At 37.9% G+C, this 72,089-nt stretch overlaps 1 long non-coding RNA gene across 4 annotated transcripts; it reads right to left on the reverse strand.

The window, feature by feature from the left end:
• Positions 1-1,583: 1,583 nt before the first annotated feature.
• On the reverse strand, positions 1,584-34,562 carry LOC103349895 (uncharacterized). 4 transcript variants are annotated; one of them, XR_016233666.1, is made up of 4 exons: positions 34,243-34,394; positions 30,933-30,961; positions 30,090-30,234; positions 1,584-1,735 (listed from the first exon to the last, which is right to left on the reverse strand). It is a non-coding gene; the product is annotated as an uncharacterized LOC103349895 (long non-coding RNA). The 4 variants fall into 4 exon arrangements; XR_011388951.2 differs by lacking the exon at positions 1,584-1,735 and adding an exon at positions 15,835-17,612 and having other exon boundaries at positions 34,243-34,554; XR_016233667.1 differs by lacking the exons at positions 1,584-1,735; positions 34,243-34,394 and adding exons at positions 28,128-29,612; positions 34,401-34,562.
• Between the last annotated feature and the right edge of the window lie 37,527 nt (positions 34,563-72,089).

The raw sequence follows: 72,089 nt of genomic DNA on the forward strand, positions 1-72,089 counted from the left end.
AAGAATCATAGGAAAGTGAAAGAGCTATTTTCTTAAAATTCATTATAGAATAGAATCCTTTAACATAGAAACAAATTCAAAATACTTCCTTTAAGCAATACTGTGTTGACATATAACATTTTGTATTAGAAATGTTGTAACTGAGACAGGCTTTTCATATGTGCATGAATGGAGGAAATGCTGCTTAAAAGTTTTCAAACTGAATACAATTTGTATAATTGTGACTAGTTCCACAGCTTGTTTGGATTTAGCAGTTCATCCTGTTTTTAACTGGCTCATTATCTTCATACATTGGTCAAAAATCATTAACCACATCCCTAAATGTCACCCACCAGTGAATTCTTATATTTGTATATAAATAATTTACAAGAAGCTGTTGGTGGTATCATAGAAGAAATCTCTCCTGCTATTCACTAGCAGTGATGACAAGGTAAAACACTGGAACACCTGTATATCTTTCTTCCAAGCTTAATAACCCCAGTATGCTAAGAGGATAAATTAGTCCCGAGTTCCCCAGCATCCTGACACATTTCCACAAGCATTTATCACACTGCAAAGTAATTATTCACATATGGACTGATTTCCCTACTGGATTAGAGCTATTTCCATGTAGAGTGTGCATCTTATCTGATGATATATCTGCAGGTCTTACAACGCTCCAAACTAAGCCAATTATCAGTAAGTGCTTCCTGAATGAATGCATGGTATAATACCAATAACACCTCCTAATGTCTATACTAATTTGGAACAATAGTATGCCATAATTAACTTGTCTTGTCTTTAAATGTGACCCACAATGTAATTTTTCTTTATGATCCATTATTTTTCAACTTTCATTTTTTTTCTTCCTGAACAGCCAACTTTTCACATGTTGCAAGTCTCCTGGCAGAAGATAATTAGGCATGTGTAACAAACAATAGATCATTGGGTCAGATGAATCTAGCTCTTTTTCAGGATATTATGTTGAAAATGATTTAATAATAAAGATTCTTCTCCAAAAGAGTAATATAATATTTTATTTTAGAAGCCATTGAGGAAAATATGATAGGGTGATCCCTTTGACAGAAAAAAGAAAAACACTAAGCCAGTCAAGATGGAACCACTCATGTTTTTACAAATTTTGAACAAATCACTCTCTAACACAAGAGAATTTACATCTTTGCAGTAACTCTTTCTCCATGTCATGGGCTAGAGATACGTCTCTTTGATACTCAGAAAGAAGCAAATGCTGCCCCTTCACTCTAACTCTTCTTGGAATGAAGCAGTCCACAACAACAAAAAAGACTAAGTATTGCCCTCTTAGAAGTAATATGCTAGTGAAGAGGAAATAGATAAGAAAGAATGAACATCATAATTAAGATAGTTTGATAGGAGGGGTGGATTTTGAGAGCTTGAAGATTATTCAATCTCAGACAACCTTTATCTCTTCTCCTTCTTGTCCTCTTACTTGTTTTCTGAATAATTTCATTTAAAATTGCTAGGTAGAGCTGAGCAAGGCTAAGTGATCTTGCATAAGAAGGGTAGGGTAAGGAGAGAAGTGACAATAACATCAAAGAGCAATGAGCACACCCAATATACATATGTTGGTGTCTAAATATCTTTATTCACTATGGAATCAGAGCTCCTGGAGGAAATGGCTGTCTCACTGTTTGTAGCGGAACGTCAGCTCCTCAGGTGATCCTGGAAAACTGAGTTCTCTGTGCTGTGCTTGCAACTTCCTGTATGCTTGAACTTGCTGTCAAAACAGAAAATTTTAAATAACTAAACATATAAGCACAGAAATCTAGATAGTTAAATTAATCAGATTCTATAAATAAAATGCTGTAACAATTTTAAAATTAACCATCTATCTCGGTGATGTATTTTTCATACATGTTTTATCTTCATCTTCTTTAACTGTGTCCTCATCTAACAATATTTTTGCAAGATTTTCTATGAAAAAATAGAAAAATAACGTAATCTTTATTCCACTAATGTTGATCATTTCCAAAAATAGTTGAGATAAGTTGCTTGGGGTTTCAAACGTTATTATCAATAATTTGTATTCACTATAAAAAGGTAGAGATTTTAAAGCTACAACATGCTTCCTTTTGGAGTTGAATTTTTGGCTTTTTGTTATATTTCAATTTTTTTATGAGCAATAGTTATTTAAAAAATATACAAATTTCATCTGAAATTGGAGCACACAGAGGGACAATTTAAATGCATTTTGAAATTATGTAATATATGTAATATATATTACATATGATAAATATATATTAATAATTAGATATTATCCTATCAGCAAATTATAAGATTATATAATTAAACTTCTATTTTTTTTACACTGACTCGCTAATAAATATACCTAGAGATTTTGGTCACTGGAAATTATTAATTTATTTTCAAGCCAATTGATTGTGTTGACAACTATCTTGCAATCCATTTTATTCAAGTCCACAAGACTTCAACAAGATGGGCATGTCTTAAATGGTAAAATATGGGGCCAGCATTGTGGCATAACTGGCTAAGCCAGTGTCTACAATACGTACAGTATCTTGTATGGCACTAGTTCAAGTCTTAGCTGTTCCACTTTTGACCCAGCTCCTTGCTAATGTACCTGGGAAAGAAGCAGAGGATGGTCCAAGTCTTTGGGCCCCTGCACCCACATGGGAGACCCAGATGAAGCTCCTGGCTCCTGGTTCCTGGCTCCTGGCTCCTGGCTCCTGGCTTTGGCCTGGCCCAGCCCTGGCTGTTGCAGCCATTTGGGGAGTGAACCAGCAGATGGAAGATTTCTCTCTTTCTCTCCCTCTGCCCCCCACATTGTAACTCTGTCTTTCAAATACATGAAATGAACCATTTCAAAACTAAAAAAAAGTGATAAAATGCAATCTTTTAAAGATTTATTTATTTATTTGAAAGAGTTACGCAGAGAGAGAGAGAGAGAGAGAGGTTTTCCATCCGCTGGTTCATTCCTCAATTAGCTGCAACGGTCGGAGCTACGCAGATCCGAAGCAAGGAGCCAGGAGCTTCTTCTAGGTCTCCCACGTGAGTGCAAGGGCCCAAGGATTTGGGCCATCTGCTATTGCTTTCTTAGACCATAGCAGAAAGCTGGATCAGAAGCGGAGCAGCTGTGTCTCAAACCGGCACCCATATGGGATGCCGGCACTTCATGCCAGAATGTTAACCCACTGCGCCACAGCACTGGCCCCCATGTTTCTATACTTTTAATACAATATCTCATTTCTTCCCAAATGCTCAAGAGAAACAACTACACTTACAATTACACTAAAAATTGTATTCATTTTTTAAAGAATTTTTTTGTTTATTTTATGGGGAGGTATTAATTTGTGGGCTCTCAATTCTGTTTCCTTAATCTATATGCCAGTTTCTATATCAGTTACCATGCTGAGCTTTTTTAAGATTTATTTTATTTATTTATTTATTTGAAAAGCAGAGAGAGAGAGAGAGAGAGAGAGAGAGATCTTCCATCCACTGGTTTAGTCCCCAGATGGCTACAACAGCCAGAGCTGAGCCAGACCAAAACCAGGAGTCAGAAGTCTGGGTCTCCCATGTGGGTGTAGAGGCCCAAGCACTAGGGCCATCCTCCACTGCTTTCCCAGGTACATTAGCAAGGAGCTAGATCAGAAGTGAAGCAGCCAGGACTCAGATCAGCTCCCATATGAAATGCCACTGTCCCAGACCGTGGCCTAACCTGCTACAACACTGGCCCCTACCATGTTGTTTTAATTATTATAACTTTGTACTATGTTTTGAAGTCAGCGATTGTGATTTCAGCTTGATTTATTTTAAAGATTTATTTTATTTATTTGAAAGACAGAGTTACAGAGAAAGGGAGACAGATAGAGACAGAGAGAAAGAGAGGTCTTCCATCTGCTGGTTCACTCCCCAAATGGCTGCAATGGCCAGAGCTGAGCTGATCTAAAGCAGGAGCCAGAAGGTTCTTCTATGGCCATGCTCCACTGCTTTTCCAGGGGCATTAACAGGGAACCTGGTCAGAAGTGGAGCAGCCAAGACAATTCCGTGCCCATATGGGATGCTGGCACTGCAGGCTGGGGCTTTAACCTGCTGCACCGCAGCACAGGCCTCTCAGCTTCATTTTTTTCATTTTGTTTTGTTTTGTTTTGTTCTTGCTCAGGATTGCTTTGGCTATTCTTCGTCTTTTTATCATTCCATATAAATTTCTAATTTTTTTTCTAATTCTATAAAGAATGCCATTGGTATTTTGATAGGAATTGTATCAAATCTTTAGATTGGCTTAGATAGATTTCTTAATTATTTTATTTCTTCTAGTCCATGAGCTTTCCATTTTTTTGTGTCCTTAATGATTTCTTTCACCAGTGTTTTATAATTTTCATTGTTGATATCTTTACTTCTTTTCTATGCATCAAAAGATGCATCATGAAACTACAATCTGTGGAGTAAGTACTCAATATATAAATTACCAAAAACGAATCTGAAAGTAACTCTGAAAACAGAGTAGACAATACATAGAGAAAGTCACCAAGGAGAAGTACAGCAGAACCAGCACATGTTGAACAGGTGACCCATCACCTCAATAACCTGCAAATAGATATGGTTTCATATGAAATCCTATTTACAAATTCGTAAGCCAAGAAATGATAAGTGTTCCCAGGAATTCAGAGTGTGTGAGAGCTTGCTATAGTAGCCATCTTGTGCTGCCATGACAAAATGCCATAGACTTAGTGGCTTCAACACCAGATGTTTATATCTGTTACGCTGGAACCTGGGAATTTTAAGAGCAAGGTGCCAGCTGCTTTGGTCCCTGGTGAGGGACCTTTTCCTGGCTTACGGAAGTCCTCACGTGGCAGAGAGAGCTCTAGCATTTCTTCTTGTTCTTATGTGAACACCAAGCCCATGGTGAGCTTCAACATGTGAATTTGGAGGGTGGATGGGGGCACAAATAAGTCCATAGCACACGTATATGTTTGACCACTTTGGGAACAATTTGACAAAATCTAGTACAGTAAGAAAAAAAAAAAAAAAAGGATTCATCACCCTAGCAGTCTAACCATAGAGACAAACTTCCTGTATATGTACAAGGAGACATAAAAGCATTATTTGAAACTGGGAAATGTAATGGAAATCATATAAATCTCCATTAACAATAAAAAGGAAAAGAAACCATGCTTAAACAATGCAATGCTCTCTATAAGTGAAACCTGAGAGTGAATACAGGTCTTTTGCTGTAAGGTACTTACTTTGAAATGTTTTGTTCCATTTCTAAATAATGCAATACGGAAGTAACTATATAATTTATTGCTTATTTTAGCTGATTTTAACTAGTCAATGTTTTCTGTAAAACATATTCAGCAGAGCTCTTTTTCATTCTTGTTAAAGTACTGAGCTGTTGCAAATCCGTTTCACAGTGATGCCCCTATTCAAGTGTGAATGGGCAACATTGTATGAACACGCTCTTTGAATAGATCCTGTAGGCGCCTACGGAACCTTGATGAGTCTATGAATAACACTGAAAGTGATTCTTAGTTAGCCTATCATATGATGATACAAAGAATTTGTGTGGCTTTCTCTGGCTGAAGAGAAGTCCAGTTAGGTTTGGTGACCTTGAGCAGGGAAGGATTAAATGCTTGTCTCCCAACTCCCATCGGGGCACAGAGACAGCTGCTCATGAGTGCACGGGTATGCGGACACACACACACACACACACACACACACACATAAGCATTCTTCATGGCTATTGAAACCAAGAATAAATAGTAATAGTACATGCACTATTACATATAAAATACTAAGAAAATAAAAAATGATCAGTTCAAATAAGTGAAGAGAAAAGGTTGTTTTGTCGCATCCAGCTTTGCTGCACTTCCACCTGGTGTGTCAACTTTAGCTCATCAAGTTGAGAGAATGCATTTTAAAGCAGATAGAAGTCTTATTTTACACGCAAGAGTAAAGTAATTTTATATCTGCTCTACCAGTGGATTAAGTATTGCAGGCCATTGTTAAACCACTAAAATAATCATGAAGAATGGATAGAACAGATCCTTGCAACAAACCCATGTTAATTACACTTGCAGCTGGGAGATCAATTTGCATAGGAAGTCTTTGAAGCCTGTCAGGTATGAATTGAACCACTGAACTGCTACATTTGATAATCCAGCCTTAAGTTTAGTTATTTTCCCCTAAGATGTTGCTTCAGACTACCAGCTTTCTTCTATGAAAGTACTAATGTCTGATTAATTTGTTCCTGAATGTAACACACATTTGTGACTTTCAAATAAATTATTAACAAAATATTATCAAAAATAAATGAATATTGTTAATTATATATACATATTTTTTGAACAAAGCAACATTTTGAGTACAGTGAATTGTAGGTTTAGTTCTCAAATGCTGAAAATCTAAAAGTGTTCTGCAGTGTTAATGGATTACAGTTAGCTAATGATATTGAGGCAGTGTTATAGAGGACTTTACCTGTAATTCATTTAATTTTCACAGTTGTCATATGAAGTAGATATAACAACTTTTTTCATTTTACCTAATGAACACGAAGTTGAGATGCAGAGAATCCTAATAAGTTGACCAAAATCACTGATTAAGGATATGGCAAGTTTTGGATTTCAATTCTGATAATCTGATTTACAGCATAATCTCTGGTCCTCTCTGCTTTGCCTCTCATAGAAAGTCTATTTTACAATCTTTTTCCTAAGGTGTAAGATTATTTTCATTTATTCACAATAACTCAAAAAGGGAAAGAATCATATGAATTCATGCCTGTTCAGGTTGAATTCGTTCTGAGAGGAGGAGCATAGTGGGGGTAAGAGACGCAGAGTCACCACACAGACCCCAGGAGTTGGGTGAAAGCAGGCCAGAGGTGAGCAGCCCACAGACTCATTTATTTCAGTTGGTATAGCAGATTAAATAGCCAAGGCAGCCAATCCGGTCAAGGGGCAGTCTATGCCCTAACCAATCACAGCCTTTTGCCAGGCAGGCTCCATTGCCAGGTCGGTTTCGAAGCCATTTCTGAGTAACTGAGGCTCACTTGCCAGTGGCCATCTTGGCATGGCCTTCTCATTCCACCACACATGCATGGGGCAGACGGACCGCGGGCGGGGCCCCAGGCACTTTAGCTGCTGTCACGGGGCCGGGGAGCCGCATGTGTCAACACCGACCCGTCCTGAGAGCCTTAAATGGATTTTTTACACCATCGAGTGGTCGTCAGCCCCCTTTCTACTCTCTCTCCTCTCGTTTCTGTTTGTAATGACGCTGGTGGCACGCGAGGCTGCTGTGGCTGGGACTGCACCCGCCGTCGGACACAGACTAACAAGATGTATTAAATAAACGTGCTACACCTGCCTATGCACCCAAAATAAAAATTCATTGGAATAATTCATCTATTTCTGGAGTTTGAAAATTAAAGGGCTAAAGGAGCTCTGATAGGGAATAAACAATATAGATAATATCTGATGAACGAAAAAAAATTGAGTGAAATTCTATTAAGGGTGATAATGCTTTTTAGAAAGTATAGCAAAAATAAGATTGGGCTAGACTCACCAATGGAAAAATTATTTATAATTGAGAACCATAAAAAATGGCATATATATATATATATATATGAACTTAGACCATGAAATCTATATTATCTCACCAACATTTTGACAATAGGATAAATCTTCTTTGAGTATGGATCTGCTGGTTGATATTCAATTCACCATTCTTGTATTAAAAACCTGTCAGTTTTATCCAAACACAAAACCCTCTAGAATTTTGCAAAACTTTTCCCATTGTTTACAGTGGTGGCAATACCACTGAATTCAATTTGTCCTTATCAAATTAGTCAATTATTTTTCATTAAAACAAATAAGTTCGCATTTAAAAATTTGCAATTAGAAATACAAATCAAATTTCAATGAAACTTTCTGATAACCACAAAAACATTGGTACATTTGTGGGAAACAACAAAACATAATAACGCCCAGCATATGTATACATATGGAGAGAAAGCATTAAAGAGAAGTTTATCAGCGATGATCACCCAGCACACTATGGGCATCAGTCAGCTACATGTCATCAAGGAAATAGAGATCCCTGGAAAAATCTGGAAGCTTTGTGAAACACAGGTCAGTTAGGAGAATTTCTTAAGAGAATATATGAAATCCTTCAGGAAATAATAGCGATTTAATTAGTTTGTGTTTTAAATTATGCATTGGTGTAATGCTCAAACACTCGTTATGTCCCTCGTTCAGTATTACGAGATCATCCAACTTGTTATCTGTCACGTATTTCTATGTTCAGGTCAAAAGTGTTAAGAAAGATTTAGTAATGCAATTGGTAGGGTTAGAGTTTGTCACATACTTAGCACAATCCTGGAGATGATAAGAAAAGATAACATCATTTGGCTAAACTTTCATAACTAGGAAGAATTGTTAACTTAGAAAAATAAAACAATGACTAAGTAAACTCTCTTTTGTGACCTCACGACATTAATTTCAATAATTTTAAAAATACTCCATTATTTCATAACTACAAATGCAATGATGTTGCATATTTGGTGGTAGGAAGTGTGTGGAGGATCCAACTTACTGTTGGTAACCACAGCAGTTACCTGGTTGAAGTATACACAAGGAGGATGTATGAATAGAAACCAGAGAGTAGCCTACCAGCCAGCAGTACCCTATACCTATTTGTAAGCATATTTAGAAAGATTTCTCTACATACAGAAGATTTGAGCACCAGGAGTTTGGGCTCATATTCTTGCAGTTCCAACTACCTCAAATTCCAAGAATCCTGGAAAAAGATTTAATCAACCAGTCTTAGGTTGAATTTCTGTCATTAAATCAATAATTGAATATATCTATCTATACTAGAATATTTATGAATATTTACAACATATGTGCAAATGTATATAGGATACCCTGCTAAGTGGGTAAATGCTCCATGGGAAAAATTAAAACTTCACCCATCATAGGAATTCATATATAGAGACATATGTAACATGTGAGGAGAGTCCAGAAATTTAAACTAATGGGACCCCCAAGACATGTCACCCTAAGTAAGAAAAGCATTTCACTGCCGTAGATATATATCACTGGTAGAATTTACAGTTAAAGGAATCAGTACAAAACTCTACTTAAAGCAACATAATTCTAGCCTCAGGTTCCTACACAGTCTAGGTTAACAAGTTCTTCTGTAGTAAAATGGAATGAATTCTAAAACTGAAAAAAAATAGCAAAACTCAGGCATGCCAGATATACCCATTACCAGGTCCTTTCATTTCTTTGAAGATACAGATTCATGATTTAGTGTTACAAATCCATCTTCTGACATAGAACTTAGGGGTTGATTCTGAAATTAGTCAAGTGAACAGAGTGAGAATGATCAACCTATTGTAGAGCACCTCAGATACAGTGACAGTTGGCATTCAAAAATGAGAACTTCCACGAAACACATACGTAAGCCTGGAGAAGATGTGGTACTCAACAGGCACAGAATAGACTAATGCACCCAGTGATTTTCCAACACAATTAATTAAGTTTAGACTGTTCAAAAATCAAAATATATATAGACTCCACGAAAGAAGATAGGAAAGAGATAAGAAAATGAACAAAGATTAAATATGAGATGTCTAAATGAGTAGTGGAAATTCATAATGGAAACAGACAGAATAAGAAAGGCTAAAAATAAAAATATAATGATCAGAATAGTTTATAAGTTAGATTAAATAGATTCCTTCTCATTAACCCTACAGTCAGAGATCACTTTCTCTTGAATTGGCCTTTGGAATTTATAAAAATCCATGTCATAATAAGATGGGAAAAAAACTATGTAACAAACACAAGGAAATGGGGATATACTATCCATAATAATTTTTGTCCAAACTGCAATAAAATAGCAAAATAACCACAAGAACAACAATAGCGATAACAAAAATTCAGTATGGCAGATTCTTTAATTTTTTAAATCCTTGGCCAGCGCCGCAGCTCACTAGGCTAATTCTCTGCCTGCGGTGCTGGCACCCCGGGTTCTAGTCCTGGTTGGGGCACCGGATTCTGTCCCGGTTGCTCTTCTTCCAGTCCAGCTCTTTGCTGTGGCCCAGGAGTGCAGTGGAGGATGGCCTAGATCCTTGGGCCCTGCACCTGCATGGGAGACCAGGAGGAAGCACCTGGCTCCTGGCTTCGGATAGGCGCAGTGCGCCGGCCGCAACACACCGGCCATGGTGGCCACTTGGGGGGTGAACCAATGGAAAAAGGAAGACCTTTATCTCTGTCTCTCTCTCTCTCACTGTCTAACTCTGCCTGTCAAAAAAAAAAAATTAAATCCTAGGGTGAAAAGAAAAATTGAACTAAATGTTTATAATTACAAAGAGAATTATATGTCACATTTCTCATAACTCAAAGTACTTTTGTTAATAAACAAGTAAAAGTAAAATAATGTAATTACCTAATATAAATTCAATTGAATAAATTCAAGAATACCAAATGTAGGAACATCAAGAATACAAAATTAATAGCATATGAGGGGGCAGTGCTGTGGCACAGTGGGTTAAAGCCCTGGCTTTCAGTGCTGGACTCCCATATGGGAACTGGTTTAAGTGCTGGCTGCTCTACTCTGATCCTGCTCTCTGCTATGGACTGGGAGGGTAGCAGATGATGGCCTAAATGCTTGAGCCACTGTACGCACGTGGGAAACCTGGAGGAGGCTCCTGGTTTCTGGCTTCAGATTGGCCCACTACCACCATTGTGGCCATTAAGGGAGTGATCCAGTGATCCAGTGGATAGAAGACCTGTAAGTCTTTGTAACTCTGCCTCTCACAAAAATAAAATAAATCTTTAAAAAATAAATGAGAGATTTTGGTTTTAAAATAGCAAATAAAGCTATGAATGAATACTTTGAAACAGCAATAAGAGACAAACCTAGAGAGCTGAATTTATTCTGAAAAATAGACAGAAATCTACATACCAACCATTAGAAGTAGGAAAGTGGCTACAACCAAGACATTTAATAGTGCAACTAATTCAAATATTTCCCCACATAAAAGTGTGATGGATTAAAAATTACTAATACAATAGATAATCTTAATACAAATAAAGTGAGCAATTTGAATCTCAAAAGACTCATATACTGATAGGCAGATGATCATACAAAAGAATTGAACAAAAGTGTAAATAATATTTTTTAAATACCATATGTTGGCCCTGATCGGTGAAAACTGACTGAACACCAAAAAGGAAACCTCCTGAAGTGAAATGGACACTATGAGAAACAGTGACTTGATCAGCATAGCCCTGACTGTTAATGAACAACTTAATACATTATCCCTCTCAGTAGTTTTTTTTTGTCTGTTCTACTTAATATGACTGGTTTAATTCTGTAATTAATACACAGTTATTCTTAAGTGTTGAAATTTAACTGAAATGTGATCCCTGTTAAACATAAGAGTGGGGATAAGAGAGGGAAGAGATGTACAATTTGGGACATGCTCAAGCTGACTTGCCCCAAATGGTAGAGTTAGAAACATACCAGGGGATTCCAATTCAATCCCATCAAGGTGGCATGTAACAATGCCATCTCACTAGTCCAAGTGATCAATTTCAGTTCACAATTGATCATCATGAAAGGACTAAGAGTCAAAGGGAGCACATAAACAAGTCTAGTACCTGCTAATACTAACCGATAGAATAAATAAAGGGGAGAGTGATCCAACATGGGAAGCGAGATACTCAGCAGACTCATAGAATGGCGGATGTCCTAAACAGCACTCTGGCCTCAGAATCAGCCCTAAAGGCATTCGGATCTGGCTGAAAAGCCCATGAGAGTATTTCAGGCATGGAAAGCCAAGACACTCTGGGGGAAAAAAAAAAAAAAAAAAAAAAAAAAACTAAATGAAAGATCTCTGCAAGTGAGATCCCAGTGGAAAGAACAGGTCTTCAAAGAAGGAGGTACCTTTCTCTGAAGGGAGGAGAGAACCTCCACTTTGACTATGACCTTGTCTAAACAAGATAAGAGTCGGAGAACTCAAGGGGCTTCCATAGCCTTGGAAACTCATGACTGGTGCATAGGGAGATTACTGATGCCATAGACAGGAGTGTCAATTGGTAAAGTCAACAACAGGAGTCACTGTGCACTTACTCCTCATGTAGGATCTCTGTCCTTAATGTGCTGTACATTGAGGCTTAATGCTATAACGAGTACTCAAACAGTATATTTCACTTTGTGTTTCTATGGGGGTGCAAACTGTTGAAAGCTTTACTTAATGTATACTAAACTGATCTTCTGTAAAAAAAAAAAAAAAAAAAAAAAGAAGAAGAAGAAGAAGAAGAAATTAGCAATTCCCAACTTGACTCTCGCTGGGATTAAACATGACAATAGGTCTGATCTGATTTCATCATCATTTAAAAAATCATCTATTATTTTTCACTTTATGTTTCTGTGTGGGAGCAAACTGTTGAAATCTTTACTTAATGTGTGCTAAACTGATCTTCTGTATATAAAGAGAATCGAAAATGAATCCTCATGTGAATGGAAGGGGAGAGGGAGTGGGAAAGGGGAGGGTTGCGGGTGGGAGGGACGTTATGGGGGGGAAGCCATTGTAATCCATAAGCCGTACTTTCGAAATTTATATTCATTAAATAAAAGTTAAAAAAAATCTAAAAAAATGGAAGGATACAATTTGTGGTTCCACGTGTTTTGAGCTTTGAAGCTCACCACTCCTTCCCAACAAATAAGCTGAACAAGCTGAAAAAGTCAGCAATTCTCTGGGGTCCCTAAGAGTGAGGACATAGAGCAAACCACTGCCCCCTGGAGTGGAGAGACAGGCAAACAGGAGGGGTCAAGGCTCACCACTCCCGCAGCTGTGAGCAGAAACAGAAGGAAGCTGGGCCTTGGTGGGCAAACGTGAACGGTAGCCAAGGAGTTGCTGGAGCTCAGTGTGGACAGCTCTGCTAGTTGAACACCTCCAGTGGCACAGTGGTAGGACCACAGCCGTGCTTTGTGAGTTTCACCCCCAGGAACAGGAGCAGACTCCCACAGCAAATAGCAGAGAAAAACCCGTTGTGCTTCTGGTGGTGGTGATGGTCGGGGGAGAGGGCAGAAAGGAACAGTTCTGAAATTTAGCAGAGTGCTTTGTTCTTCCCAACAAAGGTGCTAGGGTGCTGTCAGAGCCTGGCTGACCTGGGAGAGGGGACGGAGACTGCTCAGGTCAGCTCTAGCTTTCTATGTGCGATGAGGAAAATACCCAAGGCCAAGCCACACTGAGCCATTTCTCTCCCAACTAAGAAGAAAGCAGAAAAACAAACAAACAACAACAGCAACAACTGAAAAACACTTGTGAGATTCACAGTCTAGAAGTCAGGCTCCCTAGCAAGCTGAGACCTAATCATAGAGTGTAGATGACTTCTCCCCTGCAGCACTCACAGCCGGCACTATGCCTATTTATAGCACATCCTTTCACCCAGTGCAACATGTCCAGCTGTCAAGAACAAAACTACAAAAAATTCCAAAAGGCAAAAAGCACAATTTGAAGAAATAGAGCAGGCATCTGAACCATACATGGCTGAAACACTGGGATTATAAAACAGAGAATTCAAAACAACTATGATTAGTATGCTAAGGGCTGTAAGCAGAAAGTGGGCAGCGTGCAAGCACAGATGGGCCATGTAAATGAAGAGATGGAAATTCTAAGAAGGAACTCTGGAGATCAAAAACACTGTCACAGAAATGCAGAATGTCCTGATGGGCTTATTACTAGACTGGACACAGCTGAAGACAGACTCTCTGAGCCGGAATATATCTCAATAGAAACCTGAGAGGCTGAAAAGCGAAGCAAGCAATGCAGAAAAACACAGAGAACAGAAATTGCAAGCTTGTGGGACAACTACAAAAGGCCATAATGTGTATGATGGGAATATGGGAAAGAGAATGAACAGAGAAAGAAACACAAGCAATACTTGAAACTATTGGCTGAGAATTTCCCCCAATTAATATCAGACTTCAATTCACACTACATGAAGCTCAGGAAAAAACTAAGAAACATAAATTTAAAAAAAAAATCCGCACACACAACGGCACATATTTTTTTCAAACTAGAGAAAATAAAACATAAAAATCCTGATGGAAGTCACAAAAAAAAAAAAAAAAAACAACCCTTTTACGCAAGAACAAAGAATGATAAGATGACTTCTCAGAAACCACATTAGAAGAGAGTGGAATCAAAATTTAGTAGAAAGATAAAAAGTTCCTAGCATTCTGTACTTCGTGAAATTATCCTTAAAAAGTGAAGGAGGAGAAAATTCTTTCCCCCAAAAAATGAGGAAATTTGTTGCCAACAGGTCTGTCTTATAAAGCATTTTTTTTTTTTTAAAAAAGTTATTTAGAGAAAAGGAAAAGAGCAGCATAGGTCAGGAACTCCAAACTGCATAAAGAAAGGAAGAGCCCCAAAGCAGGCAAGAGTGAAATTAAAATAAAAACTGATTTGTCTTATTCTTAGTTGGCCTAGCAAATAAAGTTTTGTTCAAAATAATAGATAGTAACAATATATTTAATTGTGAATATTAATTAATAAATATATGCTTAGGTACTCATATAAGTGAAATTACAGAAAGGATAGGAGGGATCAGAGAGAAGTATTAGTATCATCTTTATTGTAAGATATTCAAAGTTTTGTAAAGCATTATTTGAAAGTAGACTTGGAGTCGTTGTATACTGTAAATTCTAGGCTAACCCCAAAACTTTTTTTTAAAGGTATGCTGATATGCTAAGAAAGAAAAGAGAATGAAATCAAACCAAATACTCAGTTAAAATGACAAAAGTCAGAAAAAAAGAGGAAGACAAAATTGGAGGAAGAAAGAATAAAGCAACAAATTGAAAGCAGTAACATATATGGTAGCTGTTAATCCAACTCTATCGCTAATCACTTTGAATACCAATGGTGTAATTTAACTAGTTAAAAGACAGAGATAGTTACAGAAGCTCAAAAAAGCAAAACTCAGATATTTGAGAGAAGTTCAAAAACTTAGTGGAAAAATGGCATTAAAGCACAAGATCAAGGGGCAAGCATTTGGCACACTGGTTAAGATACTACTTGGTACACCTAAACACCATAAAAGTCCTGGCTCTGCTTCTGATTCCAGCTTCCTGTGATTGTACACTCTGGGGGGGTGCAAGGGTCCATACCACTCACGTGGGAGAACCAGGTTGAGTTCCTGGATCCTGGCTTCAGCCTGGCCAAGTCTGGCTGTTGCCTTTTTTCTTTTCTTTTTTTTTTTTTTTTACAGGCAGAGTGGACAGTGAGTGAGAGAGAGAGAGAGACAGAGAGAAAGGTCTTCCTTTTCCGTTGGTTCACCCTCCAATGGCCCCCGCAGCCGCACGCTGCGACCAGCGCACCGCACTGATCCGAAGGCAGGAGCCAGGTGCTTCTCCTGGTCTCCCATGGGGTGCAGGGCCCAAGCACGTGGGCCATCCTCCACTGCACTCCCTGGCCACAGCAGAGAGCTGGCCTGGAAGAGGGGCAACTGGGACAGAATCTGGCACCCCGACCGGACTAGAACCCAGTGTGTCGGCGCCGCAAGGCGGAGGATTAGCCTAGTGAGCCGCGGCGCCGGCCGGCTGTTGCATTTGGATACTGAACCAGCAGTTGGAAAATCTCTCTCTGTCTCTGTCTCCCTGTCTCTCTCACTCTCTACCTTTTAAATAAATCAGTTTTTAAAATGTAAAGGATGGGTTTGCTTTCATACCAAGAATTTTGTAACCCATGCATATAAGGTAATCTCAAAGAGTTCATGGAAATATGTATTATGAAAAACTATGCATGGATTTCAAACCTTTTTGCACCAAAATAAAAATACCTTTTCTCTTTGGTTGGAATTTTGAAAGAATATATAAAACATTTTATTGAGTTCACTGCAATATTTAAAGATACATGGCAGAAACAGATCATACCAAACAACTAGCCTTTCTATTATCTTTTGTTTGGGTTGGGAGCCTACTACCTCCTGACTTCCAGTTCCTTGTAGAGGATCCTTGTGATTGCATCCATCCAAAAACATTTTCATGCCCATTATCCAAGCTCTTCCATTCCCTTCCCCAACCCTCCTCAGCCTCTACTAATCACTGTTTTAAATTCAGATTGACAGCCAGCGCCCTGGCTCAATAGACTAATGCTCAGCCTGAGGCGCTGGCACACCAGGTTCTAGTCCTGGTTGGGGCACCAGATTCTGTCCCAGTTGCCCCTCTTCCAGGCCAGCTCTCTGCTGTGGCCAGGGAGTGCAGTGGAGGATGGCACAAGTGCTTGGGCCCTGCACCCCATGGGAGACCAGGAGGAAGTACCTGGCTCTTGGCTTTGGATCAGCACAGTGTGCCAGCTGCAGCTGCCATTGCAGAGTGAACCAATGGAAAAGGAAGACCTTTCTCTCTGTCTCTGTCTCACTGTCCACTCTGCCTGTCAAAAAATAAAAATTTTTTAAAAAATTCAGATTGTTTCTTTATTTAAAATTCTGCATTTGTCTTTCTGTGTCATATTTTGCTTAACATAATGCCCTCCGATTACATACATTTTACTGCAAATGTAAGAGTTTCATTCTTTTAAAGGATGAATAATATTCTATTTTGTATATACACATTTTCTTTATCCATTCATTCACCTAAGTAGATTTCATATCTTGGCTATTATGAATAGTGTTGCAATAAACTTGGGAGTGCAGGCACTTGTTTCATATATAATTCCAGTTCTTTCAATATATACCCTGAAGAGGAATAGCTGAGTCATATGGTGGTATTCTTAGATTTTAGAGAAACTGCTACACTGTTCTCTATAATGACTATGAATTTGCATTCCAACCCATAATATATAAAGGTTCACTTTTCTCCAGATCCTTTCCAACATTTATTATTTTTTGTCTTTTTTATAATAGCCATCCTACGTGGAGTGTAATGATACTTCAATGCAATTTTGATTATTTTTATCTTCCTGATGACTAATGACATTGAGCATTCTTTCACATATTTGTTGGCCATTTGTATTTCTTCTGAGAAATGTCTATTCAGATCTTTTGCCTGTTTCTTAACTGGGTCATTTGGGCCTGCTTTGTTTTGCTTTGCTTTGCTTTTGCTGAGGTCTTTTGTTATTATTTGCTTGTTTGTTTGTTTATATCTTTTGTATATTAATCCTTTGTCAGATGAATAAGATACAAATATTTTATCTGATTCCATCAGCTTTTTCTTCTCTGTTGAAACTTCCTTTTGTTCTGTAAAAGCTTCTTAGTTTGATATAATCTTATTTATCTATCTTTGCATTTGTTGCCTGTGTTTTGGGCATCTCATGCAAAAAACTATTAGCTATACCAATGTCTTCATGTGTTTCCCTATGTTTTCTTCCAGGAGTTTCATAGTTTACATCGCAATCACATCTAGATCTTTTATCTATTTTTGAGCTGATTTTTGCATGAGGTGGTGGAAGGAAGCTTGTTGCCATCTTCTGCACACCAGAACGAGTTTTCCCTGCACCAGTGTTGAAGACATGGTCCTTTTTTCCAGGTAGTTTCTGTCACCTTTGTCAAGGGTCTGTTGGTTGTCAATTGTCAATGAGAGGATTCATTTGGGAGGTTTTTGTACTGGTCTACTAGTCCATGTGTCTGTGTCTGAAAAGGAGTAATAAATATTAGACCAAAAGTCAATGAAATTGAAAATAGGCAATCAATAGAGATAACCACAAAATACAAACTGGTTCATTGAAAAAAATCAATAAAATTGACAAACTTCTGGCCAGACTAAGAAAAAGAGGAACAAGACATAGATTCTTAACATCAGAAATAAAAGAAAATACATCACTATAGATTTCCTGGACAATAAAAAGATAATAAGGAAATACCATGACCAACTCTATGCCCAAAAATCAATAATCCGGATGAAATCGGCCAATTCCTTGAAAGACACAAACTGCCAACACTCCCACAAAAAGAAACGCAAGTAGATATTTGAGTAGGTCTATATCTGGTTTTTAAAGTTAAATCAGTAATTAAAAACCCTCCAAGTCAGAAAGATTAGCCCAAATGGGTTCACTAGTACTATTGTACCAAGCATTTAATGAGAAAATTGTTTCAGTTATATACAATGTCTTTCAGAGAGAAAGCAGAGAGACTACTTCCTAACTTATTCTCAGATGCCCGCATTACCCTGATACCAAAACAAACCAAGCCATTACAATAAAGCCACAGACCAATATCTCTCATGAACATAAATGCAAAAAATCCTCAAAAAAACAAAAACATTAACAAATGAAATCAAAGAATGCATAAAAAATGTAGACACCACAACCAAATGAGATTTATCCCAGGTTTGCTAGACTCTTTCAACATTCAAAAATTAATTAATGTAATCTGCTTTATTAATAGACAAAAAAAATGTGTAATCATATAAATAGACACAGGAAAAGCATTTGGCAAAATCCAACACCTATTTTTGACCAAAAAAAAATTAAAAAAAAAATTTCAGTAAACTAAAACTAGAAGTGACCTTCCTCAGGCTGATAAAGAGTATCTACCAAAAAAGTCTACAATTATCATATCATTATACGTAGTGGTGGGAAAAGCAAAGATTTCTCAGAGGTAAGGTACAACACAAGGAGGTATTTTCTCAAAGGTCCTTTTCATCATTTTACTAAAGTTCTAGCTTTTGAAGTAAGACAGAAAAGGAAATTAAAGGTATACAGATTGGAAATGGATAAATGAAACTGTCTTTGTTCTTAAGAAAAAACTTGATACAACCTATTGAAGTTACTTTTAACTGAATTGCATAAAAGAAACCTACTGAAGGCCGGCGCCGCGGCTCACTAGGCTAATCCTCCGCCTAGCGGCGCCGGCACACCGGGTTCTAGTCCCGGTCGGGGCGCCGGATTCTGTCCCGGTTGCCCCTCTTCCAGGCCAGCCCTCTGCTGTGGCCCGGGAGTGCAGTGGAGGATGGCCCAGGTGCTTGGGCCCTGCACCCCAAGGGAGACCAGGAAAAGCACCTGACTCCTGGCTCCTGCCATCGGATCGGTGCGGTGCGCCGGCCGCAGCGCGCCGGCCGCGGCGGCCATTGGAGGGTGAACCAACGGCAAAGGAAGACCTTTCTCTCTGTCTCTCTCTCTCACTGTCCACTCTGCCTGTCAAAAAAAAAAAAAAAAAAAAGAAACCTACTGAAAAGAGAGAAGAACCATGAGGAAATGTATTACAGAATGTGTGACTAGCCTCTCCCAAACGTACGTTCCTTTAATTTATACAAACATAAATGCAGTCTGTCTGAATGAAAAAGTTGGTAGGTAGATTGCTGAAAAAGATTTTTTAAATTAATGAATAGGGTCTCTGCTCTCATTTTCTTCACATTTTTAAGAGAGTGGTTTGTTACATTTATTTTTATTTATTTGAAAGGCAGAGACACACAGAGAGAAAGGGAGTCAAAAACAGATGTCCCATCTACTGCTTTACTCCCCAGAGCTCACAGCAGCTGAGGGTAGGCCAGGCCAAATCCAGGAGCCCAGAACTCAGTCTGGGTCTCTCACAAAGGTGGCAGGGATCCAACAATTTGAGTTCACCTGCTGCCTCCCAGGGTGCACATTAGCAGGAAGCTGGAACCAGGAGCAGAACAGGACTCAAACTTAGGCATTCTGATATGGGAAACACACATCCCCACGTGTTGTCTTAACTGCTAGGCCAAACACCTGCCTGTGTTTCATATTTTAGAATGTTCCATAAAGCTTCACTAATTTTGAAATTACAAAGATCAGTGAATAAGTTAAGAATTCCACCAAAGGGAGCCAAGTAAAATTCTAGAATCTACAGTGTGGAATTTAGAAATAAAAACTATATGATTGCTAGGAAATTCCATTTACTGTTCATAGAATTTGTTTAAATTTTAGTTTGTATTGCACATGTGTGTGCCACCACCAGAATATATAGATAGATTTATCATCTGTGTGAAAACTGACAGGATAAAGAATCTAAAGGAAAATGTGTTTGATCTTGCAGTGAGGAAGTCTTCCTTAAGCATAACGCAGAGGAAGAATCATTTAAGAGAATCTTTTAGGCATTTATAGCCACAGAAATTTATGCTTCCATATGTTGAAACATTATATTTATAACATTATATAATATATATGTATATATTTCCTCCACTGTAACTAGAAAAGTATTTTTTTATTTCCTGTATGATTGGAAGATCACATAATGATGAGTATTGATTGAGACATTCCCAGGATAAATGCAGTTACATTCCCAGGATAAATGCATAAGTTACTATATTTTGTATTTCTCTACACCACAATTTGATAATTTAAAAAATTAAATAAGTGTACATGTGCGACTGAGGATCAACCATCCCACCTCTTTTATGATCTAGATTCCTCCAGTATATGTGAATGGGAACTGTGTTACATAGTCATTTGTCTATGCCATAGTTGTCACTTATTGTTTTTTGCCTCCATGCTCCTCTGCAGACCCCTGCTCACTTCCTGACAATTTCAGTCTAGACTAGTATCATCTATGTTTCTCCCACTCTCTATCACTCTGCCTTTCAATTAAATAAATAAATTTTTCCAAAAAAATAATAATGATGAAAAAAACAAGTCACATAGATAATAAAGGAAACAAGTAGTAGCAAAGAGCTTGTGAAATTAAAAAAAAAAAAACTATAGCACATTATTCTAATATGTAAGAATTCTAAAAATACCCATTTTAATAGAGATAATCTAAGGTTTAGGAGTTGAGTGTATGATAAGTTGCCATTGTTTAAAGCAAAATAGTGACAAGAATATTAAGTAGGGGAAAACATGATATAAAGTTGCTGTGAGATTCTTTAAAATGAAAATGTCCCTTCAAAGACACCATTTTCAGCTGAGCCTTTGGGCAGGAAACAGTTTTCACTTTACAAATGATAGTCACAGACCATGAACACCTTTTTAAATGCTATTTTTCAAGGCTGAGAGCAAACGTTCCAATTACAAAAGAATTGATCTTGTTAAACTTATTCTTAAATTTTTTATTTCCTTCCTTGGTTAATTCAATTTCCCTTCAAATACATGAATCATCAAGACGTAATGTGAACATTCAGCCACGGTGGAAGAGGATGTTCCATTATTCGCATGTACCTGATAGAATTCAGACAGAACAGATTGAGAAGGGTCAAAAGAAACTTGCTCAGCTGCATATCTACAGGAGACATGATTGTTATTATTTTCTTGTCTTTATAGTTACTTACAAAAGATTTGTTACACTAAGAGAATGCATACCTCTCTTTGGTTCTTTTATCCAAAATGGTAGCAAATTTCAAATGAGATAGGAAGCAAATATTTTTCTGTGTTTACAATGAATCAAAACTTGTGTAAGGAAATTTCTCTCCAACTCAATCATTCCATGTTTATAGCTGAGGGAAAATGAATGCAGCCCGAGAACTACCCCAATTTTTCACAGCTCTCAGTAGCAGCAAATTAACAAATTCAACACAGAATTATATAGCCTCAATGTTCTTTGTTTATGAACCCTGAGGCTTTAAGTTTCATGATCATTTGGTACCAGAGTCAAGAAATTGAATACTTTTTAAGAAAAATGACATAATAATACCATAAAACCCAATTTGCAACAAGAATCAGAAAAGCTAGAATTTGTCAAAAGGTTGATACAGGGTTTTGGGGGTAGAGAGAGGAAAGGAAAATAATTTGCTCTTGTTTCTTAGAGAAAGAACTGAGGGTAAACCAAACCCCAGAGCCCCTCCCTTGTATCCCTCTTATAGAGATTTTGCTCATGAAATATTTTGGAATTGTCCTCTCCCTTTCCATACCCCCCACCACTTTAACCCAGAAATTTCTGACTGCACATTTGCCAAAGGAGTTTTACTATGGTAACCTTCAGGCCTACACACAAAGCACAGAGTCAAAACAAATAGCTCTCTTTAAATGTCATTATGGGGAGTAAAATTCTATGTGGTGTATTAATGGGCCTCCCACAGCTAAATCCTAGCATACCACTTTGAAAAATGTCCCCTGTGGGCATCGCTTAAACCAACAAAAGTGAGGGAATTTGAAAGTTAAGAGAAAACCCCATCTAGCTCTGGTGAAAATTAATAGAAGGCAGAAAAGAATGAATAAAGAAGTGAGAAATCAGGGAGACAAATTAAATTTGCTTTGTTTTCATCCTTTTTAATGTTATTTTAATGTGGAAGGTCTAAAAACTAGGCTAGTTTTTTTTTTTTTGCTGCAATTTCCTTATTTTTGAATTTAATAAATCTTTCATGGAAGTAGAAATGCTGCCTTTGGCTTAATGGAAATATAGAAAAGAAGAGAAATATATATTTCCTCCCCAATCGTAGGACAATATTCACAAGATAAGAACAATGCCTTAAGTAAGTAATATCCATATATTGCTTACACAGTGTGTACTGTTTACTTGATAAATAAATATGTTGGTTGATCATTTTCTAGAACTTATTAAGGAATAAGCTAATATCCAAAGTTATTAAGGAATTTGTTGGCATATCTAATAGATTTCTAGAGAAAATTTGACCCATGACCTAAGTATATCTTGAGGAGAGGACATATGTGTGATTAGAAATCTTCCTAAAATATTTTAAAGCTTTTACTAGTTCTTTATTAAATCTATTTCTTGTTTGCTTATTGTGTCTTTTCCAAAGCAATGGAATTCATTCTTATTTTTCTTCCCTCTGCCTGGAGCCTGCGGTAGCTTGTTCCATCTGTATTCTGACTGCCTCGAGTAGCTGACGAACTTCATTATCCACATCCTACGGGGAAAGAACTGGCATTGAGCATAATCTACACCATCTACAGGCAAGATGCTTACGCCATGGTAGTCTCTAGGCTGCCTCCCCTTGTTCTCTCTTGCTTCCTTGCTCCACATAGCTCCACCATCAATTCTATTCCTAAATGGTTTATGCAAAATCAAACTAAAAGAGCAACCCAACTTGAACCAAATGGTACCTCACTTTGCCCATTTTATGTTGCTGTAACAGAATGCCACAGACTGAGTAATTTACAAATACTAGAAGTTTCTTTTGCTTACACTTCCAGAAGCTGGGAAGTCCAAGGGCATGGTGATGGCATCTTGTCAGGGCCCTCTTGCTATGTCACCCGTGGCAGAAAGTGGAAGGGCAAGAAAGAGCAAGAGAACAAAAGAAAACTGAACCTGCTTTTCAAACAAACCCACATCAGCATAACCACTCTGTCCTCTTGAGCTAAACACCTCCCATTAGACCCTACCTCCTAATACTATTGTGTTGGGAATTATGTTTCCAACACGTGTACTTTAAGGGCTACATCCAAGCAATAGCAATAGCTAATACAATAAAGAGATTGGAAAGTTATGATGTTATTGGATGCTGATTGTATATTTCCAATTATTGTGCCTCATTCAAGAAATAAAAAGAAATACTTCCGAAAAGTTAGTCTGTGCTTTCTATTCTGGAACTGCATTAAAAAGTCACTCACTACTCATTTCTGAAAGAGAGCTGTCTGAGGAAAGGAAAAGTTGACTTCTATATTATTTTTTGAATATAGTAGGTAGGTAATAGTAGGTTTGATGTTGAACTCATGCTTAAATACCTTCTACTGGTAAAGACCACAGCATGTCCCATCATGGTATACTAAGGGTTAAATGCCTGTGACTGTTGCTTTTTAACTATTTTCTCACTAATTCCAAAAGAATGGATCAAAAACTGATTCAGAATAGTCAATTTTTGTGTGCCCACGGTATTTCTCAATACAGTAGGAATATGGGTTAAGTTCATCTTCTACTGAAATAATCCTGAAAATGTTTAGTAGAAATAAACATTAGTAAACAATGTCTGGGCCTTACCTTTTCCATTTGCCTAAAGTACCTTTGCTCATTTCATCTGTTACAAATTTCCTCTAAAGTGGAATGATAATATATGTCTTATAGAAATTGTTTTTAGAGAGGAATTGCATGTATCGTAATTTCTACTTATTTAACAGTTTTTATGTCATTAACTTGTAACCAGGTAAAGCCCAGAGAATAAAGTGATGAAAAAAAATCTCTGTTCTTAAAGATCCTACATTCTACCCATGCTTAAGAAAACTAAAGTGAAGCAGAGTAAACGAAAAAATAAAGTGGTAGAAAAATCATATCCCAGAGGCAGCCAATGAAAAATAAATATAGACAAGATTTTAAATATGTTTTCATATGTTGGGAGTTAGTTGAAGCCTATGGAAGCAGAAAAATCCCATGCCTTAACGCAACTTTGAAAAGATTCATTCTAACTCTGTGCAAAAGCAAAAAAGACACGAATTGAATTAGAGGGTCTTGGAGGAATTTCAGTAGTGAAATGCTAGTACCTTAGACTACATATCAGTGCTAAGTCTTGACAAATTGCTTAACTTAGGTTATTTTTTTGAAGGCTCAGTTCAAGATATGGAGTAGGTAGGAAAGAAAGACAATCAACCCATCCTGACCTGATCAAGAAAGTAGATATTAACACCTGGATACAGGTAAATACTGATGCTCATGAGGCTTAATCCTTAGGGATCTTCAGTTGCAGGAGGGCTTTGCAAGCTTCTTGTCTGACCCTAGAATATATTCATTTGATCTTTTTTAAAATACTTTCCAAAACTAAGATATATTAACTGCCATTGGTTAAGACCACTCTTTCCACTGTGTCATACCACTGCCAAAGACAGGTGGCAATAGTCTTAGACATGTCTAGAGTCAACTCCAAGGAAGCTGAGTAGAGGACTGTAGTAAATTGTTAATGATGGCCCATAATAAATCATTCCTTATTCAGACTCCTTTGCGAGGTGACTCTTTTGTTGCAGAAGTGAAACATTAAGCCTCTGCTTAAAGAAGACGTTCCTCTTCAACTTTTGGTCCTGGGAATCCAGCTGCTTTATAAACAGATCTAGGCTAGTCTTTGGAGACAGAGGACATGTGAGAGGAAGAGCACAGTGAATGAATCTCCACATGGAGACAGAAGCTACATACGGAGACTCAGAGTGACGATGCTTGACAGTAATAGCAAAGGCTGCAGTCAAGCTATCCCGACTGATAGCCCATACAGTGGAGATAAGCCATCCCCTTGCAGCTCCAAAAACACAACCAAAAGGACTGAAGATAATAAAAAAAAAATTATTGCTTTATGGTACTTTGTTGTGATATTTTTTAAAACACACTAGTAGATAACTGGTATAATGATAATTTAATTTTATTTCAGTAAATGTATTTGAGTAGTTTGCAATAGCTTTAATATGCAGTTAGGTTATTGCTTTTCTCCGTATGTAGGCTTGGGTTCCAGGAATACTCTAGCATCCCATTGTGCTGGCTCTCATAGCATCATGACACCAGTGTGCAGGGCCCAAGAAGGAACTGCAAAATGAATGTGGCCTATGATACCTGGCACGAGAAGTGTGTGAGCACTAGAAGAAAAACAATGGTGAGAATGTATATATGTGTGTGCATGTGTGTGTGTATGTGTGACTGCAATTCCTAAATGTGATCACAATTTCCAAAATTATGATATCTCTGAAACAGAAATAAACACTTCTATACTGCTAAGAATTTAAATTTAGTCTTAATTTATACTTAAATGTTTTAATTTTCAAAGAAAAGACTAACCACACCAGAAGCAATAATGGATTATATGTCTGTGACTTCTATAAAAAATATTGTAGTATACTGTCATATGAAAAGCTAATCAAAACTATGTAGCCAAAAATACAAAAAATATATGTGTTTAGGGTAGTAGATTCTTTTTTATTTTTTTAATATAAAGATAATAGATCTCCAATAGTATTAACTAGAACAAAACATACTAAAAGGGATAAATTATTAAATTGTACATCAACAGTCAGGACAAGGGCTGATCAAGTCACTGTTCGGACTTGCCCCAAATGGTGGAGTTAGAAATGTGCCAGGGGATTCCAATACAATCCCATCAAGGTGGCATGTACCAATGCCATCTCACTAGTCCAAGTGATCAATTTCAGTTCATAATTGATCACACTGATAGGTCTAAGAGTCAAAGGGATCACACAAACAACACTAGTGTCTACTAATACTAACTGATAGAATAAAAAACGGAGAGAACGATCCAACATGGGAAGCTGGATACACAGCAGGCTCATAAAATGGCAGATGTCCTAAATAGAACTCTGGCCTCAGAATCAGCCCTTAAGGCATTTGGATCTGGCTGAAGAGCCCATGAGAGTATTTTAGGCATGGAAAGCCAAGACACTCTGAAAAAAAAAAAAAAAAAAAAAAAAAAAAAAAAGAGGACCTAAATGAAAGATCTCTGCAAGTGAGATCCCAGTGGAAAGAACTGGGCCATCAAAGAAGGAGGTACCTTTCTCTGAAGGGAGGAGAGAACTTCCACTTTGACTATGACCTTGTCTGAATAAGATCAAAGTCGGCGAACTCAAAAGGCTTCCATAGCCTTGGCAACTCATGACTAGAGCCTAGGGAGATTACTAATGCCATAAACAAGAGTGTCAAATTGTTAAGTCAACAACAGGAGTTACTGTGTACTTACTCCTCATGTAGGATCTCTGTCCTTAATGTGTTGTTCAATATGAATTAACGCTATAACTAGTACTCAAACAGTATTTTATACTTTATGTTCTGTGTGAGTGCAAACTGATGAAATCTTTACTTAATATATACTAAATTGATCTTCTGTATATAAAGATAATTGAAAATGAATCTTGATGTGAATGGAATGGGAGAGGGAGCAGGAGATGGGAGGGGTGCAAGTGGGAGGGAAGATATGGCGGGGGGGAAGCCATTGTAATCCATAAAATGTACTTTGGAAATTTGTATGACAAAATAAAAGTTAAAAAAAATTAAAAACTACTTTCAATAAGTGAGAAAAAAGATAATAGATGCCATGTATTTCATAAATACAATTCTAAGAAGAAAACCTTCTTCATCTCTCCCTGATCAGTCCCCACTATTTCCTTCCTTTCTTTTTTCTTTAATTTTTGCAATAAAAGAATTTCAATTTACTTTATAATCATGGGCTTAATGCACCAGTAACTAGAATGTTTGATGAGTAAAAAGTAGAAAGACAAGGGATAGCTGATTCTTACACATATAATGTTATTTTCTGGATCAGCTTTGCAAATTTGTACTTTGTTTTGCTTTCTCATTCTAAATAAATACTCTGTTATATAATTTTGAATTTATTATTTATTATTTTTCTTATTGTAATATGTCTAAAGTGCATACGGTTCAAGCCTCAAAAAGTCAGGTTCTAAACTTGATTATATCGTGTACTATCACTGGAACACTGAGTAAAATATTGAAATTAAGAAAGGGCTATGAAAGCTTAAATGTACACGGTACACATTCTGTCTTTACATTTCCATTCCAAAGAGTACTAAATGTGTCCCCAGAATATGACTACCTAAAGAAGTTGTCATGGCTTTGCAAGCTCTTGAAGGTCACAGGCTCATCTTAGCTGTCAAAATGCCTATTCTGTGTCAACAGAAATAAATCCTAAATATCGTAGGCCACGTGCTACTTGAAACATCAGATACAAAAATTTTATCATATGGATTTATTCTTTTAATTTTAAAACATTTTTATTGAGCATAAATTACTGTTCTTTTTAACTTTTATTTAATAAATATAAATTTCCAAAGTACAGCTTATGGATTACAATGACGTTTTCCCCCACATAACTTCCCTCCCACCCACAACTCTCCCATCTCCCGCTCCCTCTCCCATTCTATCCGCATCAAGATTCATTTTCAATTTTCTTTATATACAGAAGATCAATAAATTAAGTAAAGATTTCAACAGTTTGCACCCACACAGAAACATAAAGTGTAAAATACTGTTTGAGTACTAGTTATAGCATTAATTCATATTGGACAACACATTAAGGACAGAGATCCTACATGAGGAGTAAGTGCACAGTGACTCCTGTTGTTCACTTAACAATTTGACACTCTTGTTTATGGCATCAGTAATCATCCTAGGCTCTTGTCATGAGTTGCCAAGGCTATGGAAGCATTTTGAGTTCATAAATTACTGTTATTAAACATTAATGAATATTAACAATATTAATGATAATAAACATTATTATTACTATTTAAGAGTAATTTATGAGAAAAATAATGTCTCCTTTCTCAATGGACATCAAGAAGATAGTCTGTGATATGCATTTTTTAAAGATTTTCATTTATTTATTTGAAAGGCAGAGTTACAGAGAGGCAGAGAGACAGAGACAGAGAGGTCTTCCATCTGTTAGCTCACTTCCAAAATGACTGCAATGGCAGGAGGTGGGCCCACCCTAAGCCAGGAGCCAGGAGCTTCTTCTGGGTCTCTCACGCTGCTATAGGGGCCCAAGGACTTGGGCCATCTACTGCTTTCCTAGGCCACAGCAGAGAGCTGGATAAGAAGTGGAGCAGCCAGGACTCGAACAGGTGCCATATGGGATACCAGCACTGCAGGTGGCGGCTTTACCTGCTATGCCACAGTGCCAGCTCCATTTTGTTTGTTTGGTTGGTTGGTTGGCTTTAGTCTGATATTTAATGTTTTATCTGTATCCAACACTATAAAATAAACTTGTGGAGAATGAGGTATCATTTGGGAAAATTTCACTTTATGCTTTTGTCAATTTCAGTCATATTTTGCAGCAAGGTACCAGAAACATTCAAACACATTTCAATTTCTGAAACTATCAACACATTACTTATGGCTTTTTCAGGTCAGCATTCTATCTCTAAACTTTTTTTTAAAATGTTATCTCCTACTTTTTCCCCCAGTTATGGAACAGAAATAAAATGAGTCTCCTGTCAAAACACCATGTCTCTTAAACTAAGGTACCATATCCCTTTGACAAATACTGAAGGTATCAGAACATTAATTTTTCAGATATTTATGAGAACAACTGTCAAGAATATATAATACATATATAAGACAGTGTGGATGTTCCATATTTTATTGAGAAGTGCTGCCTTCTATAAAGTATTTTTCTTTCAGTATTGTGAAATTATAACCACCATACATTGGCCTTGAGTTTGGCAGGATTCTTTATCTCAACAATGTATCCTTAAATAAGATTTTCTGATGAAAAGGTCATGTGCACCTGCCACGAGTTTATCTCTGCTTCTGCTCACTGTAAAAGTGTGTCTGAGATCTGCCTAAACCAATGTAGAAGGAGTAAACTTCGAAAAGCTCATGGAAAATGTAAAGAAAAGTTTGTGTTGGTGCAAAGAAAAAAAAAAAAGTTGAAATCCCTGCATAGTATTTTCATTTCAATATTTTTAAATTGCATTTGATATGCAGAGAGAGAGAGAGAGCTACCCAATGGTCACAACAGATAAGACTGGAGAAGGGAACTCCCCCATGGGTGGCAGGAACCCAATTACTTGAGCCATCACTGTAGCCTTGCAGGATCTACATTAGCAGGAAGATGGGGTCAGAAGCCTCAGGGAGTTAATCAGACCCAAGCATTTCAAAACACCATGTGAGCATCTTCACCACCAGCCCAAACACCACTCCCTCTGTGAACTTTGTGACAACCCCTGGTATGCATGGATTCCAAAGTTGCTTGCAGCAGAATCATCTTATCTTTAAATGTTGTCTGTCCACAAACATTCTGAAATGCCCGTATAGCTCCTTTTGTACCAACAGGCAAGGTATCTAGGAGAAAATGTTAAGAGAGGAGAAAATAGAAGCACATGTAATCTTCTGATAGAATTCGCTTTCTTTTTCACATGGACTTACATATGCTGCCTTATATGACAGACTGAATTATAAATCTTGATTTCCATAGTTCTTTAAACACCTCATAAAGGGTTCTGTTCTCATTCTTGTTTTGTTAGAAAACATTCTTTTTCATGTCCTTTTGTAAAATTTCCAATTGCTTAAATGCAGGTGAATTCATACCATCTTCTAGATCTTTAGATTTTCTGACACTGAAGATGAAACCAGAATGCAATCTTGGTGAAATGAGCAAGAGAGCTGAGGCGGGGATAAAAGGAACAGAAACCGTCTCCAAATCCCAGCTCCTCAGCGCCAGCTCAGCCCCAGGACACCTGCAGCAGGTTTTCTAAGGTGACAGACACACTCCTGAAAGTAAAGAAAACCTTGATGCTCAGGAGAAAGTGATCCACGTACCTGTGATCAGATTTCCACTCGGGGAAGCTTCTGTCTATTTAGAGCACATCATTTCCTTCCTTTAGCATTCAGAGCAATAGTGAAGAAAAAATACAGAAACTTGTTCTCCTTACCCAGCTACCATCAGATGAGACGATTGTTCTTCCTATGTGTCATGAATCAAGGTATTAAGATTAAAATAAAGTGATAATTTAACAAGGAAGCCTATACTTTGTTAAAAATCTGCTAGTTCCTTTTAAAAATGTAAATCACAGATCTACTGGGAAATATGCATCTTGCTTAATTAATCTTGGGAACCATCTGAGTATCAGCAACTTATTTATTGAGTGCAATTAGCTGAGGCCCAGAATAGAAGTTAAGGAGAAACCATGCTGCATGGTCCAGTACAAACATGTCATTCACTGAGCTTGAAATGAACTATCTATTGTGTCCTTCTCCTAATTTATAGTCCTGTATAGAGTTTCTAAACAACAGTGTAAATGAGATAGGACTTTCCACCAACCCACACTCACAAATAAATGAGGATATAACATTGCTTGGCAGAAATGGATTTCTTTTCCTGCAAATTAGTAGGGAAGTAAATTATCATTTTGTAGGACTGTGTGCTTTGTCTTAAATTTTAAACTAATATGTAGGGGAATAGATCAGTTTTAGCTACCCTCAGGCCCATTCATCAGAATTAAGGTCCTAGTATTATAGAGCTGGAAGTCTCTTCCAAGGTTATCAAGCCCAGCCTACTCCCCATTCATCAAAGGGAGGACCAACATATGCCCCAGCATGCACTACGATTTGTAATTTGAGGTTGATAGAGTATGGATTTCTGGAAAACTGTGAGTAAATTACCTTATCATTTTCTGCCTTAGTATCACCATCTGTAAAATGAAAACAAGAGTAGCTATTTCAAAGAGCCATTGCAAACTGATCTGAAATTCACAGAAGAAAAAGACATATTGATAAATTAATGTAACAGGTCAATTTGTGACCACAAACCTTAGGATAGGAATGTACTTTAAAAAAGCATCCAGATATATAGTGTTGGCTTCAAAAGCAAAGGCAATAGATTTGAAAATTTAAAAATAATATGCAGAACACAATAGATGGAAACAGTCTCCCCGGTATTTTCTATTTCTTGATCCATTTCTGAATTGCTTTTTCTGTCATCTTTATTTCTCTAATTTCAGTATATTCAGCAAAATAATAGGTCTCCTGTTGTAGATGCAAGATTAAAAATAGCACTGAACATTGCAAAGATGTGGAGGGCGGTACTGAGCATATTGATTAGCCAATAATTGGCATGTTCATAGAAAGGAACATGGCTGTGAGTGAACAGAGCATCCCTTTAAAATGATGTCTTCATGCTTAATCAGGTTATGCAGCTTCCTTCCTTCCTAAAAAATTGCTTGAACAGGAGCTTGCTGGTCAGCATCAAAGCTGACAGTGAGATCCCAGAGCAAGGAGAACTGCTTTGAGTTCTCTGGGTCCCCTGCTGAATGAGGCGGGGAATAGCTCTGGGGCAGCCAAAAATGGGAAAAATCTCTTCAGATTCAGAACATTTCCTCCTCTGTGACAGAGCTGAAGCCGTTGGGGACTCCAGTTTAGCAGAGATAACTCCAGCCACTAAAGTGTATCACACTGAAAAAAACGGCAGACAAGAATGGCCTGTCTTTGCATTATTATATTTCCGAAAGCCAAGGTAAAGCACTCTACAGCCTCTGAAAATGCAGGTAATAGAAAGCAGTAGGCAGGCAAATAAATGACCGCCCTCTCCCCCTTGGGCTCCAGAAAAGATGATCACTATAATAACCACCATAGTTTGATATTCATTAAATATCAAAAAGACTCTGAGATCCAAATCCTAAAAAATGTGAACTTCAACTCTTTAAGTATCTGTGCTAAGCAGTGACCTTGTCTATTAGTTTTATAATATTATGGAAAAAACTCATCTGTTAGAAAGTCAAAGCTCTAGGGTATCTCTCCTTGCCTCACTAAAAAAAAAAAATTAAGTAAATTCTATTCAACATATTATATTTGCATGTGCTTCATAATTTTCATGTATTTCTAAGCTTCCTTTTTTGGTCAAATAAAAAATGAGGGAATTCAATGAAATAACTCTAATTCCTTGGTGACCAGAGGAGTGACCCATGAGCAAACTGACTCCTGCAAAAAAGCCATTTGGAAAAAGAAAAAAAAAGCCATTTAATTCTGGATCATCACACATATATGCATGGCCTCTCACTACCCCTCACAGCACTGGTCAATCACAGAACAAGCTTCATTTCAGGATTCTCTCTTCCACCCATCCAAGGGCCTTGTTGATTTTTTTTTTAATTTTTCTCAACACATCATTCTGTGGCTTGCAAAGGAGAATCATTGGAGAGCCTCATAAAACTTCTTCATTGCCAGATCCCTTGGGTTATGTGAAAGCTAAGATACTCTTTACATATTCCAAGGTGTCATCAGTGTTCTGTGTTTTGTAGGGATCACTTTCTTCTAATGTCGTTTGGATTAAATACCATCCCATTGTAGTATTTTTTTCCAGCTCCTATGACAAAGCGCCACAGAATGGATGGTTTAGCCAACATAAATTTACTATCTCATGGCTCTAGAGACTGGAAGTTCAAGATGAAGATACCAGCAGGGTTGTTTTCTCCTGAGGCCTCACACCTTGGCTTGCAAATGGCTATGATCTTTTAGTCTCTTCACAAGGTCTTGGCTCTGCATATCTGGATTCAAATTTCCTTTTCTTATAAGGCAACCAGCCATATTGGATTAGGGCCTACCCTAATGACCTAATTTTAATTAATTGCCTTTTTAAAGACTTCCTGTCCAAGCACAATAACATTCAAAAGAACTGAAGATTATGACTTCAACATACGAATTTTGAGGGACCACAACCCAGCCCATAACACCCACAGCACTCAAGGGTGAGTTATTCTTCAAATAAACATCAAACTTCACAAGATCATCAAATATTTATTTGCTTTTATGTTGAAAACAATAATATATTGATGCTAGTATATTTCAATTGAATTCTTTCAGTTATTTTTGTCATCATGTGTGGCATATATGAAAAATTACATATAAAATATTTGCATTATCCTATTTCTTTTGTGACACTTAAAAATGAAGCAAGCTTTGCAATGCTCACTGCTAGCTGATATCAGATTCCTCAATAGGAATGACCTTTGACTTTGAATTTCTGCTTCTAATGTTTCTTTTCTCTTCCTGCTGTTCTCAACTTTCCAGGTATCCAGTTTCAGGATAATTTACACTATTACAGAGCAATGTTCTTTTGTCCTCTCTCTTTTTCCATTTTGATCTTGTGTCTTGATACTTATCACTGTTACCAATAATTTCCCTTCTTAAAACCATGTGTGTTCAGTTCGAAAGTTTTGCAGGGATAGAGTCCCTGAGAACACATCCTCAAAATCTGTGTGTAGGAAAGTGCTCCTTATTTAAAATAGGAAAAAAGTCCGATTCCCTTGACTTCAAAAGAATCCATGCTCACAATGAAAAACAATTTGCAATTTATGAAATTTATTTTATTATATCCATTCTTTAGCTTCTGAGCAGAGTTTCATGAAAATTAGAAATTGTTAATTTCCCCACAAGTCAGTGAATTTCCTTAATTAGAGGCAAAAGAAAAGACGCATTTGGAAACAACCACAGAAAAAACTTTCAAACTATTAAAAAAAAAAGGCTATCATAACTGGAACAATAGGATGGAAATAGGCGGGGTATTCATATTCAGAATGCCCAGTAATACCAGGAAGATTGAAAAATCTAAGATTCACAATGCTTTCTTCCCACTGTTATTCAACAACATTAAACTTTTCTTAAAATTTCTGACATAGAATGTCCAGATAATCCTGGCAATTTGAAGTGACAATTATTTGAATATGTAGTTAAGACCCCAAACAAATCTTAAAATTAAATACTCTGAAAACATAGCAAAAATCACATGACTGGCATTGCAAAGCACATTTTATTGTGCTGTTTCTTTTTAGAAACTATTCTCTGTGTACCAGATCAACTAAATAACAGGAGATATACAAATGCTATAGTTATCTCAGACTAAAGTGTAAATACAAGGTAATTCTAATATCCACCTATTAAAAATTAATTTAAAAAATCAATTCTCTTAGTTACTTACTCTTTGTTTTTTAGCAGAGAATCAATTGTTAAAAGTTCACTCATTCCCTTTATGAAGTAGTTTTTACCATTTCATGCCAATAATATCCAACACAGAGAAATGTACTAGAACCTCTGAGTATTTATCAGAAAACAAAATGCAATCTTTCCCTGAGTCACCTTGTACTTGTGCTGACAGATTGACTCACAGTCAGACTCGATGCTTTATGGTTCTGCTGGCCAGACTTCCATCTGCCCGACTGTTTGGGGTATGAGAATATTCCTGCCTTGGCCACTGTTGTTTTCAGCACAGCTTTACTCATTCAGTGCCCTCTACTTAACCTTGAAACAAAAAGAAAGTACATCTTAGGCATTTTTCATTTCACCAAAAAAAAAAAAAAAGTTTATTAAACATGGGAATTTGTGACTGTGTGTCTACAATTGGAACAACCTAGGAGCAATGCCAAAAGGAAAAGTCGCGACACAAGTTTGAACAGCAAGTGTCTTTGACTTATTGCTGTGATTATACTAATTGCTCATCTACTTGGTGGGAGGTTGCAGGAAGCTGTTTTGAAGTAATCAAGCTGAGATGGGCCCTTCTATTTATAATAGTTCTGAAAATCCTTACACCCCAAAAAAGACTTAGCTACATTTTTCTTCTTTTAAAAATAGATTCACTCTTCCATTTTGTCACAATTTCCAGATAGTTTCTTACTTATTTTAATTATCCTTTGTCTCTTAATCTGAATACAAACCTCTCAATATTTGACTTACTTAGAAATAATAGGTTTTCAGATGGAAAGTACACGTGTATATTCAAAATGGTTTGAATTTTTAAAATTTTACTTTTACAATGTATTTAGGGGAAATTGAATATAAAATAACCTATTTCAGGCATAATCCATACACTTAACAGTAATCATTTTTATATGTGTGGGGTTTTAGGCATGAGGAATGGTTTTATCTCCATAGTCATTTCTCAGCTCTACTGTACTTTTGCATATGTATACAACACATACACAGACTGTAGCCCAATGCTAAGGTTTGTCAATGACTGCTGCAGGTTGACATACTAGAAACACCTGCATATTAACTAGATTCAATGTCTGAACCCATAAAACTTTAGAAAGTACTTATCCTAATAGCATCGGGAAACAGCTATGAGCATAGACACGCATTTTAATGAGCCTTGAATTGAAACAACCGTTGTAGATGGGGAAAATCATCCCAAAATTAAGCTCAGTCTTTGAAAGACAGAGACAGTATTTCAGAAGAGGAAAATTGCAAATGTGAGGTTTAGTTTAATGGTTATAATACTGCTTAGGATGCCACATCCCACATCAAAGTGCTTATGTTCAACTCTAGGACCTAGCTTCTGTGTCCACCTTCCCAGGAATGCAGAACCTGGGGGGCACTGGTGAAAGCTCAAGCCATTGGTTTCCTCTCACCCATGTGGGAAAGCTGGCTTGGGTTTCTACTCCTAGCTATCGCTCTGGCCAAGCCCTGGGGCCAACACCAGCATTTGAGAACTAAACAAGCAAATGGGAGTTCTCAAGCTCACTTGAGTGCTCACTCATGCTCTCTTTCCTCTCTTTCCCTCTCTCTCTCTCTCAAATAAATAAGTAAATAATTTTTTACAAAATGAAATACTGGCATTGTTTGCCCATTGAACAAAAAGTTTGTGAAATATCGCTTAAGGCAAAATAGCATAACATTAAATAAATATGGTTTCTAATAAGTAACCCTATCACCCACGTTTCATTGGGACATCTTTGGTTGAAACAATTATTGGATACTCTGATCTTAGTTCACTAACTTAGCACATTTTTAGTATATATTATGTAAAGGAGGTATACTGGAAACAGAACACAGAGATATGGAAAACTTAGATATACCAACCATATAAGAATATAATTTAGGGGACCAGTACTGTGGTGTAGCAGGTAAAGCTGCTGCCTACAATGCCGGCATCCCATAAGGGCACTAGTTCGAGATCAGGCTGCTCCACTTCTGATCCAGCTCTCTGCTATGGCCTGGGAAAGCAGTAGACGGTGGCCCAAGTCCTTGGGCCCCTGCACGTGTGTGAGAGACGTGGAAGAAACTCCTGGCTCCTGGCTTTGAGTGGGCCCATCTCCAGCCATTGCAGCCAATTGGGGAGTGAACCAGTGGATAGAAGACCTCATCTCTCTCTCTCTCTCTCACTCTCCCTCTCTCTCTCTTTGCCTCTTCCTCTCTGTAACTCTTTCAAGTAAATAAATAAATATTTTTTTAAAAAAAGAATATAATTTAGTAGTTTTTACAAATGTCTAAATTTTAATTGGCATATAATTAAACATATTTATAGGGTGCCATGTGATAATTCAATATGCACAAAGTGTAACAATCAGGTCAGGATAATTGGTATATACAGCATCCCAATTATTTATCATTTCTTTGTATTGAGGACACTCAAAATTCTATCTGATTTATTGAAATGTATAATTAAAAGTCAACCTCAATTACTCAACTGTGCTACAACACATTAGAAGTTATTACACCTCTTCAAATGCACACCTGTACCCATTAACACCCTCAGTCCTCCCTGCCTTCTCCACAGCCTCAGGTAAACGCTATTCTACACTCTGCTTCTATGAGCTCAACTTATTTTGCTTTTTTTTTTTCATTTTACTCTAATGGCAAAGAGACAGGAGATAGACAGAGAGATCTCTCATCTGCTGGTTTACTCATGGACCAGGGCCAAGCCTCACCAAATCCAAGAGCCTAGATCTCAATCCAGGCTTTTTACATGGGTGACAGAGTCTCCAGTACTTCACTCATCACCTGCTATCTCCCAGGGTACACATTAACAGGAAGCTGGAATTGGAAGCAGAGCTAGGCCATGAACTCAAGCATTATGATATGGGTTGCAGATACCACAAGCAGTGTCTCAAATGTTGCATTAAATGCCCACTCCATATGAGTTGAACTTTTTTTTTCCTATGCCTCACATATTACACTTCACATGGTTTTCTTCAGTTCCATCCATGTTGCTATAAACTACAAGATCCCATTGTTTTACAGATGACTGATACTCAACTGTGTATGTATACTATATTTCCTTTATCCATTCATCTATAGATGGACAACTAGGTTGATCCCATGTCTCGGCTATTATGTATAGTGCTTTAATAAAAATAAGAGTCATGATCATTGAGTGTGGCAATTAATTGTTCTTCAGAGCAGTTACATTTCAAATTACTTAAGTCGGATTATAACTGCTTGCATTGTGATTCTGCAACATCACATCCCATATCAAAGCTGAGATTGGAGCCCTGGCTGCTATGCTTCCAATCCAACTCCTCACTATTGTGCATGGGAAACAATGGGTAATCTCTCAAATACCTGAGTTCCTGCCACCCAAGTGACAAACCTGGATGTATTTCCTGACTCCTGGCTTCCTTTGGCCTGGCCCAACCTCAGCTATTCTGGTTATTTTGACCTTTTAGGAAATAAGCCAGTAGGTGGAAGATCTCTCTCTCTCTCTCTTGCATGCTCATTCTGCTTTTCAAATAAATAAGCACATTTTTTTAAAAGTGAGTAATGAAATGTAAATATTGAGATAATGTACACTAAATTTTGTAAATAATAATGACTTTCCATATAGCTCATTGGTTTTCTCCTTGCATGGCACTCCTCTGAGCTCCAGGGAATGTCTGTAGTTAGAGGAGAAAATTGAGGAACAAAAAATAATAAAATTCAAATACTTTTAAATTTCTGTTTATTCTAAGTACATTATTTTACCTTTTGGATAATGGTAAATGTATGTATACACACACACACACACACACACACACACATATATATATATATATAAACTTCCATGACATCTTTGAGAGAAATCCACACAGAGTAAATACATCAGTGACTTGAAAGACTGACTGATCTACTTCTTCCTCTTCCCTTCCAAAGGTAGTCCACAGTAAGTCAGATAGTAACTACAACATTTGCTGGATTTTTCAACTGAAATATAATATACTTTTTCCCTGGAACACTATTTTCTGCTAACAGAGCACACTTGTCAAAACTCTTAAATATGTCAGCAATAAGCATCAGCTAAACATACAAACAACGAGATAAATAAGTGACAAAACACTGTACGTTATTTGGAGATAAATGTGAGCATACCACCAATTGCAATACTTAGCAACTTTTAGAAAATGCTCCTAAACTAAAATTATGTTTTTTATGAGATTATTTAACAGGATTTTGGAATATATAAAAGTTCTTGTTGGGCAATGAGTGGATTCTAGAAGCTGAGAAACAATAATATATGGCATGATTGAAATCTGTAAGAAGACTGAATGATAATACATAACAGCTGCTCCAGCTAGTGTCTGCCTGCCCAGCAACCAGCAGAGAGGGAATGCCTGAGTCTGGCTGGGAGAATAGACCGGAGGCTGGGTGATTGTCATGGTGTGAGGTTTGTGTGCTGGGACTGTGAAAACACTGTAGCTGTGTGGGAGGGCACAGGGTGTGGCTAGGTCTCTGGGCAGTCACTGTGGACAGCTCTACACACTCAGGGCTTCCTGATTGTGCAGCAATGGTCATTGCTGCAGGATCTGTGCTCAGACCAAGGACTGCATGGATCCTTTGTGTGTTTCTTGTGGCAGTGTGGACGAACATTATACCCACTGGGGCTAGCATCCAGCATTGGTCTCCTTTGAGCAGAGGAGGTGAGCATGAGACTATGTCAAAAGAACAGAACTAACCTCCTCTCTGATAAACAGAGAGAGAGAGAGAGAGAGAGATTAACCATGCTCAAATTGCGTGTCACTTGGGACATTCCCCACACCTGGAGCACTGAACAGAGCTCCTTGACCACACCCAGTGCACGCCTCTGGGTATTAACTGAGAGAGCTGATACTCCCCTAAGCCGCAGGGCATAGTCCAAAGATAAAAGGCATCATAGGAAAAAAAAAAGACAAATAGCTCCATAAATGCCAAATAATATAAACACAGCAATTCAAGAAACAAAAATAATGAAGACAACAGTATACCCCCAAAGAACACAATGCTTTAGTACTAGAATGTGAGGATGAAGAGATTGAGGAAATCCCAGGACAGAATTCAAAAAATTGATCATAGTATTACTTAAAAATAATCAGAAGCAAATCCACAAATTAGACATCCATATAAGATATGAATAAAAAACTTTCCCCTGAAATTGAGATTTTTAAAAAGAAATCAAAATGAAATACTGGAAATGAATAATACAATAGAACAAATTTAAAAATGTGATGGAGAGCAGGAAAAACAGACGTGGTGAGGCAGAAAAAAGAGTAACTGAGTTAGAAGACATCTCTGGAATTTTACAGTCAAACCAAAAAAATAAAAAATAAAAAAAATAAGAAGAAATTAGAAAACTAAAAAGAAGTGTTGGAGACTTATGGGATACTATTAAAGCACTCAACATACTGGACTTAGGAATTCCTGGAAGCATGGAAAGAGATAATAGATTAGAAGGCCTTTTTAAGTGGCATGTACCAATGCCATCTCACTAGTCCCAGTGATCAATTTCTGTTCACAACTGATCATAATGACAGGACTAAGAACCAAAGGGATAATATAAACAAGAATAGTGTCTGCAAATACTAGCTGATAGAATAAAAAAGGGAGAGAACGATCCAACATGGGAAGTGAGATACACAGCAGACCCACAGAATGGCAGATGCCCTAAACAGCACTCTGGCCTCAGAATCAGCCCTTAAGGCATGCGGATCCGGCTGAAAAGCCCATGAGAGTATTTCAGGAATGGAAAGCCAAGACACTCTGGGAAAAAAAAAAAAAAAAAAAACTAAATGAAAGATCTCCACGAGTGAGATCCCAGTGGAAAGAACAGGTCATCGAAGAAGGAGGTACCATTCTCTGAAGGGAGGAGAGAACTTCCACTTTGACCATGGCCTTGTCTAAATATGATCAGAGTCGGTGAACTCAGGGGGCTTCCATAGCCTTGGCAGCTCATGACAAGAGCCTAGGGAGATTACTGACGCCATAAACAAGAGTGTCAATTTGTTAAGTCAACAACAGGAGTCACTGTGCACTTACTCCTCATGTAGGATCTCTGTCCTTAGTGTGCTGTACATTGTGATTTAATGCTATAACTAGTACTCAAACAGTATTTTTCACTTTATGTTTCTGTGTGGGAGCAAACTGTTGAAATCTTTACTTAATGTATGCTAAACTGATCTGTATATAAAGAGAATCGAAAATGAATCTTGTTGTGAATGGAAGGGGAGAGGGAATGGGAAAGGGGAGGGTTGCGGATGGGAGGGACATTATAGGGGGGAAGCCATTGTAATCCATAAGCTGTACTTTGGCAATTTATATTCATTAAATAAAAGTTTAAAAAAAGGCCTTTTTAGCAAAATAATTACAGAAAACTTCCCCAATTTGAAGAAAAGGTCGTCCCAGTACAGGAAGCACACAGAATAATAGACATGACCAGAAATGATCTTCACCATGACATATTGTAGTCAAACTCTCCACAGTAAAATATAAAGAAAATATTCTAAAATGTGCACAAGAGAAAAGAATATCAGAGGATCTCCAATTATACTCACAGCTGACTTCTCATTAGATCCTACAGACTGGGAAAGAAGGGCAAGATATATTCCAAGTCTTAAGAGAAAAAACTGTCAACCCAGATTTCTACACCCTGTAAAATTCTCGTTTATGAATCAAGGTGAAATAAAGAACTTCCGTATCAAACAGAAATTTTAAGAATATGTCAGCACTCGCCCTGCCTTATAAACGGTGCCTAAGGATGTGTTACACACAGAAACACAGAAACATGGACATCACTATTAAAGAAGGTAAAGGCAGAAAAAATCTCCCCCCAGTAAAAGTACAAAGGAAATTCAAAATGAACAATAGAATGTTTATAGAAAAATAGCAAGGCCAAGTCATTACTTATCAATAGTTACTTTGAATGTAAATGGCCTCACCTCTCCAGTTAAGATACAGACTGGCTGAATGGATTAAAAACCAAGCTCATCTATTTGCTGCCTACAAGATACATCTCATCAACAAATATACATGTAGACTGAAAATGAAAGTATGGAAAAAGATATTCCATGCTAACTAAAACCAAAAAAGAGCTGGTACAGCCATCCTAATATCAGAAAAAAACATAGACCTTAACACAAAAACTGTTGAAAGGGACAAAAAGGGCACCATGTAATGATAAAGGGATCAATTCAACAGGAATATGTGACTATTATAAATGTGTACACATCTAATTACAGGGCTCATGGCTATTTAAAAGAAATGTTAATGGATCTAAAGGGAGACAAAGACTTAAATACAATGGTAATGGGGGACTTCAATACTCCACTTTCAGCAATGGACAGATCACCCAGACAGAAAATCGGAAAGGAAACAACACAGTTAATTGTCACCGAAATGGACCTAACAGATATATACAGAATATTACATCCTAAAGTTGCAGGATACACATTCTTCTCACCAGTGCACAGAACTTTCTCTAGAAAAGACCAAATGCTAGGCCATAAAGGAAGTTCAGCAAATTAAAAAAAAAAAAATCAAATTCATGCAATGCATCTTCTCTGACCACAATGAAATGAAACTAGAAATCAACAACTCAAGAATCTATAGGGCACGTGCAAGCACATGGAGAATGAACAACATGCTCCTCACTGAACAATGAGTCATTGCAGAAATCAAAAGAGAAAACAAAGAATTTCTGAAAATGAATGAAGACAACAATACATTATATCAAAACTTATGGGATATAGGAAAAACAGTGTTAAGAGGAAAGTTTATAGCAATTGGTGCCTACATCAAGACATTGGAAAGGCACCAAATAAATGTGGTATCAATGCATCTCAAGGACTTAGAAAAACAACAGCAAACCAAATCCCAAACTAGCAGGACAAAAAATAATTAAAATTAGGGAAAAAATAAACAAAATTTAAATCTAAAAAACAATACAAAAGGTCAGCAAAATGAAGAGTTGGTTTTTGGAAAAAATGAATAAAATTGACACACATTGGCCCAACTAACCAAAAATAAAAAGAGGGAGAAGAACCAAATCAATAAAACTAGGGATGAAAAAGGAAATGTTACAAGAGATACCACATAAATAAAAAGAAACATCAGAAATTACTACAAAGAGATGTCTGCCAACAAATCGGGAAACCTAGAAGAAACAGAGAGATTCCTGGTTACACACACACACACATCTAAATTGAGCCAGGAAAACACAGAAAAGCTAAACAGATCAATAACCGAGATGGACACTGAGTCAGTAAGAAACACCATCCAAACAGGGGCCAGCAATGTGGCGTAGTGTGTAAAGCTGCCACCTGCATGGCCAGTATCCCATAGAGGCACTGGCTCAACTCCCTGCTAATGTGTCTGGAAAAGCAGCTGCAGATGGCCCAAGCATTTGGTCCCCTAAACCCACATGAAAGATCCGAAAGAAGCTCCAGGCTCCTAACTCTGGATGGCCCAGCTCCCGCCAGCCTTCGGGGGAGTGAACCAGCAGATGGAAGACCTCTCTCTCTCTCTGCCTCTGCCTCTCTGTTACTCTGCCTTTCAAATAAAGAAATCGATGTTAAAAAAAGACCCTCCCAACAAAGAAAAGCCCAAGACCTGAGAGCTTCACTGAGGATTTCCACCAGACATTTAAAGAAGAACTAACTTTAACTCTTCTGAAGCTATTCAAAACAATTGAAATGGAAGGAATACTCCCAAAGTCCTTTTATGAAACCTGTATCACCTTAATTCCTAAGGCAGAAAAAGACAAAATAGGAAAAGAGAACTACAGACCAATTTCCCTAATGAACATAGACACAAAAATCCTCAATAAAATACTAGCTATAATTGAATACAATGAAACATCAGAAAGATCATTCACCTGGACCAAGTGGGATTTATTCCTGATAAATAGGGATGGTTTAACATTTGCAAATCAATCAATGTGATTGCATCAGTTTTAACAAATTGAAATACAAAAATCATATTATCTTAATAAATGCAGAGAAAGCATTTAATATAATACAACACCCTTTCATGATGAAAACTTTAAGCAAATTGGGTATAGAAGGAACATTCCTCAACACAACCAAGGCAATTTATGACAAACCAATGGCCAGCATCCTATTGAATGGGGAAAAGTTGGGAGCATTCCCACTAAGATCTGGAACCAGACAAGGATGCCCACTCTCACCATTGCTATTCAAGACATTCCTGGAAGTTTTAGCCAGAGCCATTAGGCAAGAAAAAGAAATCAAAGGGATACAAATTGGGAAGTTAGAAATCAAGCTATCGCTATTTGCAGATGGCATGATTTTATATGTAGGGCATTCAAAAGACTCCACTGAGAGACTATTGGAACTCATAGAAGAGTTTATTAAAGTGGCAGGATATAAAATCAACACATAAAAATCAATAGCCTTTATATACACAGACAATTCCATAGCTGAAAATGAACTTCAATCCTATTCACAATAGCTACAAAAAATCAAATATATTGAAATAAATTTTGCCAAGGATGTCAAAGATCTCTGTGATAAGAATTACAAAACATTAAAGAAAGAAATAGAAGAAGACACCAAAAAAATGGAAAAGTATTCCCTGTTCATGGATTGGAAGAATCAATATCATCAAGCTATCCATACTCTGGGATGGCACAGTGGCATAGCTGGTGAAGCTGCTGCCTGCAGTGCCAGCATCCCACATGGCTGCTAGCTCAAGGCCAGGCTGCTTCACTTCTGAACCAGGTCTCTACTGCGGCCTGGGAAAGCAGTGAATGATGGCCCATGTCCCTGGGCCCCTGAACCCGCATGGGAGACCCGGAAGAAGCTCCTGGGTCCTGGATTCGGATCATGCCGCTCTAATTGTTGCAGCCATCTAGGGAGTGAATCAGCAGATGGAAGACTTCTCTCTCTCTGCTTCTCCTTCTCTCTTTCTGTAACTCTGACTTTCAAATATGTAAATAAAAATCTTTTTAAAAATTGTCCATACTATTGAAAGTAATACAGAGATTCAATTTTTGTGGTACCAATCTAAACACCAAGGACATTCTTCTCGGTTATAGAAAAAATGATGATGAAATTATTTGGAAACACAGGAGACCCTGAATAACTCAAGCAATCTTATACAACAAAAACAAAGCTGGAGGCATCACAGTACCTGATTTCAAGACATACTAGAGGGCAATTATAATAATAAAAAAAAAAAAACCTTGTTCTGGCACAAAAATAGACATGTAGACAATGTAATGGACTAGAAATGCCAAAAACCAACCCATGTGTCTACAAGAAACTCTTCTTTGTCAAAGGAGCTAAAATCAAGCCCTGGAGCAAGGACACTCTTTTCACCAAATGGCTGGAAAAACTGGATCTCCATATGCAGAAGTAGGAAGCAAGGCCTCTACTTTACACCTTACACAAAATTCCACTCAAAATGGATCAAAGATCTAAATCTATGACCTGATACCACCAAAATATTAGAGAACATTGAGGAAACTCTGCAAGGCATTGCATAGGCAAAGAATTCAGAGGCACATTCAATCAAAGCCAAAATTGACAAATAGGATTATATCAAATTCAGAAGCTTCTGCACCACAAAAGAAACACTCAGCAAAGTGAAGAGGCAATCAACAGAAAGAGAGAAATTACTTGCAAGCTATACAACTGATAAAGCAATAATAATCAGAATACATAAAGAAATAAAGAAAGTAAAAAACAATAAAACAAACAACCCAGTTAAGAAATGAGCGAAGGATTGAAATAGGTGCTGTGAGGACATCCAAATGGCCAAGAGACACATGAAAAAATGCTCAGGATCACTAGCCATCAGGGATATGCAAATCAAAACCACAATGACATTTCACCTCACCTTAGAATGGCTTTCATACAAAAATCAATAAACAATAAAAGTTGTTGCTGGCTTGGGGAAAAAGGTACCCTAATCCACTGTTGTTGGGAATGAAAACTGGTACAGCCATTGTTCAAGACAGTATGGAGATATCTCAGAAATCTGAATATAGACCTATCATATGACCCAGCCATCCCTTCCTGGGAATCTACCCAAGGGAAATGAAATCAGCATGTTAAAGAGTTATCTGTACCCCTGTGTTTATTGCAGCTCAATGCACAATAGCTAATATATGGAATCAACCCAAATGTCCATCACCTGAAGACTGGATAAAGAATTTATGGGATATGTACATGATGGAATACTACACAGCAGTAAAAAATATATAAATAAATTCCTGTTGCTCACAACAAAATGGATGGAACTAGAAAACATCATACTTAGTGATATATGCCAGTCAAAATGACAAATACCATATGTTCTCCCTGATCTGTGATAACTAATAGAGCACTTAAAATGCAAGCTATAGAAGTGAAATTGATGCTTTGAAATGCAATGACTGAATAGCCATTGTCTCAACTGCTGAGGAACAGTTCTTTTTTTTTCATACAATTTGTTGAACACTTTCCTTAATCATATACGTATAAAGTTAATTGAAAATACATCTCAGTAAAAAATAAGAATGGGAATAGGAGAAGGAGGAGGAAAAGGGATGGGAGTGTGGGTGAGAGAGTGGGTGCAGTGGGCAGAATCACTGTGTTCCTGAAGTTGTACTTACGAAATGCATGAAGTCTATATTCCTTAAATAAAGGGTATCTGCGTGGGGGGAGATCAAATGATTATCAAAATCAAAGGCTCTTCTGTTTATGTTATGAAGGACTTGTGTTGTATTGACAATTGCTTTTTTGCAATCCTTCCCTGATGAGCTGGACTTGAAAGAACAGAAACATTGAAAGCAGCAACCAAGACCTGTGGAGCACCATTTTTGGAGTGCTTAAAGTGATTGAGGTTGAGTATGAAAATCATAATTTCCAGTTTTCTCAAAAAAAAAAAACCCAAGATATAGATGCCTTAAACACAACAGCTATGCTTCAAGAAAGGATAATAACAAACTTGGTTCTTAAATTATGAAAAGTCGATGCATGCAAGTACTGTGTTTTATATCAGAGGGGCCATCCCAAATGTTGGTAGACTAGACCTGTCAGGCCCATTGGCAGCACATGTTGCTATGCTTATCCTCAGTGCGACACGCAGGATGACAATGTATAGAAGCCAGGGAAATTTCTACTACACGTCATGATCATGAGGAAGCAGAGCCTGGCTGCTGCTGACAGTCAGTGATGCTATTAGCTGGCCTTCTGGAATGGTAGCAGCAGAAAACACAGTCAACATATTTTAACCTTCAAAGCTATTCAAGCACATTCTGATCTCACCAAATGGGCTGATAAGAGCGAAGTACAAACTTGGCGTCAAACAGCTGTTTCCAAACAACCAATGCAGGGCAGGGCGAGGGAACACTTTTTTCTGTTTTTAGATACAGTCAGTGCCTTTCAAGGCTAAAGCGTCAACGAAGAATTTCCATTGCATAAAACACAAAGAGCTCTCCTTTAGAATTATCCGAACACAGCAGGACAATGAACAAAAATAAGGAAAAAGAAGAAGAAGAAAATAAAGTATAACTTAGATGTGAGGCCAAACCAACCAGACTCTCAGGCCAAAGCACTATGCAAATGAATGTTACAGGTTATGCAGTTGCTTCAGATCTAATTCAAGTCAAGCTGGTTCAATGTTTCACTTACAATCTTTTGTCCTTTTTTCTCTTGTTGCTTATCAAGAAATCTGATCTATTTGTAGGTTTATTGCAGTGGATAGGGAAAAGACTGACCTAACCTTAGTATTATAGGGGATTGCCCTAAATGTAGGAGTGAGAGCAGTAATTCCACAGCTTCCTACTTGGAAATGGGCCCAGCTTGAAGAAGTAAAAATAGAAGTGTCTGAATGCAACTAAAAAGCTCAGCCACATGGAGTTAAAATGCCAGTTCCCTTCAGCCTATTTTTTCCAGTCATCAGAATTCCAAAATCCACAAATTAAAAACCTCCTACAGTCCAGTATCTTTGTTTGTAACCCATCAATTGAAGTCACATTGATCCAAAATGACCATATATTCAGCAGTTCCAACAGGCTGTTTTATTTCTTTAAAAACTATCAAGTTTCAAATGTCAATAATAAGTGCATATGCCCAAGGGCACTGAAACAATATTTGATTCATTGTTGGTCATCCTTATAATTCCAGAATGTGCTTAAATTAACTTTCTTTACCTCCTGGATACATGCAACATCTTAAATTAAAATTAAAAAAATGTTCCTAATGCATTACCATCCTCTGTTTCTAATTTGCCCAAGAGCCATGTTTAACATATTTTCAGTATCATATATTCAGAGTGGAAGGACTAGAAACAAAAAACAGATTGAGGAAACCAAGATTTACCACTTACTTGAAACAATAATTTGATGTTTCTCATGAGGAATATATACATTAATTGTTTTTATGATCGCTTCCATATTTTATCTTCTGTCTACAGAATAGTAGATATATCAGGAAGTTCTCAGAAGAATACAGATTGCTCTCTCTCTTGCCATTTCATAGGTCTTTTGCCTCAGTGGGCATTCTCTGAAATCAAGAAGATCTCTTTGCTTAAAAGGGGATCCTAGGATGCAAAGAGGAATAAGAATCCAACCCAGGCCATTTTGAACTCATGTTTATCCAGCATTCATCAATTTCTCCTCTAACATATGAATATAGTTTCCAAAACCACAAACCTCACAAGTGTTTAGATCCCAGACTTGTAAACAGGTTTCATTTCCTTTTACTGAGCGTCTTCCTTCCTCATCCCTTATTGCATTCAGCTGGCTCCAATTCCGCTCCATGTGCTTAAAGAGTTGAAATATTTTGTCTGAATTAAGAATAATCATGTGTTTGAGAAGATCAATCTTGAAACAACAGAAAAGTGAATTGTTTTCAATGGATCTGTTTACAGTGATTGAGCAACTAGGGTTTAGATGAATAAATAAAAAGACCAGTAATTTTATTGAATTATATTGTTCAATTTCAATTGTGTCTCTTAATGTAAACAGCTCAGTGATTGATGTGTTATTGAATATTCGTGGAGTGTGTCTGTAATGAATATGTTTATGAATGACCCTCTGAGAGTAAATCAATGTTAGAAAGAGACCTCTGTTGATTTGAAGTCTAGATGATTGCAAATCAAACTTTAAAATGGCTGGATTTTAACACCAAGTACTTCAAATTTTAAAGGTGAAAAATAAAAGTATCTAAAAATCATAAGAGCCGGTTTTTTATGGTGAAGGAAAAAGGAAGTTCTTTACCAACCTGTCTTAGTATCTGAGGCCATTATTCAGAAGCATCCTTAAGAATATCACTAAACCTCATTGTGACATAATCAAATACTTGTATCTTAAATCAAGCATACTTCTTTTTTAAAATCATGTGATTATTAACTGTTGAGCAAATTCACTTATATTCTGCCCAATGAATCAATTATCTATGTGAAGATGCTGCGCTCCATCAGCTAGTGAGCAGAATTTTCTCTTAAACGTCATGTATGCCCACCTGTCTGAATTGATAGGCAAATAAAGGCATGAAATATCTTTTTTGTGGATATCCAGTTGCAGAATCCTTCACGTCTTCCTCTTTGTTCTTACATAAAATTCTCCTTCAGTTATTTTCCATATACCTACGATTTGCTCCAAGACATTAATAAATATTAGATATATGTCTTCCACTACCCATTGAATGGCTGATCATAAACCTTACACGCACAAATGGGATGCCTTCCTAATTTCCAAGTAAGGCAGCATGGAGGAAACTCAAAAGACTGTTAGCCTGTCATGAGGACATACAATCTGTTGATGTAGCCTGGGGTTGGACAAGTAATGTTGCTATGACAAGGTGCTAACATGTGATCTGACTTTAGATGTTGCCTTTTCCTTCTCACATCTCCCAAATGTTATCTCTTCTCAGATTCTGTACTTAATCTCTTCTCTGTGGACACCCACACATTCAAAAATATCATTCAATCATATGTGTACAACTCCTAAATTTAGTATTTCAGGATAAAATTATTTTTCAAGTGTATTTCTGTTTTATATTTTCAACTGCTGGCTACTTTCTCCTAAAATCAACATTTTTCATAAGCCAGCTCTTTCTGACTTCTGTATTGCTATAAATATGCCCAAATTCTCCTAGTCAGAGCAAACCTCTGAGTTGCCTTTTCTAGTTCCTGTCTCTATCAACCTACTACTGTATTAGTCAGATTTGTGTCACTATAATGAAATAGTTGAAGCAGCTAACTTTATAAAGAGAAAAGGTTTATTTAGCTGAAAGCTGTGACAGTTCAAGGGCACAGTGCCTGCACCGACTCGGTTCTGGCAAAAGCTCCCTCAATGGCAATCAGATCAGTGCAGGGGCATTGGATCACCCTGGAAATGATGGCGTGGGAACTGGGTGATGGTAGAATGATTCAGGAGCCAGCCACATGGATGTCACTAGGAGCTGGTCAGGAATTCTGAAGGTCATCCCCCATCCCAGACCAACTGAATCAGAATCTTCACTTTAATAAAATCCCTGGAAAGTGATCCATAAGGGCGTTTTAAGCATTGTTGGCAGAGTTGCTTAAGATATCAGAGCCAGGAAGGGGCAGGATCAAAACTGAAAGCAAAATACTCTACTGCAGGTTCCCAAGTCCAAATGCAAAGCTATGAAAAATACGGTATTCAGACCAGCAGCATCAGAACCACACTACCTAGGAGCTTGCTCAAAATGCAAATTCATGGGCCTTGCCTCAGATCATTAAGCTGGAATCTCTAGAGGTGCAGTCAAGGAATCAGTACTTTCCAGGCTTTCCAGGTAATTCTTAGACATGTCTAAGTTTGAGAAGCACAACTCTAATGTAATATTTATCTCCCAAGTCCAAGTAGGTGGCAATTTGTCTGTCATCATTTTTTCCTTTCTATGCCCTTTATCATCTCCTACATATAACTCAGTATTCCCTGTCTGAAAATAAGCTAATAGCCATCTCATCTTTTTCAGCTAATCACCCTCCTTATAGCTCTGGCTGAACTTCTTATTAGTACTCATTCATTAATTTAACAAATATTTCAGTGTCTCAGATAATTTTTCCATTGCAAAAATTTTTGCTGTCCTCCTCTGCGTCCTAAACAAGGCAATTATCTTCATATGCATTTAATTAACCTGAACTGCACCCTTAAACTCAGATTTCTTATAGCTCTTCTTATTTTTCTGCTTGATGCTATACTCCATATAAAAGATGAGAAGGGGACCGGCCTTGTGGCGTAGTTGGTGAAGCCACTGCCTGCAATACCAGCATCTCATATGCATGCCAGTTCATGTCCCCATTTTTAATTGCTCCACTTTAAATCCAGCTCCTTGCTAATGGCCCAGGAAATGCAGTGGAAAATGGCCCAAGTGTTTAGTCTCCTACCATCCACATGGGAGATGCGGATGAAGTTCCTGGCTTCAGCCTGGCACAGACGTAGCCAATGTGGCCATCTGGAGAATGAACCAGCAAATGGAAGATATTCTCTCTCTCTCTCTCTCTCTCTCTCTCTCTCTCTCTCAGTGTGTGTGTGTCTGTCTGTCTCTCTCTCTCTCTCTGTATCTCTCTTTAACTCAAATAAATATATTTTATTTTTTTTAAATAAGGGGACTGGCACCGTGGCTCACTTGGTTAATCCTCCACCTGCAGCGCCAGCATCCCATATGGGTGCCGGGTTCTAGTCCCAGCTGCTCCTCTTCCAGTCCAGCTCTCTGCTGTGGCCCGGGAAGGCAGTGGAGGATGGCCCAAGTGTTTGGGCCCCTGCAACCACGTGGGAGACCAAGAAGAAGCACCTGGCTCCTGGCCTCAGATCGGCGTAGCTCTGGCCGTAGCGGCCATTTTGGGGGTGAACCAACGGAAGGAAGACCTTTCTCTCTGTCTCTCTCTCTCACTGTCTAATTCTATCTGTCAAATAAAAAAATTTAAAAAAGGATGATGAAAGAAAAATAAAAGAAAATCCATTAAAATGTGAAAGAACTTATCTCTAGATGAGAGTGTATCTTTATCAGCAATATCTGAGCTGCCTCAGCTGATGTTGAATCAATGGCCTTGTAGCATATACATCTTTTAGTGTTTGGTTGCTCAGGGCCAAACTCCTTAGAAATTGATTGGATTTGATCCTACTGGCAAAAGAAAGTGGCATGTATATGCACTGAAACACATACCAAGGCAGCTTTACACAGTCTTGAAGGAGTTCCTTGAATGGTTGACAGTCACGTAGTACAAGCCCCATTATGAAGCCACATAAATGAAGAACCATAAATACGGTTAAGAACTACTACAGATAGAGTCCCATATTCTTTGAATTGCTAAATGTTAACAATGTAAGAAGCTTGACTTCCAAATGACCTCTGCCTTATAAATCATATAACTGGGTTCTACCAAATTAAATATCTTACATTAAATCCAATGCTTTGCCAATAACAGGATGAGATGTTCTGATGCCCATTAAGGATTTTACACTAGAGCAGTTATTCTCACTCCTGGCTGCCCCCTAACATCATCAGTGGGGCTTTAAGAAAAATCAATATTTAATGTCTGTATCCCAAGACTATAATAACTGATCTATAGTGAGGACTAGTCATTTCATTTTATTTTATCACTTTACTTTTATTTCCCCAAGTAATTATGTCATGTAATGAAGGCTGAGGACATTGCACTGTGCAACAATCCTAATACAATATCACCTGATAAAATGGCAGACTTCATGTCACATCACGGTGTTAGTCCTTTCTGTATTACCATAATAGATTATTGGTATTTTATAAAGAAAAGAAGTTTATTTAGCCCTCAGTTTTGGAGGACAAGCTCAAGGTCAAGTAGCCCCATCTCTTTGGTCTGTAGTGAGGGGGCTCTATGGCTGGAACACAAAATAGTAGAAAAGCAGAAAGTGTAACAGTTACATAGCAAAGGGGCCAAGAATATGGAGTGGTCTTGCTTTATAACAGCCTGCTTTTGTGAGAACTAGCCCATTACATGAGACCAGCATGAGTTCCTTCCAAGGGTAATTTCTCCATTACCTAATTACCTTTCCCAACTCTTAATGTGCCACACTGGGCACTGCTACACAGAGCACTATGCATCTAGCCCATAAATCTTTGGGAGATACAACCACAGTCTCCACACCAAGGCAAGATCTTGCACAGTAACAGACACATGCGGTAGATCAGGGATGGAGCCCCTATTCTGTATTCATAACAATTCTTCAGGTGATAATGACGGTAAGGATTCAGAAACCACATCTTTCTTGTTTGCCTCCTATGGCCTCCCTCAAAATGAATCACTTCTATCTGAGCAATAAAACATGGAATCCTCCAATCCTTTCACCTTACATATTTTATCCACTAATTCAACAAATATCTGGGTTCCTACTATGTGCCAGACACACTGAAAACACTGTAAGTTATCTCAATCAACTTCTTTGAAATAACAATCTGAATAAAATCAAGCTATTCAAAAGCAAGAAGCTGGCACAGGCATATAACCTTGAAAATGTGCACATCCCAGATTGTCTTGGAAATACACAATAAGGCAAAGAGAAGACGTGGTGGAGAATGGAGATTATATAACAGAAAGATAGGAAGGCTAAGCAGCATATGCATTAGTCTCTGTTGCTTCAACTTTAGGTTGACAGCAGCAGCAACATCATAGGATTTTTGTGAATCAATAAAAGGACACATTTAACAGTGCTTTGTAAACAGAAATATATTACATCAGTCTCATAAGCTGGCTCTTTACATTGAAATCCTGAGAAAATTTTCCAAAAGATTAACTTCTCATTTATGTGTAATTCCTCACAAATAAGTTCTGCAAATATTTTTTTTACCACTTAACAGCTTTGTGAATTTAGCATAATTTTTTAAATAGTGGAGGAAAAATCAATAATGACAAAGCTACTATGTCTTTCTCTACAATAAAGCATTCATAACTAAATACTCAGATTAGATATGCAGATCTTTAAGCATATGAGTTTTAAATGAGTTCTTTTTACTTTTTAGAGAAGCTATAATGACTTCAAAGCAGTAAGGAGAGGTAATAAAATATGCAAAGCCCTACCATTTAGACAGTTACCAAATACATACTTATGAAAAGATCATCTCTCTCAACTAAGGCACATGTATCCTATTAAGAAAAACCCTTCACAAGTGGTTTATTTACATCTCATTCTTATGAAGAAAAGAGGATTGCCATCACACCCATCAGAAAACAGGATGTGTCTTGTTCGATGGATCACACAGATTTGGCATGATTATAACCTACTCCTGAGTTGAGAAATTCTCCAACATGCAAAATTTATCTAAAACCGTAGCAAGTTTAGGTCATTTCCCCTTTCTGTAGCCTTAGCACCAAAAAGCAAAACTTGAAGGAAATCTTTTAAAACAGCCATGTTTAAGTAAAAGCTAACTTTGTTTGTTCACACAGGATTTCACATTTGTGCTTATTTTTCACCCGTATGCATACTTTGAGTGTCTTTGTCCACTTTTCTTCAAAAATAAACTTGGGGTTTAGCTCGTCTAAAAAATGCCAACAGCACACATTTTAATGTCTATCAGGGTTTTGGTGAAAGCCAACTGCTATTTTGCAATTTCCATTGAGGGCATGTGGGTCCTTTTATTTTTTTTTAAGATTTTCATGTTTAGCCTTTATGCTTTGATGAAATCAATACTGTTCTGCTGTGTGATTAAAAAAATACTGCTGACAAGTAAATGTTTCATTCTCTCTTCTTTGAAATAGTCTCAAAATAAGCAAGCAAACAGTATCTGAAAAATTGAAAAACTAGGAAGAAGCAGCCTGCAAAAGACAGGTGGCAATCAAAATCATCCATATCACTGTACTATGATTAGCTTGAGAGCCATAATGTTTATGAACAAGAAACATATTTTTGCGACTAATCAAATTTAAATATTCTAGAGACTTGGAATTACAAACATTTGCTTCTCTGCCTGCCAGGGGGCAAATACAGGCAGCAGCTAGAGAATAATTAGCAGAAATATGACGACAGGGAGTCACATCAAACATTATTAGTTAAAATGACAGAAATGCAAAATGTGAAAACTCAATATATGGCCAGCAAAGCATAAATGAAAAAGATTTCCTAAAAGGTTAAACTGTAACTTGAGGAAATTTAATCTAGAAATAATTTCTTTTCAACAAATCATTTCAACATATATCATACCCAGTGCATCTTCCTAGGTCAGAATAAATTGCCCCTTTCCTGTGATGGTGAATCATGATAGTTCTACAACATGGCTTAAAATCCACTTAGGTAACAAATGATTTGAAGTAATGAATTCTAGATTTCTTCCTTTTTGCCATCCGTCACTTTGAAGAGGGAAAGTCATAAGCACTGGTAGTTGCATATTGCATATTGCATATTGCCTTGTCTGATACTCAGACACAACAGGTGCTAAGGAAAGCAAATTGACAACGACATCTTTGTGCTTCCTAGAACTGTGCCTTTAAAAACTGATGAAAAAGAGTGAGTCCTTCAGACAATGATTGGTCATCCATTGACATGATATTTTGATAGGAAAGAATTAAGAAGTTTGTCTTCATACACATACACACAAAATGTCTTTCCTAATTAATCTCTACTAGTCATGGGTACAAGCAGTCCTTTGGGTTATATAGAATTAATAGCGAGTCTACTATTTACCAATGGCCATAAGTAACATCTTCTACTGAAGTAGATCACTGGCCTAGTAGTTAAGATGTTGCAAACATCTGGGGAATGAACCCCTGGATGGAAATCTCTCTCTCTCTCTCTCTCTCTCTCTCTTTCTCTTTCTCTTTCTCTTTCTCTTTCTCTTTCTCTCTCTCCATCCCTCTCATAAATAATTTTTAAAAATCCTTTATTCACTTAATGAAAACAAAACTTCTGGGATTTCATCCAGCTCTATCTTATTAGTTTAAAGGTATAGATTAGTATAATAACTTTACTAAGTTTCACTTTAGTTAAACTGTCCCTAAAATTGCAAATTAGAAAACAAGATGTTGATAGAATGCAGAAGCAATGAAGACACAGGCAGAGAATAACAATTCAGCTGGGAGAGCCAGAGACAAAGGAGATGGTATCAAGTGTGCCTGGGAGTACATGGAATGGTATAGGGTATAAATGTGGGGTTGGGAACAAGGAGAAATTCCTATTCATTTAATAATATTTCACAGAACAAGCCCTTTAGGGTACCATTCTGTAAAGGGGGGAGAATATCCCAGCTTATCTATCCACTGAGGGAAAGAAAATTAAAGAAAAAGAGATTCTCCTGCCATTTACAATAAGCATATCTTGAGGCATCCATGACTTCTCAAATTTGTAAGTACTTTTATAACTAATCTCCTCATAAGATACCTAATTCACACCTGAAAAAATTATGCTAACTCATCAAATACTTAATGAGTCTGAGAATATAGAACTTATTAAATACACAACATTTTCTTCAGTTGAAAATAATCACATTTTTTTCATTCTCTCATTCATTTCTAGCTGTAAACCCCAACAAAGAGCCCCACGCCCAATTCTCTGCGTCAGTTATTACAATACACCGATCAGTTGTGGGAGGAGAGAAGATGCTCACTGAGAGCCCACACTGATTGGTCAGATAGGCTGTGCAGGGGATGCTTTGATTGCATCACCAATGTGATCACATTCAGGCCCCAACAAATTCAAGTCATATCAAGTACTCTTACAGATGCCTTGTGCTTGTTCAATCTGCAAATGCTGGTCCATAGTCTATTTTATGCAGATCATGAAACACTTTAGGTGACTTTATTCTTACCTACCATCTCTATGCTCAGTTGAGAGTTAGGGAAATTGACTGCTGATGGAGAGATCTCTCTGGGGTCTTTATTTTTAACTAGTGTTCCATGCAATCCTCACCTTCCAATTTTCCGTGAGATAGGGTTTGCTATTGTCACAGTGTTAAATCTTTGAGGAAAATGTTCAGTTCTAATTCTTTCAGTCTCCAACTGGTCTAACTGATACCTGAACTAGAGAGTCATCACATTTTGCATTTCTAAGCCAGTTTTCCTTCCCTGGAAAAGGAAGCTGCCAATTCTTCCCTGGCAGGACTTCTCTACCTGCAGGATATTTCAGCATTCTCCTTAGGATATCAACCTTTGCGCCCCATATCTCTGTGTCTCTGTCCTCAACACTACAATTTGTGTATTATTCTCCAAACGATAGCATAAACTGGCCACAGGGGAAAAGAGAACAAGCAAAGTTCAAATCAGAGAAAAGACCACCCTCATTGAGCAGAAATTACTCATTCTCTGATTGTTACCAAAAGTACCGACTCTGGTTGTAGTTGCCTAGTGTTTACTCTTTAATTACATTATGCTCATTATCTTGCAGTCCAGAAGAGCACTAATGAGACCAGAAAACACAGGCAAATTTACAAGTAATGCCTGCATTTTAGTCTAATTAATGACTAATTTCCTACATCTAAAGGTGAAAGTAAGAGCAGAGTCTTTTCCTCTAATGGCTCCTTACTTAGAAAACATAGATTAATAAAGAAAAAGCAAGTATTTACACTTCTTTCATTCCTAGTTTGAGATGGGAGGTAGCGAGGAGTCCCCATTGCAACAGCACCCTGAAACCAGCTTGGGTAGTGCATGTTCTCCCTTGGGAGACTTTCCTAACAAAAAGTTACATAAGAAATAGAGACAATTCTAAAATGCCTATAAGGCAAACGGCATTTATATTCAACTCTCCCTCAAAGGTTTTCTAGAATAGAGGATTTAAATTTCTTCTATCAGGGCAGCCCCCTACCACAGTGTTCAAGTCTCTGCTGTGACCACGGCATCCAATATTGGAACGCCTGGGTTTGAGTTTCAATCTTGGTCTCATTCAGCTTTCTGCTAAGGAATACTCTTGGAGGTAGCAGAAGATGGCTGAAGCACTTGGGTTTCTGTCACCCATGTATGAGACCTGGATTGAGTTCTGAGTTCCAAGCTTCAACCTGGTCCAGCCCTAATTATTGCATGGATTCCAGGAGTGTATCAGTGCATAGGAGATCAAGCTCTCTCTTTTTTGTTGATTCTCTCAAATAAAAGGAAAATAAATAATTTTTTTTTAATTTTGATTTCTTTTCCCAGCTACATCTGTCCTTTCATTGAAGATTTGTTTCTTTTGGGATAAGTACTGAATCAGAAATAGGTTCATTAAAGAATATCTAACTAATATAAAATAATTAATATTTTAATAGCTTACATATTATTTATCACTTTTAAATTATTTTCAAGCAAAATTCTATACTCCATGCACCCTCACAATTGGGAAAAGCAACTCTTATCCATGTTCTATTGATAAAGATTTTATTTACATCTACTGGATTAATAGTTATACTGATAACTATTCACACAATTTTAATTTCAATATGAAATTTCATATCACTCTTTTTTTAAAGATTTTACTTATTTATTTGTCAGGTAGAGTTACAAACAGGGAGAGAGAGACAGAGAGAAAGGTCTTCCTTCCGTTGGTTCACCCCCAAAATGGCCGCAACGGCCAGAGCTGCGCCAATCTGAGGCCAGGAGCCAGGTGCTTCCTCCCAGTCTCTCATGCAGGTGCAGGGGCCCAAGTACTTGGGCCATCCTCCACTGCCCTCCTGGGCCACAGCAGAGAGCTGGACTGGAAGAGGAGCAACCAGGACTAGAACCAGCGCCCATATGGGATGCCGGCGCCACAGGCGGAGGATTAACCTAGTGTGCCACAGTGCCGGCCCCTCCATATCACTCTTGACCTCTGAGAAGAATTATAGGATCAGCCAAAAAACCCAATGGAATTTTTCACAAGTCAAAGTAGATTTTCTGATTTTAAAATTCAAATCACAAGTTTGGCCTCATAACTTCATGCTATCACAAGTGAGTTAAATTCTCAGCTCTATGTTCTGTTTTGTCAAACTCTAAACATGTAAATATTTACATTAAGCGAAGTTGAAGGCTCACTCAAAGTGTTTCCATGAGAGTCTGATTCAAGAAGAAGCACTGAGCCTCTTTTATTTTGCTTAGTATTCTGTATGGTAAGCTTTAATTTCCATGTCAGCCACCTACTACAGGACTTTGACTTCACTAAGGACGAAAATAGTGTCTTACTCTTTTCTCTCTGTGTGAATCCATGTGGCCCAATAACGCTTGTTAAGTGAATGAGCCTATCAACCAGTCAGTCAAGGGGGAACAAAGACCTATCTTCCCTACAGAAATCGTCTCATGTTCAGAGTACACAACTACAAAACCAGATCTGTAGCTAACAACTTGAACTTCTGTATCATACCAAAGAGTCTCTTTGAATGGAGGGGCTGTCTGTGTGGAACAGCAATCTATTAGCTAAATCCATTTCATCATTAAGTATTTAATTATCCATTACTATCTACTCATTTAGAAATGTACTAATCTTACTGATTGTACTACAATTAGGAAAGATTTCAGATTCATAAAGGAAAATGGGGAGAAACTCGAATTTTAAAAAGTAACTAGCATTTTATACAAACCACACAAACCTCTGAGTCCTATTAAATTCACCGATAAGCAATCTTGGAAAAACATTCTCCTGTAATGGCTAACTGGGCTCTTTCAGCAAAGCAAATTGTTTTTTCTTGGCAAATGTCCCACAAGCAATAGGCAGCAAGAAATAGTTTGTTCTACACATACAAGTTCTCACGTGTATCTGCAGTTCTAAAGCCAAATTTGGTTCTATCTCAAAAGCCATTTTAACTGCAAAGAAAACTGCCATGGGCTTTACCAGGAGAGCTAGCTGATCTTCAGCAAGAGCTCCAGAATCCGCGGGATGAAGTCCCACGTGTTCCTGCAACCAGAATAAGAAAGCATTCTGTCCATTTGGCTAAAGATTCCTATCCATTGTCTCACCCTTTCCCCCTGCCAGGAATTTTAGTTTGGTCAAGGACATCTTGTCGGCTTGGAGCACATAGAAGATATTGTGCCTTTCCTTCAGTAACATAAACTTTAAATAGCCTAAATTGAAAAACAGAAAATAATATCAAATAAAAAGAAAAACAGATGAAGCGTGCACTGATGTATTGTATTGCATCATTGGAAGGCTTGCAGTGGCCAAGACAGTTGGGATCAGCTAGAAAAGATCAGTGAAGACCAAGAATTTGAAGTAGTGTTTTCAGTGAGAGAGAAACATCTGAAGGCACTTCAAAAGTTCATGGAAAATTGAATTAAAAGATAATTTGATTTTGATGCAAGCAATTTAAAATTCATGATACAAGGACTCCATGGAATGTTCATAAAATATGTCTCATGAAAAATTATGTTTAGATGACACTCAGCTGGATTACTGGAATGTAAGAAGCCATTGGAAGGGAAAATGGGGGTTCAACGTGACAATTTTTCAGAGAGGAATGTGAACACAGATGAGGAAGCTTCTGAAAGTATTCCTGAATAGCTGTGGGTAAATACTAGGGTTATATGTACATGCACGTGCACGCATGTGTTTTGGCTGGAAGTGTGCAGTGTGTGTTTCAAGAGCCTATTTACCATTTGGTGTGACTTTGTTGTTTGAGAGGCAAGAAATAGTCTTCAGCAAGGCAGGTATTCGGCACAGCAGTTAAGATGCTCACATTCCATATTAGAGTGCCTGATTTGAGTCGTGGCTGCTCCCCTTCCAATCCAGCAACCTACTAATGTGCGCCTTAGATGGCAACACGTGATGGTTCAAGCACCTGGTTCCCTGGCACCCATGTGGAAGACCTAGACTGAGTCTGAGCTCCTGGATTCAGCCTGGCCCAGCCCTGGCTATTGTGGGCATTTGGGGAGTGAATGATTAGATGGAAGATCTCTCTCTGTCTCTTTGTCTCTTTTTCGGTATTTCTGGGTGTGTGTGTGTGTGTGTGCACGTGTCTTTCAAAATAAAATGAAAATAAATAAAATTTTAAAAAAGAAATGGTCTTAAGCTAATCAAGACTTAAATAATTATGAGTATCCTATTACTTTTTTATTTATTAATATATAGAGCTCAGATTTCATGAATTTCACTGATACAATTCCAAGAAGATAGCGCCTTTATCTAAAGCTGACTCCTTTGTCTGCCTTATGCGTAGAAAATAATATGTCAACAAAGAGGGAATGAATGTTGAGGAAGGGGTTAAAAGGAAGGGAAGCTGGCCACTAGGATCTGTGTCCCTGCTCAGCAATGAGAGGGAGCTCATGAGAGCTCACCAGCCAGGAAGTGTACACAGAAGTTTGACGTTTCATGTCAAGCTGTCATTTTCTGCTGACATCCATCAAACTGCAGTATTCCATCACTTATACATTCCTCCGCTTTTTCTGTGTCAGAAATGATACCCATACTTTCTAAAAAAGATTGATTTACTAATTTAGTCTATTAAATGTCGGTTTATGCGGTGATAAGGCAAGAAAAATGAGAACCAGATTGTCACACTGTTTTCAATAATTCCTGCCAAGGAACAGGGTGAATTACAAAAATATTTTTTCAGGTTCAAAAGATGCTCACATTTCCTTTTTATGAGCCTTCACTGTATTGTAATGTGTTTGCTATATTTGCTTGCAATATTTTGTTTTAAGACATGTGGATGGAAAAACAAAGACAGAAAATATGTTCAAATAATAAAAGTGAGAATATTACTGCTTTGAAGTTAATGAATCTAAGTGACAACAAAGCATATAGGTAAAATGTGGTTATAATGTTTGCTGATGCTTTTTCTATTTGTTGTATTTTGCTATTTCTAGGTGTCTTGAAGTTTCCAAATTCCCTACTCAAATGTTCAGCATCGTGGAGATACAAATTTTCTCTCAATGAAAGGAATTATTAGAAAAAAATTGAATTTATGTGTAATTGATTTTGAGACTCAAACCTAGTATTTGTACTTATGAATACATTTTACTGTCAATTCATATTACCCTTATACTATAAGCTTGGGGTGGAAATTGCTCAAAATTAATACCCCGACTTTACAGAATTTTTAAGAGTTCATTGCTATACAATGTAATATCTATGAGACAGATCACAGTTTTAACCCAGCTACATAAGCAGTTTGTAAATGCAATAGAATCAAATTTGGTATTGGAAGAAACTGCAACATTTTGGAATGTGTCCATAGTTAAAGGAGGGGAAGAAAAAAATTCAACATTCCGTGAGCTATATGTAGCAATAAGGAATGTTTAAATGTGGAAAAATTCCAAGGAATGAAATCAGAATTGAGAAAAAAAGTAAGAAAAATAGTGCTAAAATATCTTCAAAAGCAAGTTAAACCTCTATGGGAGTCTATAATGTCTAGCTTGTATCGTTGGCAAAACCCAGCATCCCACATGCCATCAATCCCTTTCCTTGGAAGCACAGCTGATTACTACATTTACTTAGTTTTTTTCTTCATATGAACAATACTTCCATCTTTTAATGGAAGATATGCAAATACTGAATAAAGTGCTTGGAGAGGCCCTTACTATTCTAAAGATATTAAAGATTCCCACGTAGGAAGTGCTGCGAAAGTATTCCTTAGGCCTGCGTCTTTCAGGGAACCAGACTACTACAGTCCTACTCACCTGCTTTATCGCTGTAGACCAATTAAACACTCCAGAACACAGGGCTAGGAAAAGAATGTGTATGAAGAATATACTACTGTTTGAGTTGCCACGGCAAGACCTTTGCCCAAGCCCAAGAAGGAGAAGCGAGGAGGACTGGGGTCTGAGTCCTGTGGCTGGCCTTTGGGGTCAGAACTCCTGAAGCTCCAAGCACTACACACTTTCTCAAAGTTACAATTCTACTCCTGACTCCAGCGACAACTAGGTGCATTCTCCTGCCACCAGGCATTCCCTGCTTAACCAGAGCTTCCAAATAGGTAGGGGGGAGTCCAAACTACTACTCGTTTCAGTCCATGAAAAGAGCAGAAATACTGAGAGGTTATCACAGTAGCTGTTTTTAAAGCAACAACACCAACCTCTGATGCTTTTCGACAGTGTACTCTCATAGTCTTGTCTCATACTGCAGCTTGGTGCTGCATACTTACCAGCATCAGCTTAGACTGCTGAGAGAATGCGGTATTGGTTCAGAATGCTGCTGGTCTGGGTTCTGATCACCTGGTTGAAGTCTAATCAAGTAGCTGAAACCAACTTAGGAGCAAATTACTGAAATTCTCTGTACTTCAGTTTCTTCATCTGTATAATGGGGTAAAATGATATCTACCTAGCAGCATTGTTGTGAAGGTCATTTATATTCTAGGAGTGCTTAGAGCGGCACATGCTAAGTAAATGTCGGTAACTAAATCCACACGGTGAGCTACTGGGTGTGGAAGCATCACGTCTCTGTGTTTTCCTTCTTTCTTTGTTTGCTTGTGACCTTAAATGGCCAGGACTGCTAGATTCAGGCCTCAGGCCTCGAGCAATACTCTCGGGACACAAGCAGTCAAACACGCCACAGAGGGCACAGTTCTATTTCATGAGGCTTCTACTACAGCCTCGCTGTGTAATTTCATCCAGCTCCTTTTCTTTTGTTAGTTGCTCCAACTGTGAAGTAATTTGAGATTTTCTAAAAGGCCCTTAGAACAAAAACAGATACATTGGTTTCTAGACATCCAAAGCATTCTTTTATTAAGAAGATTTCTTTATTTTCTTTGTTTATTCACTCATTCATATTATTCAAAAGACAGAGTGAAAGAGAGAGAGAGAGAGAATCTTCCATACACTGGTTCATTCCCCAGATGGCTGCAATGGCTGAGTCTGGGCCAGGCCAAAGCCAGGAGCTTCAGATTTCCCACAGGAGTTCAGGGGCACAAGGACTTCAGCCATCTTCCACTGCTTCCCCAGGTACATTAGCAGGGATCTGGATTGGAAGTGGAGCAGCTGAGACTTGAACCTGTGCTCATATGGGATCCTGTCATTGCAGATGGCAGTTTAACCCAATACACTGTCACACTAGTCCCTTAACTGCTGAAAACTCTTAATGATAGTTTTGAAAATAATTTACAAACAGTAGATTTTGAAACAAAAGACACTGTTTCAAATATTATTGCATATCATTATATAAATCTACAGTTTCTTAACAGCCTGGCCTTCAGTTGCCAACTTATATGTATAAACCTTTGACTATCTTTCCCAAGCTAAAGTAAAAGTCTATTAATGAAGACATTGAATCAGTCTAATGTTTAAAACACCTAAACTAATTTTGTTGCTGAAAAAAGGTTACATATTAAGAATTAAGAGAATGTCTCCTGACAGCCAGGTTCTGGAATTATGTTTTGGTTGTGTAGTTTGCTCAGAATTAAGAACAACAGAAAAAAAAAAATAAGAAAGGTCAAGTTAATATCCTAACAGGTAGAATTTTAACCTTGAACTTAGAAAGAAAGCCTTTGCACATTACCAAGGAATGTGATGTAGATAGTTAATGGTTGATGCCATGTGTCTGCAAAACAAGCCCCCAGTCTCCTAAACACATTTCAGGGAAAAAGAAACTTGAATTCCAACAGTGGTTGACCGGAGCATCAGCAACATGCCTTCCCTTATAAATGCCCAAGAGTTGCAGATCAACCTTTAACAAGAGAAAAAGTGTGAAACTTGAATCACTTGGATTCTTTTTTAATGCAGGATATAAATCACAGATTGCAAGAAAAATATCATCAATATTACACACCAGAGAACCAGTAGCTCAGCAGAACTAAGTACACATGTAAACAAAGACTTTGTCATCTGGTGTAAGGACACGTTTTAGTGCAACTGATAAAAGAAAAATGGTCCTTCTGTTTTAAAAGCTTTATCAAAAACAATCATCCTCTGAAATCCCCAATAAAGGCCTCCAGCAAAAACCTTGTTTTTTTTTTTTTACTCAATACACTAAAATAGAAAAGACTGAGAAAATGGAAAATGATAGTGAAAGGATGAACAAAAAGAATTTAACTATTTTCCATGACCTTACTAATCATCTATGTACTGACAGAATAACAAATATTAACATTTAAATTTCGATAGATTCACTAACAAATTGAAGGCTTCCACTCAAAACTCACAGGAAAAGCCAGCAACAGCAATGTGTTTCTTGTCCTTAATACAAAGATCAAATTCCTGAAATCTCTTTTGCATCTGTTCTTCAACACAGTATGCTTGCAAAGTTTTTTTCCTGCTTTATCTCAGGAAGAATGGAAAAAGAGAACTCCTTACTACTTTACATGAAAATGATTAAAAATGCAAAGGATCCCATATTTTCACACAGGATAGTATTATACATATTATATATTATATATATTATTAGGAGCAAGATAAATTACAACATGCAGTGAAAAGTCTACTTTTTATGCCTTTTCTGTTTTGAATACAAAAGTCTTGCTTTCTTTCTCCTGACTTGCCTATCCAACACATTTTGCTTCTGTCCTCCTGTGACAAAACATCTAGAGCACATATCTTCCTTTTCCCAGAAAATCCAGTATCTGTAGGCCCCTGCCACCCACTTGAGGGAGACCCAGATTGAGTTCCAAACACCTGACCCACATCTGGCTGTTATCAGGCATTTGTGAAGTCAACCAGCAGATGGAACATATCTCTCCATCTCCTCTCTCTTTCAAATATAATAAAAATAAATAAGAAAAAAAATTAAAATACTATATCCCATTTCTCTTTTCTACATAAAAAATATATTTCCTCGTGGGAAACAGATTCTACCACCAACCCTATGTCCTAGCTCATTCCCAGAATTTAAAAGATTACCTGTGGATAAGTAGAAAGCAGCAAGAGAGACTTGATAGTTATTGTTCCCAAATTGCTGCCCAATTGCCAAGTCTACATACATTAAAATTGGAAAGTGCAGGTGTTGGGCATTTTTTATCAATGGGAAGAGATCAATTAGCTACTCAGAAAATATTAAACTTAGCTAAAGGCAAATACATTGAAATCTTGTGAGAATGACTGAGACTCATTCATTTACAACAGAATGAAGCATCTCTGTAGTAAAGAAGAGACAGTGGAATGTACAGTTGCACCTTTCTGAGTTGGAAGATGTAAATGACTAGAAATCTCAACAGAGTTCATTCCTTGAACCCACTATATTGGTAGGTAATAATGTGTATCCATTGTGCTCCCAACTCCTTGGAAGCAGTCACTAGCACTTCCTCCATAGTGTCCTTGCTTCCTTTTCTTTCACCCTTTCCTCTCTCTCTCCCTCCCTCTCTTTCCCTTTCTTCCTTATGATCTTTAGTCATGTTTGGAAATAGTTTTCATAATGTTTAGACTATTTTCCTCACATTGTCACCAGCTCATTACCACAGAATTACACTTCACAAACAAGAGCTGGCTGGAGAGCCAACTTGGCTTCACTGTGCTGTCTAAGGGAATTATTAAAAGGGTAAATTTCTTTCTTTTTGTAAAGCCAAGCACAATCTGATCAGCAGGCAGGCAGGGCCACTGTCCACCTCTCCCTTCCATGCTGTCTCATGGCCTTTCATTCCCTAGGGTGATTCACCGAGGGAGTATGGAGCAACAGTGTTGTTTTCCTACTTCGAACCAAGACCCCATGCGCTTTGTTGCAAGAACACATCCTTCACAGCTTTTCGGCAATCAGCTTTGCAGTTTCTGCTGTTGTTATATGTATGAACAACTGGAAGTCTGCATTTCACAGTGATGATAAGCCTTGAACTTGCACGCCACACATACACACACATCCGTTTGCTTTTCCTTCCCGGCCTGCACCAGGGCTCTGCTCTGCAAATCCTCTTAAACTCAGCTCCTTCCGCCCACTTCTGTAGCAAGGGGCCGCAGCTTACACACGTTCTAGAAACTCAGCTGCAGGCCTCCAATCCGCAGAGGCTCCTCTCGCTGAACATTCTTCCAAAGAGAGCCCCCAGGCTGAGGCCCACGTATGCCTAGGTGTATCCCAGAGTCATGTGCTTTTGCTTCGCGAGTTTAGCAAACTGTTCGAGTTCTTTCCGTGGAGGTGTGATGTCCTGAGACTCCTTGGGGTTCGGCTGCAGCTTCCTCTTCTCCAGCTTCACAGCACCAGGCCAGGTAGAGCAGAGCTTAGGGAAGGCACCGGCTGGCCCCCCGGAGCTGAGAGGTCTCCAGGCTGCTTTAAGACAGGAGGCCCACGCCAACTGCGAAGCGCAGTGCACACCACGTGGGACATGCGGGAATCCACTACACTTCCAAGTCCAGCCCAACCCCACGGCCAATTGCCAGCCCACCAGGAGGGTCTTGGAGGCTCAGCCAGGTTCCAGTGCCCTCCTGGCCCATTACCGCCCCTGCCCTGTGGGGACGAGAAGGCAGGTCTGAAGCCTTGTGTCCCGCCAAGGGAAAGGAGGGCGCCCCAAGCCTCTTCTTATCCAGCTCTCTGCTATGGCCTGGGAAAGCAGTGGAGGATGGCCCAGGTGCTTGGCTCCCTGCACCAGCGTGGGAGACCCAGAAGAAGCTCCTGGCCCCTGGCCATTTGAGGAGTGAACCAGCAGATGGAATACATTCTCCATCTCTCTCGCTCTCGTTCTCGTTCTTTCTCTCTCTCCACCACTCTCTCTCTCCATCTCTCTCTCCATCTCTCTCCGTATGTGTATGTATGTACCTTTCAAATGAATAAATAAAATCTTTTTTAAAAAGTTAACATTTTAAAATAATTGGTGGAGGTAGGAGAATAATATAAAATGAGATATTAAGTGAGTGCTCTCATTCGATGAGAAACTCTTCTTTCTGCTCATAAACTTAGCAGAGCATAATCAGGACTCAAAGGTAGAAGACTGAGTACTGTGAAGTTTATAAGGGCCTTGTATGTTTCTGAAGTGTTGTCAGTGATCTTTTATTTCTTTAACATTTTGTTGGTTTGTGAAGATTTATTCTATTTATTTGAAAGGCAAAATTACAGAAAGTGTGTGTGTGTGTGTGTGAGAGAGAGAGAGAGAGGTCTTCCATCTGCTGGATCACTCTCCTAAATGGCCCCAATGGTTATGGCCAGGCCAGGCCAATGCCAGGAGCTTCATCTGGATCTCCCGTGTGATTGCAGGGTCCCAAGCACTCTGGCCATCTTCTGCTGCTTTCCCAGGCATACTGTTGGGGAAGTAGAAGGGAAGTGCAGCAGGTCTCTCTGTAGTTCTGCCTTTCAAATAAATAAACAATAATAAAAAGAAGTGGCGCAGCCAGAACTTGAACCGAAAGTGGTAGGCACCTGTTATGCCACAACACTGGCCAGTGATTTTTGACAAGAAACCAATGTCATCAGTGGTTATTTGAAAAAAAAAAAAAAAAAGCTACAGACTATTAAATCTGTTTAACCCAACTCAAAGAATTTAACCAGTAAATTAGGAGGTGTGGTTGTTTTCTTTGTGTGTTATGTTTTGTTTTGCTTTTTAATTTTTCTTGAAAAAAACATCTGTGGTTATATTATCACCTTTTCTGTTTTATATTCTGTTGGCTCTATCCGATATGCAAAAAGGAATTTCTAGTTTTGCCTCACATCTCCCATGGAATTCTCATTTTATTTTATTTTTTTAAACTTTTATTTATTTAGTAAATATAATTTTCCAAAGTACAGGTTATGGATTACAATATCTTTTTCCCCCCATAACTTCCCACCCACCTGCACCCCTCCCATCTCCTGCTCCCTCTCCTATTCCATTCACATCAAGATTCATTTTCAATTCTCTTTATATACAGAAGATTGATTTAGTATATATTAAGTAAAGATTTTATCAGTTTGCACCCACACAGAACATAAAGTGTAAAATACTGTTTGAGTGCTAGTTATAGCATCAATTCACACTGGACAACACATTAAGGATAGAGATCCCACTTGAGGAGAAAGTACACAGTGACTCCTGTTGTTGACTTAACAATTTGACACTCTTGTTTATGGCATCAGAAATCTCCCTAGGCTCTAGTCATGAGTTTCCAAGGCTATGGAAGCCTCTTGAGTTCACTGACTTCGATCTTATTTAGACAAGGTCATAGTCAAAGTGGAAGTTCTCTCCTACCTTCAGAGAAAGGTACCTCCTTCTTTGATGGCCCGTTCTTTCTACTGGGATATCACTTGCAAAGGAATTCTCATTTTAAAGAGAAAGAGGACATATATCTTGCTCACAAACTTGGCATAGATTATTATGTGGTGAGTGTCTTTTCCACAAAGTGTTATGGACATGTTAGGCTATACATCAGGAGAGGCAGGCCGGAAGTGAGAACAGGAAAGAAGATGACCTAACTGAGCATTTCTACAGACCCGTGGTCATTAGAATCGTGGTATGCAGAGGTACCCTTTCCTCTTTCTCATTATCTACAAACCTTGGTCACAGGTGGCCACACCTAGAAACCCAGAGGTCAAACTTAATTACCAATCACCTTTTTTCGAAATTAACTCCCTCTCTGAATAACTAACAGAATATTTTTCCTCCTCACTCATTCCCAGACTTCATTAGCAATTCCTTCTCCTGGGCTCCATTTATTATGAATTGCATCAGTTTGACCAGACATCTGCTCTCTTAGGAGTGTTAAAGCTTCCATGTCTAATGTTCCTTCCAGAAAAGGCAAGGAACTTACATGCTCTTGACTTCCGTGATGAAAGTCATGGGCAATTTAAAATACGCATTTCCAAGAATGCACGATAGCATAAGTGAACTAAATGTGCCTTAAAATCCTGAATCAAGCCAGTAGGTTATACAGCTCACTCCCCTCCCCCATATCTGCGAGTTGGGGTCTGGCTTTGGCTACTGACCAATGAGGTGTTGATTATGTTATCAAACATGGAGGTCGAAATTCCCATGGTTGGCATCAGGACAATGACCGAGATATCACTGATGTACAAATGATTTCTTTAACCATAATAATTGGCTATTCCCAGACTAGACGAAGCCAGGATGAAAATATGGCCAGGGATGCTTCTTTTTTTGCTGAGGTCACACACACCCAATAAAAGATGAAGTCCAATTAAAAATTACCTTGTATTTTTGCCTTGGCTCTTTTGCACAGTTTTTATTCATGTCTCATTTGCTATACCTTAATAAAGATACCAGTTACATTTGGAATAGGCTTTTGTCAGATTGCCAACATCTTGAAATCTTAGAAACCCACTGCAAATGTGAGTACAGACTGAGTAACCTGGCAGCTGGCCAAGCACTGAATATCTTAAAGACAAGAGTAGTCAGCCATCCCATTTAATGTTTTGATTCTGTGCTCAAATAAAAAAAGACTGGACTAGATAACCTTCCAACTCGAAGATACCATGACTCTATTTTTCAAATATCCTCATCGTCCAAGTATTCTATAAACAAATGTTCTACAATAGAAATTCTAAAATTGCCATGCTTTGCTGTGTTTGCCTCTCCCTCTCCTCTTACTTTTTTTTTTCCTTTTCCACTCATCTCACCCCCAAATATGGTGCAATACAAATTCCTTCACCAGAGCTACAGAGTTGTTAGTTATTATAATACATGTTTTTAAATTCTCCACCCGCTGATGAAAACAAGTGATACGAAATGCTGGAGAAGCCTCAGGGGCATTCCAAGCATTTATGGACAAAAAGTCAAGACTGTGGTATTTCCCTTCCAAACGCATGTGAACTGAATCAAAGAGACAAGACTTCATACTTCAAGTCTCAGAAATGAAATGGATGTATGCTGTCCCTGGCAATCCTGAGTATGACAGCTGGGAAATAATGTACATCTATCCATTCCTTTCCCTCTCTCTTGGTCATGCCTCTGGTGCAGGCCCTATTATGTTATCTATACCACTAAACAGGCTGCTTTTAGTTGCATTTTCTTTGATGTTCCTACATATTTCTATAATAAGACACTTCTTAATAGTATTATTGAAATGTTGGGAGGATAATTATTTATTGAGATGAAGGGCCCTGTGCATTGAAGAATTGTTTAACTTACTGCCTAGACTGTAACAGATGCCGGTAGCACCCCAAAGTTGAAGCAACCAAAACTGTCAGCAGACATTACAAAATGTGCCCTAGGGAGTAAAATCATACCTGACTGAGAACCATTGCCGTAATAAACTGAATTGCGTTACTTATGATTCGGAACCTATCTCCTTTTGCGTATTTTTATTCATAATAAGTTCTCTTGAAATACTTTTGAGCTCCCCTCCCCCACACATACACCTTACTTTCTCATGTTAATAATTCAGGGAGGAGGGAGCAAACATTTAGTCTAATAGTTAAGACATGAATTAAAATGCCTGCGTCCCACATCAGAGTGCCTGGGTTAAAAGTCCTGTCTCCGGCTCCTGAGTCCAGCTCTCCTAGGGTACGGCAGTAACTGTTCCAGTAAAGGGTTCCTGCCACTCATGTGGGAGACTTAGATTTGAGTTTCTGGCTCATTGTGGGCATTTGGGAAATGAAGCAACCAAAGGAAATGACATGTCTCTCTTTTTCTCTTTAACACACACTCACACACACACACACACACACACACACTTCTAAAAGTCTGTTTCACAGGACACCTAGAGCTTCATCCATGCCACATTTCTCAATTCCTGCATTCCAATGTGTCCACTCACTTAAATCCATCCTTTGTATCTGTCTCTATTTCATCTCATTCATTAAATATCCGACTTCTCTGGAAGTACAACACTCACGTTGTTCCATTTGTTAAACTCACTTTAAAATGTTAGAATTCACTCATTCATTCAACTTCTGAGTACGGAGCTCCTACAGTGTGTCAGGCAGTGTAATGTGCACTGGGCTGAGAGTATTGAGTAGAGCAAGATCTCTATCTGGGCCAAATCAAGGGTCAGAGAAATTATGTATGGTAAGCGATACATGTGTGGGGTTGGGGTGAGGGGGCACTGGGAGAGCAGATGATCAAACTGGGTAAATGTTTAAATACAACATTTGATGAAACAGACAATGTGATATATACCATAGTAAGTAGATACTTATGGCAGTCACAGAAAAGCCTTATGAAATATAATATTTAAGCCAAAGATAGAAGTATGAGAAAGCATTAACTTTTGTCTTTGCCCTTGGAGGTATTAGCCTGTGCAAAGAACCTGAGGTAGGAGTGGGTTTGGCTTATTTGAAAATTTGCAGGAAATTTCTAGGGCTGGATTATATAGTGAACAAAAGAGAAACTTGTAAGAAATTAATTGGAAGAGGTAAGCAGGGACCAAACTGTACAGGGCTTGTTAGTTCAAGATAATGATTGCAAATTTTCTTTGAAATGTTTTAAGAGGTAAGTAAAGAGTTTTATGGAGGGAAGTGACATAATCTGGTTTATACCATTAATATATTACTCTGGGATTCTGTATGAGGAATGTGGAAAAGAAATGTTTCTGTTAAAAGAACTTCATGATTAGAGGATAGCTTGATTTTTTATGTCTAAAACTCCAGAAAGATTCAATTCTCTATTCTACGACATTCCATATGTTGTATCATGAAGGAGTTACGGGGGGTTGGAATATGAACTGCTTAAATTCTTTGGACAAGGTGCTTCTGATTGTCCCTTCAAAGTGTCATGAAATCCCAAGGTTTTCTGTGTGTTCCATGGCATAAAAAAATGATGGGAAGTACTGCTATAACATAGGATTGAAATACTCAGCCATATTGTGTTCAAACACCCCCAGAAGACTGGGAACTCATACCACCAAAGAGAGCCCTTTCTGGATTTGGAAAACTTCAACCATTTGAAAACTCCACTTTTCATTGAGCTGAGTCAGAAATGTGTAATATATATCAGTAAGAATATGAATAAATCAATTTGATACAGGAAAAAATTCTTTTACAAGCAGCTCATTTAACTCAACAAGTCTTTTGTCTATCAAATTGCTGATCTCTTGGGGCACATACCACCCTCTACCAAGGACTGTCTCCATTTACACCTGCTTCTCTGCCTAAAGGCAATGATCCCTTGGCTGCCTTCTCGTCACTCCATCACCCAGTCATCCTAACTGGTCTCCCTGTCTGCATGACCT

This window comes from Oryctolagus cuniculus, chromosome 5 (genome assembly GCF_051225735.1).
Source record: "Oryctolagus cuniculus isolate XC-2025 breed Fujian yellow rabbit chromosome 5, ASM5122573v1, whole genome shotgun sequence".
In the NCBI taxonomy this organism is placed as follows: domain Eukaryota; kingdom Metazoa; phylum Chordata; class Mammalia; order Lagomorpha; family Leporidae; genus Oryctolagus; species Oryctolagus cuniculus.